The sequence below is a fragment of the Rosa chinensis genome, chromosome 5, assembly GCF_002994745.2.
Source record: "Rosa chinensis cultivar Old Blush chromosome 5, RchiOBHm-V2, whole genome shotgun sequence".
NCBI classification, from domain to species: Eukaryota; Viridiplantae; Streptophyta; class Magnoliopsida; order Rosales; family Rosaceae; genus Rosa; species Rosa chinensis.
In genome coordinates this window covers 75,530,971-75,590,410 of record NC_037092.1, presented here as the reverse complement: position 1 = coordinate 75,590,410, position 59,440 = coordinate 75,530,971, and the positions used below count along the sequence as shown (strand labels likewise).

At 40.0% G+C, this 59,440-nt stretch overlaps 6 protein-coding genes across 17 annotated transcripts in view; 3 read left to right on the top strand and 3 right to left on the bottom strand.

Annotated features, from left to right (window-relative positions):
• Window positions 1–757: 757 nt before the first annotated feature.
• LOC112164078 lies at window positions 758–1,975 on the top strand. Its single transcript, XM_024300318.2, has 2 exons — window positions 758–1,214; window positions 1,350–1,975. Exons 1-2 carry the CDS (start codon window positions 758–760, stop codon window positions 1,973–1,975), a joined length of 1,083 nt encoding a protein of 360 aa, XP_024156086.2.
• Window positions 1,976–2,726: 751 nt separating this feature from the next.
• LOC112164077 lies at window positions 2,727–3,401 on the top strand. The gene has a single exon (XM_024300317.1). It carries the CDS (start codon window positions 2,727–2,729, stop codon window positions 3,399–3,401), a length of 675 nt encoding a protein of 224 aa, XP_024156085.1.
• Window positions 3,402–20,836: 17,435 nt separating this feature from the next.
• LOC112168459 (probable disease resistance protein At4g27220) lies at window positions 20,837–32,871 on the top strand. 2 transcript variants are annotated; one of them, XM_024305577.2, is made up of 4 exons: window positions 20,838–21,952; window positions 22,032–24,857; window positions 25,246–25,643; window positions 32,408–32,871. In XM_024305577.2, exons 1-3 carry the CDS (start codon window positions 21,435–21,437, stop codon window positions 25,253–25,255), a joined length of 3,354 nt encoding a protein of 1,117 aa, XP_024161345.1. In that variant the 5' UTR covers window positions 20,838–21,434; the 3' UTR covers window positions 25,256–25,643; window positions 32,408–32,871. The 2 variants fall into 2 exon arrangements, with proteins under 2 accessions (XP_040363109.1, XP_024161345.1); XM_040507175.1 differs by having other exon boundaries at window positions 20,837–21,952; window positions 22,032–25,643.
• A 1,715-nt stretch (window positions 32,872–34,586) lies between these two features.
• On the bottom strand, window positions 34,587–43,550 carry LOC112165828 (disease resistance protein RUN1). 11 transcript variants are annotated; one of them, XM_040506595.1, is made up of 11 exons: window positions 43,308–43,550; window positions 43,180–43,218; window positions 42,984–43,051; window positions 42,172–42,229; window positions 40,733–40,780; window positions 40,313–40,407; window positions 38,407–38,975; window positions 38,131–38,313; window positions 37,095–38,038; window positions 35,209–37,057; window positions 34,587–34,938 (listed from the first exon to the last, which is right to left on the bottom strand). In XM_040506595.1, the coding sequence occupies exons 7-11, from the start codon at window positions 38,643–38,645 to the stop codon at window positions 34,851–34,853; spliced, it is 3,303 nt and encodes a 1,100-aa protein (XP_040362529.1). In that variant the 5' UTR covers window positions 38,646–38,975; window positions 40,313–40,407; window positions 40,733–40,780; window positions 42,172–42,229; window positions 42,984–43,051; window positions 43,180–43,218; window positions 43,308–43,550; the 3' UTR covers window positions 34,587–34,850. The 11 variants fall into 11 exon arrangements, with proteins under 11 accessions (XP_040362529.1, XP_040362528.1, XP_024158266.1 ...); XM_040506594.1 differs by having other exon boundaries at window positions 34,587–35,013; window positions 38,131–38,975; XM_024302498.2 differs by having other exon boundaries at window positions 38,131–38,975.
• Window positions 43,551–44,843: 1,293 nt separating this feature from the next.
• Window positions 44,844–51,343, bottom strand: LOC112164076. Its single transcript, XM_024300316.1, has 6 exons — window positions 51,203–51,343; window positions 49,678–50,259; window positions 46,659–46,794; window positions 45,770–46,391; window positions 45,094–45,445; window positions 44,844–44,885 (listed from the first exon to the last, which is right to left on the bottom strand). The coding sequence occupies exons 1-6, from the start codon at window positions 51,341–51,343 to the stop codon at window positions 44,844–44,846; spliced, it is 1,875 nt and encodes a 624-aa protein (XP_024156084.1).
• A 4,571-nt stretch (window positions 51,344–55,914) lies between these two features.
• The window catches only part of LOC112201679 (phosphoinositide phospholipase C 4), a 3,669-nt gene continuing 143 nt past the window's right edge, over window positions 55,915–59,440 (bottom strand). Inside the window, exons 1-9 of the mRNA XM_024342589.2 lie at window positions 59,167–59,440; window positions 58,627–58,823; window positions 57,977–58,112; window positions 57,623–57,865; window positions 57,303–57,529; window positions 57,046–57,163; window positions 56,758–56,901; window positions 56,543–56,629; window positions 55,915–56,267 (exon numbers count right to left, since the gene is read on the bottom strand). The exon at window positions 59,167–59,440 is cut by the window's right edge and continues 143 nt beyond it. Coding sequence (XP_024198357.1) covers window positions 55,974–56,267; window positions 56,543–56,629; window positions 56,758–56,901; window positions 57,046–57,163; window positions 57,303–57,529; window positions 57,623–57,865; window positions 57,977–58,112; window positions 58,627–58,823; window positions 59,167–59,440 — 1,720 coding nt within the window. The 3' untranslated portion in view covers window positions 55,915–55,973. The remainder of the gene's footprint in view (window positions 56,268–56,542; window positions 56,630–56,757; window positions 56,902–57,045; window positions 57,164–57,302; window positions 57,530–57,622; window positions 57,866–57,976; window positions 58,113–58,626; window positions 58,824–59,166) is intronic.

The following is a 59,440-nucleotide window of genomic DNA, read 5'->3' as shown; positions in this document are numbered from 1 at the left end:
TCCGAAGGTTAGGGACCCTACTAAAAAGGTCAATCTGGGAACAACTGATGAGCCGATCGAAGTGGCTATCAGCACTTACTTAGAGCCTAGCGAGAAATAGAGGCTCGTTGAATTATTGCTGGAATTCAAGGACTGCTTCGCTGAAAAATAAGAGGACATGCCAGGCCTATCACCAGACTTGGTATGCCACCAACTACCAACGCTGCCTGATAAGAGGCCTGTGAAGCAAGAGCAGCGAAGAATGAACTCGGAGACCCAAGTTCTGGTCAAAGAGGAAGTCGAAAAGATGTACAAGTCAGGCATTATCAGGGTAGCCAAGTACAATAAGTGGCTGTCCAATATAGTGCATGTTCGCAAGAAGAATGGCAAGATGAGGATCTGCGTAGATTACAGAGACCTTAATTTGGCTACACCTAAAGACGTCTACCCCATGCCTGTTGCGGACATGTTGGTAGACGCAGTTGCAGGGCACGAACTGTTGTCTTTCATGGATGGTACAGCGGGATATCACCAGATTCCTGTCACGGAAGAAGATAGACACAAGATCGCATTCCGCTGCCCTGGGTTTGCAGGAGTTTTTGAATATGTGGTCATGCCTTTTGGACTGAAGAATGCGGGAGCAACATATCAGAGAGCCATGAACCTGATCTTCCACGACATACTTGGGAAGATCTTAGAGGTTTACATTGATGATGTCGTCGTGAAGTCTAAGAAGAGTGGAGATCACTTCACGGATCTCAGAAAAATTTTCGAGCACATGCAGCTACACAAGCTCAAGATGAATCCCGCCAAGTGCGTTTTTGGAGTTCAGGCTGGAGATTTCCTGGGATTCATTGTCCATCAAAGAGGCATTGAGGTCCCTGAGGATAAAGCAAACGCGGTCATCAATGCATCTCCCCCGCGAACGAAGAAAGAGTTACAGCGACTACTGGGTAGGATCAACTTTTTGCGACGATTCATTTCTAACTCTTCAAGCAAAATCCATCCGTTTTCCCCACTGTTGAACTTGCAAGGACAGAATGAGTTTGTGTGGGAACCTAAACATCAAGAGGCTTTCAACAAAATCAAGGCCTATCTGGCGAGCCCGCCAGTGCTTGTTCCTCCTAGAGCGGGATTTCCATTAAAGTTGTATGTTTCAGCAGCTGAGGCTTCCATTGACAGCCTCCTCGCTCAGGATGATGCAAATGGTGTTGAACACGCCATCTTTTACCTCAGTAGGACACTCACAGATTGCAAAACAAGGTACACTCCAATGGAAAAGCTGTGTCTTACATTATACTTCTCAGCATGCAAGTTGCGGCATTACATGTTGTCCTTTACTACTTGCATCATTGCTCAAACCGATCTAGTCAAATATATGCTGTTGCGACCTATCTTGAGAGGCCGTATTGGCAAGTGGGTGCTCGCATTATCAGAATTCTCCCTACAGTATGTGCCACAGAAAGCAGTAAAGGGGCAAGCCATAGCAGACTTTCTGGCACATCACCTTATGCTGGATGTCCCCGCGGTTAGAGATTTAGAGGTCGCTGCCACAACTTTAGATCGCCCGGATTTAGCGTGCTTGCCAGAGTACGCCGCGCTTTATCAAGCCACAATCTCACTCCAGCCTTGGGTGTTATATTTTGACGGGTCAAGAACAGATACGCTAGCAGGAGCATGGATTGTCTTGGAAAACCTGGCCGGCGATCGATTTTCCTACTCTTTCCAGTTGGAGTTCCAGTGTACCAATAACCAAGTAGAGTATGAGGGCCTCATTATAGGCCTAGAAGTACTACTGGAAATGGAAATCAGAGATGTACAAATACTTGGCGATTCTCTCTTGGTTATCAATCAGTTGTGCAACGAGTTTAGATGCAATAGCTTCACGTTGGTTCCTTATTGGAACAGGGCATTAGACCTGTTGGACCAGTTTGATAACATACATCTAGAGTACATTCCTTGCGAGCGAAATTTTGCAGTGAACGAGTTGGCCTAACTGGCAACAGGGGTAACATTGAGCTATGGCGTGCGGGAGAGAATCCTTAAAGTTGAGCATCGCACGCTTCCTTCATGGATGGCGAGAAGAGATCCTCCAGATGATACCTCAGTCGCGACCTTGGAACCCATTGACTTGGATTGGCACATCCCTTTGATCGCTTATCTCAAGCAGCCAGATCCCACTGCCGACAGGAAGATTCGTTTTCTTGCACTAAATTACTTTCTTAGAGGTGACGAGCTGCGACGACGTGGCGAAGATGGCATAGACTTCAGATGTGTTTATGGCTGCGAAGCGAAACAACTCATGCGGGAAGTTCATTCCAGCATTTGCGGTGCTCACCAAGCAGGTCCAAAGAAGCGATGGTTGCTCAGACGACATGGATATTTTTGGCCCAGTATCTTGAAGGATTGCATCGCATTCGCTAAAGGTTGTTTGGACTGCCAAGCTCATGGGCCGGTCCAGCATGTCCCTAATGTTCCAATGCAACCCATTATTAAGCCTTGGCCCGCAAGAGGATGGGCGCTAGATTTAATTGGGATGATTCACCCACATTCATCACTTCAGCACAAGTTCATCATCATCGCGACCGATTTCTTTACAAAATGGGTCGAAGCAGAACCTTTGAAAGAAGCATGTGGTGGTACGTTGCGACAATTCCTATTTAGGAACATCATATGTAGATTTGGTATCCCAGAAGTTTTTGTTTCGGACCGGGGGGGGGGGGGGGGGGGGGGGGGGGGCAGCTTTCATGGGTGGTGAAGTTGATAAACTGGCAAAGGAATGGGGAATACAGTTCGTCCATTCCAGTCCTTATTATGCTCAATCTAACGGTCAAGCGGAGGCCAGCAACAAAATCATCATCACTTTGCTGAAGAAAATGTTGGAAGCTAATCCGCGACAATGGCATGAGACCCTTTATGAGACACTTTGGGCCTACCGCACATCGAAGCGAAATCCCACCGCGACTACACCTTATGCTTTGATGTTTGGCCATGACGCAGTCCTACCTTTGGAAGTCAACGTCCAATCATTACGAATCCAAGAGCAACATCATCTCATTGGAGAAGACTACGTTCAGGCTATGTGGCAGGAACATGAAGACCTTAGCGAAAAGCGCTTGGAGGATTTAGATAGTTTGGTCATGGAAAAGCAACGAGTCGCTCGAGCCTATGACAAGCGAACAAGGGGAAGGAATTACAGCGAAGGAGAGTTGGTTTGGAAAGCAGTTCTCCCGCTTGGCGAAAAATTAGATGGTCGCGGCAAATGGACTCCAAGATGGGAAGGCCCGTACATCATTTATAAAATCTTAAGGAAAGGAGCTTTTCATCTCAAGGACCTGGATAGAGATGTCCATCATAACCCTATTAATGGGAGATACTTGAAGAAATACTTTCTCAATGTCTGGGACGCGGAGGAGTCGTAGACAGTTTATTCGCATAAGACATGGAGGACAATTCTAGTGTTCCTACTCTTGCAAAGCCCATTCATGAAGGCCTGTTTTTGAGGCCCATAATCATTTCTTTGCTATGCCTAGCAACACTAGGGGGCAACACTATACAATACTAAGCCCATTTAGCCTAAAAAAAAAAAGTCATAAATACAATTCTTTGGGGGCAATTCTAAGTGTCCCTACACTCGCGAAGCTACTAAGCCAGTCAGCGGCTCCGGAAACTTTTTCCAGCTTTGCCCTTTCAGGAAAGGCTGAGCTCAAGGGAAATGTAAGAGCCACCACCGTGACCACCACCTCCGTCGGAAGTAGTCTTCATATCGCCAAAGATGTCCTCACCGTGCATGGGAAACAGTAGAAGGGTTTTAATCTCCTGGTGATCTTCTCCTCGTTGTTCCATGATGGATCCACCAACATCAGCAGAACTAGTTGACCTAAAATTGAGATTAATGGATCCAGCAACAAGCCCTGATCTTTGCTTGGGCACTTGAACATCCGAAGTGAGCTTTTTCTTTTTCAGCTTCTCCCGAGCCCTTTGATTCTGGAACCAATAAAAGACGTTCTTGTTCTCGATCTGTCCGTACCATTTTAGCTGGAGAGTGATCCTCTGACCCTGCTCTACAGTGGGGGACTTAACTCCTTTGTCATCGTAAAGCTCCTTGAGGATTCTTATCTGATCTGTAGTAGGAAGCCACCTGGTATTACTCTGCTTGCAATACATGTTAGGACTACTCTTGGCTGCTTTGTTGCTTCCTCCATCCACGGTTGGATGCCGGTTTTGTGGTTCCATTGATGATGGATTGAGAGAATGTGAGAATGGAAGAGTGATAATGATAAGCAATTAAGAAAGATTGCTGTTGATGAAACGATTTTGGGATTGGAAATTTGGGTTCATAATATGGGGGAAGATATAGGCATGCAAATGTCCACCCTTGGATGGACGGTCAAAGAGAAGAGTCAAGTGTCAGTAAAGCGTGATTAAGGTTGCCCTAAATTTCGAAAAAGAAGGAATTATTAGCGCGTGAGGGAACCGAACGGTTTTCGAGGATGTAACTATTCCATTTTCAATATTATCTTCTCACGGTGGAGTTTTCAACAGCTAATTAATGCGAATTGAGTTGGGGCCAGCAAGTGGATCCAAAAGATAAATATTTTCTCAAAACCCTCGTCGCGAGGCTCGATTTGACGCAGAACATATTTTAAAAGTTCATATTATTTTAAATATACAACTATGGGGGCCTATATTTGAGGCTTTGCGAGAAACAATTATTGGCTTCTCACGGATATTGGAGTATCAGGATAAGAAAATATTATTGTATTCATAAAGTGGCTGTGCAACCAAAAGCAGTACATTCATTACAAAGCCAAAAGTGGCTAGAATACAAAACAGGAATCTTCAGATATCTTCTGAATCTTTTCTCAAGTGGAAGCAGCTATGGAATCCAACGTCGGATTGAGCCACGCCATTATCTCAAGGAGGGCAGACTTCAGGGAAGGAAAAAGAGGAGTAACGGAGCCCCCGCGCCCTCTTTACGTGGAAACGGCAGAGGAATACAACATAGGCTTGGCCAACGCCAGTATCCATGAGAAGGGGAGACTCCAGTAAAAGAAAATGGAGCCTCCAAGCCCCCTCAATTGGAAGCAGGTATGGAATCCAACGCCGGGTTGAGCCGCGCATTATCTCAAGGAGGGGCAGAGAGTGAAGGAACCGAATATCAGCTTGAGTCTCTACACCCCCTCTAGCCTTGGTAACCACCATTAGTTGGACGTGAAGTATAGGAACAGCCATTCTGTAGCTTGAACCCATTCCTTCAAAGAGTCCATCCCTTCTCATCCCTCCAAGATTCTATCAAGAAGAGAAAGGGGGAGAAGGAGGTGAGAACCAAAGCCCCTTCCATCTGGAGGGCACAACACGGGCCGGGTCCAGAAGGAAGGAAACAGAGGAGGAAAGACGAACCTCAATTTGGCTTCCCTCCCTTCCCCGATTTGCTCCAAGTGGGGGATCCTAATAAAGATGGTCTCGCACGATCGTGGATCTCACACTCAGAGCCCCCTCGTGTTTCTAAACTAATCTGAAGCGTGGCATTGTTGTTGCAAAATTCCAGAAAGGTGAAACAAGGGGTTGCCTAAGATTACGCCATAAGGCCTAACCCAGGCTTAAGATTACGCCATAAAGCCTAAAATTTAGAGGCTAAAGGTCATTTCATGAGGGGAAGATTTGTGAAGAACGAGAAAGAGAAGCAAGGACTGAAAGGCCATTTCTTGAATGTTTCAGAAAATTTGTTGTGAGTATTCCTTGCCCAAAATACAACTATTTAAAGGGACTTCAGGAAAATCCCCACCCTTGGATGGATGGTTAAAGAGTCAAACCGATGTCAGTAAATCAAGATTAGTGATTCCAAATCTCGGGAAAAAAAGGACTAGTAGCATGTGAGGAGCGGTTTTTGAGGAGTTAGCTATTAAAAGAAGGGATTATTGGCATTTGAGGAGACCGACCAGTTTATGAGGGGGCCTACAAAGATTGGCCTGCAAAGCTCAATTTCAAACAAAGTTCCTCCATGTGGCGTTTCGCCGCAATGGCACCAGCTTCGGCTTGAGTGGCCCGATCTCTAATACGGGCCAGATTGCGGCCCATTTCTGCAGAAGCAACCAAAGGTTCATCGAGTTGAGCTTCTTCTGCAACAATCGCATTCTCAACAAAGGCTAAATGAGCTTGAAGGTCCTTGATCTGAAGTTTGAAGTCGGACCTTTGGATTTGTAGTTCCCACAGGCGGATGGCTCGTTCATTTAAAATATCGCGGGAGATGTCCATTTCTCGAGAGATACTATTCAAAGCCTCTTGAGCGTCGTGAGCCTGGGTGTTCGCGGCCGATTAACTTCGGCGGGCCATATCAAGTTCATTCAGCAGAGAGTCAATAGCACTAAATTGCCACGGAGTCAAAATCTTCTCCTGGCGAAGATACCTTAGAGCTTCCAAGACTCGCAGAAGGATGTCAGTCTCCAATACCCGAGGACCCAGATGTTCGTGAAGCACCATCTTAGCCTCATCCACAGCAGAAGGAGGAGTTACCTCCAACACCCTCATCAATCTCTCGAATCTGGTAGGAGGAGGAGGCGGCAAAGGCGCCACAGGATCACGAACCACCAATGCAAAAGGGTGGACAACTTCCTCAGTTTCTTCATCTTCAACAGGTTGGTCTGTCCCTTCAGCCTCAGGGGAATCTGGAAACTCAACTCGCGGCTCACCATGGGTAAGTGGAGCAGATTCAAGCACAGAGCCCTCAACTTCGACGGTTGTCTCATTTGTTCGCGAGACTTGGGGGGCACCACCACCGTTAGTATCATTTTCCATCTCTGGGGCGACTGTCCCGCCGATAAGACCAGCAGCGTTTGCAGCCACCTCCTCGGTACAAACAGAATCTTAGTCAGGTTTAGAAATATCAGAGAGCAGAGTTGGATCTAAAGGGAAATGGAAAGTATTGGCCAAACAGTGGCTTACCTCTCAAGCTATCGGGTCAATATCTGGTACGTGGTCACCAAGAGGAAGAGGCCCCGCCTCATTCACCTCTTGAACCTCTAGTGCCGCGAGAATCTCTGTCATCATCAGTTCCTCATAAGCGGCAGAAGTCTCAGAGTGGCTTTCCACGCTTTCATCCTCCGAGGAGTCGTCATCAAAGATCGTTATTAGAATGGTAGGACCTGGCAGATGCTCTGTAGTGGGAGATGGGAGAGGTGCCACAGGGTTAGTTGATGCATGAACTAGCGAGAGAATTGGCTCTTTTGTAGTGGCTGAGGATCCAGCCTCACTCAGGCTAGAGGGATCAGTGGTCCTTTGACGAACCTGTCAAAAGATACATAGTGAAAATCCTGCCCAGATTTTAAAATTTAAATAGGATAAGACGGGGTCGGAGTTTACCAGTCGCATTCCAGAGGTTCATCATCTTCAAAACTCTCTTCGACGAATTGAGCTCAATCGCGTTTGCAAGCAAAGACAGCAGTGGCCTGTACGAGAAAAGAGTCATAACTCAAAAGGGGGGGAAGCACCAAATATACAAGTTTGGGATCGTTCTTAACCAAATTACCTCAGCAGGATCTTCATCATGCGAAGACTCTCCCTCAGAAGTCTCCTCTGCTATTGCCTTTTGTTTCCCAGCCTGAACAGAGGATGTCCTGCTCCGGGTAGTTTGCTGCAAAACACACTCAGGAATAAGAGGGGGAAAATCAACACAAGGAAATGGAATGGTGAAGAAAGACAAAAACTTACTGTTGCCCTAGGCTCGTGGATTTGTATCCCCGGACGCAACGAGAGAGAAGGTAGAATAGGTCGCGGGGGTTGTTCTGCAAGTTTGGAGACACACTCAAGAATCTCACGGTCCTCCGGACCAGGGCTACTCATGCCACAAAAGATCAGGACGAAGAGTTCGTCATGTGGCAGGTCCCAACAGTTCACTGACACTTCTTTCCACCAATCAACATAGTCATCATCGACATCGTTGAGGGGGTATAGCGCTCTGACCCAAGGAGGAATCACTATCAAAGTAAACTGACTCTGAAAAGGGGCAGACCCAGGCAGGGCTAATCTCCGCCAAGAGGTGTAGTAATTGGCAGAATCAACCAAAGGCCAGGGTACCAACTGGGCCAACCCAAATTGGCGAGCAAAGTGGTTAGGGGCGTAGAGCTCGTAACTTACGCGATCAGTGGCAAGACGAATATCCAAGCAGGAGATGGCGCGACGAAAGGCCAGGAGGGCTCTTTCACTATGATCCCGTCCACTGGGCAGAAAGCCATCATCAAGGGGAGGAGGGAATCGCCTAAAAAGGACTATTTTTGGGTCCAGCATCTCTCCCAGCAAGTACAAGTAAATAAAACACTTGAAGTAGGGTGGAGCTCGATACCTTAAGTTGCGGCAAAGCCAGTTCCCCAAAAGGGAATCAACTGGAGGTTCCTTTGGAATATCGCCGCGACGGAAGAGAGTGAAATAAATCTGCAGCCAAAAGGCAAGGATCCAGAAGGGGCCACTAATGTCTGTATCAAATAGGCACATTACGGCTCTACAAAGGGAGCGATATAACGCACCCAATACAGGTTGCCCAAGGCCAACGCAAATACCATTGTAGAGAGCAGTGGCCAGAGAATTTCAGGGCCCAGTAGGTTTGTTGGAAGAAGTGCAAAAGATAAATTTGCAAAGCCAGAATTCCAGGAATGCGATACCTCCTGTATGGTCACGCTGGGTGCAGTAATAGTCGCGCCAGAATGGGTAGGATTTGCTGTGATGCCCTCGACCAGCCATATCCATTCTCAAAGAAAATTGAATGCCATCAAACTGACCATGCACATAGGGGTCAAAGTCAATGGGCAACCCCGTGATATGGTAAGAACATCAAGCAGAGTTCTGCTCAATACGTTCCAGAAGCAAAGAATGGTGGCTAGCAGTGCAGGGCTAGTATTATGGGGAAGACAGAAGCATAGATCGATGGTTTGGGTGATACCCACTGCATCCCATCGGGCCAAATCTCTCGCTCGGACCTCCTGATACCAAACCTTTTCCTCGGGAGTGACGGTAGGCCAGAAGCCCACTTTCCTCCTTGGTCCCCAACTGCTAAAATCACCAGGCACTTGCCGAAGAGCCGCTATGGGACGGCGGATGGGAAGCCCATAATAGGCCATAGCATCATCTGGCAAACGATCGCGAGGTGTGGGACCCAGAGTCGCTTGACTATCACCGCCACCAAAGCCCATCAGTTGGCTTCTCTCCTCTCCGGTTTGACGTCTACATCAAATACTCATGTTAGTCCGCCAGTTGAATGCGGCTTTCTCAGTGATTTCATCTGCCTGATCAATAACGATTGGTTTCTTGGATGCCATTTCTAGGTCGCAAGGATTACTTCTCCATTACACCTCGATTTATAGCTCAGATATTTTGGAGATTAATTTATTAGTTGGGCCAGTGAGTGGCCCTGGTTGATAATTAATGAATCATTATTCCATCTTGAGGATCGCATCTAAGGCAACAGTGAAGATATTCCACCTTTTCTTACCACCGCAGGGCCAGCATAGTGGCCTGATGTTTTTTTAATTAAAACATGATTAAAACCGATGCGGTTTTAGATGCTAAAGTTGCAGCAAGTATGGTGGTTTCACTTGGTCACACGTCATGATGTCGATTGCCATGATCCAATCATCCTCTTCGGCATAAGACTCGCGAAGGATTAAATGACAGCAAATAGTTTGCTATTTTGCATCTTATGTCGCCAAGTACTATAGGCCTTGATCAAGCCAGGAAAGCGGCTCCAACCCCTATATTTGAGAAAATCAACAGAGAGCCAGCTAACAAGGCAGATACTTGTTGCTATACACATGGCGAAGCAACCACCAAGGAAGAGAAGGATCCTCATTCGCGATCAAAAGCAGTCTCCTTCGCATGGGCTAAAGTTCTGATCTCCTACAACCTGTCCAACTTTCATCAATTCACTGCATACCAGACATCAGATCCATGGGGGGTAATAAAGTTGGCAAAGGAAGCGTCAGTTCATGACAAAGGCAATTCAGTAGTGGCATTCAAGCTTTATGGCCTATTTAGAGGCCTATATGGAAACAGTCAAGCCAATACAAGTGGCTTTGGAGCGACAACATTATAAAAGTAGTGGTGATTCAAGACCTCTTCAGTCAAGACGAAGACCTTTGACTTCAAGGTCTGGGGGGCAATGTTTGGACCCAAAATGAGCATTTTGGCCTGACAAGGCACGTCTTGGAGAAATTGAGCCAATGTCAGTGGCTCAAGCTATATATTGTCGACAAGTTCGAAATATATATTTAGAGGCTAAATAAAGCCTACTATGGAAGCATGGAAGCATGGAAACATGAAAAGTCAACTTTAGCACATTTTCCTACTTCGGCTAGGAGAAACCGAGCTAAACAAGGAAGGAGGGGCGGCAGACTAACCAAATTAAATCTAAATGAGCTAAAACTGTCCATATTAAATCTACACTCATAGTGGAACATTTCTTATGAAGAGTGCCAGAGCTAGATTTGAGTGGAAGGCATTCAAAAAATCAGTCCAATCTTTTGCAGAAGCAAAACTGGAAAACTGGACCTGTAAGAGGTCCAGCAGCGTTTCCGGCCCAACCACTATATGAAAAGCTCTGAAATTTGACCAGGATGATCTACACTCATAGTAGAACATTTTTTATGAAGAAGTCACGGTCAAATTCGGAATGCTTGATGGAGATATAATTGAAGGAATAAAGGAGCCGAAAGTGTTTCTTTATCTCCAAAATTCATCATTCCTTATCTCCAATTATGCCTCCTTATCTCCTTATCTCCGAAATTCATCATTCTTTATCTCCAATTATGCTTCCTTATCTCCAAAATTCATCATTTCTGATCTCCAATTAATGCTCCACTATCATTTGTTTAATGCTAAATGCTTTGGCATGGTAGCCTATAAATAGAGGTTACAAATTCATCACAAAACACAGATTCACAACATCAAAACATCTCTAAGATGATCTAAGTTCTCTCTAGAGCAACCTCTCTAAGAGCAACTCCTCTCCTTCTCTTTCTCTTACCGGTGATCACACTCCTAGTCCTAGTCTTCTCAGAAGCCGACTTTCAGTGCCACCAAACCCTCTGCCAACGTACTTCGGTCCTAGTCTCCTCGGGAGTCGACAGTAGTGCCGCAACCACAACGGTTACAGAATCAGCCAAGCAAGGGTAACACCCTAGCAACCCAGCCAAGCTAAAGTCACGCTTTAGCAAGTTCTCCTCACTTCCTAGTAGTTCTCGCTCTGCTCGATCTACAACATTGAGTATCGATTGTGATTTTGAAGAAGCTCAGCAAAAGTCCTCACCACAAGGCACAAAGAATCCCACGACGAGGTTGGTGCTCTCCTCGTCCACAATCGCTTGAAAGAAGTCAGGTCAAGGGACACCCACGAGGACCGCACCAAAACGGTGCTGGCGCGCCCGTGCAGAAAAGAGACTGTTGACCAGCTGCAACAAAATTGGAGCCAAACAAGAACAATTTGTCCAAGAAAGTGTTTTGTAAACCAACAGTTTGTACCCAAAAGGCCTTGAGATTTCGGGTTGATGAGTTATCGGGATATCATTCGTGACATGTCGGTTTCTCATTGGCACGGGGTCGCGGCGCTGTGGGACCCCTCTCTCGGGTCACCACAAGCTATCTCAAAAACAATGAAAAATAGAATAAGCAGAAAACAACATGCCAACCAAATGTACAGAATAAGAACTAAAAACACAGAAGATGTTTGCGCAGTGAAAATTCTCAAAGGTAAACAACTGCGTGACCTTAATTAACTATTGAAGACGAAGCGCTCAAGCACACAGTATAAGATAGTAGTCAAATTACAAAATAGATTTACAACCTCTCGGATAACACTGGACTCGGTTACCTTTAGCTAAACTCATTCTAGCCGGTTGAACTACTTCACACCAATTTGCTCACTGCCTCTAGATGCGCTTCACATGTCTCAACTCGTCAATCTTCAATTCTTGATTATGCTCGACTCCTAACTGAACTCGTAGGACTTCCAAACATAAAGATGATATGGATGATGTATGAATGAATCCTTGACTCAATAATTCACTTAGACATGGAATAAATGAATTAATGATCAAGACATAGCTTTGCCTTTTGAAACAAATGAACTTTTCTATAGTACAAAGCGTAACAAAGGAGAACCTAAAAGAGGACCTATATATGATTCAAAAGAGAACTCCCCCTAAAACAATTAGGGTCTGATAAAAACCAATAAAAGCAGATTGAAATATAATAGGAAATAGATCTCCATAAAAGATAACAAGATACAATAAAGATTTTAGCTTAAATAAAAATGGATATATGCTGTAGACAGCACACGTCTAAATCAGAGAGTTAAACACCGATAAATACACTTGAAATATATGAAATTCCTTTAAAAGCTCAGACAACTAGACACGTACAAGGTGAAGATACAAAACAGACCACTTCAGGATTGAAGCACAGCTGTTAATCCTGATACTCAAACATGCACAATGCAATGAAATAAACCTTACCTGCCTTGTCTTACAAAGTTAGTAGGATCTTGACTTGTGCTATAAGCTTTGAACTTCAATTTCAATCTTCAAAACCATCTTTCTATAACACAATCTTAAGCTAGGACACACTAATTTTGTATTAAGGGAATGCCAACATACAAGTTCCTATACTAACAGTCATGGTGATATAAAATGGTTCAGTCTTTCGTTTGAAGTGTTGGGGGATGCATCATGTGTTAATTCATGGATCTTTGCCATAGTAAGGAGCAATGTTGAGGAGCTTTTCCTTGGTCTATATACCTTGAAAGAACTCTCATTGCCTCATAGTTTATTTAGTTGTGCAACACTGACAAACTTACAGGTTTGTACCCTGCATTTTCAAAGTTCCTTCAACTGTTTATCAAGTCTGAGGAGTTTAACTTTTAACATTAATAATATAATTAACTCCTATAAATTTTCATCAACATTAGTTGGTTGACTTGGTTCATGTGCAGACGTATGCATAACCATTAAATATCAATGGACTAGCATACCAGCCAATTTTTGAACCGTCCCATACAGCATTAGGCCGAATTATTCGCCTATTGAAGTTTCGGCTTGGCTATGGTACAAGATCTTGTATATCAATGGTATATCGCACCATATACCAAACGAGAAAAGAGAATAATTCAAAATAAATTGAAATATCCTCCCTCACCGCCGTTTGCGAGTCAAACCCTGTCCAATCCAAACCGAAGCTTCCGCCTCAACCACCAGGCCACAAACTTTGCTCATACATTTCATGCATATTTTTATATTTAATATGACTTTAAATATATACATGCTTTTGCAGACTTTGATAACCTCTCTCTCTCTCTTCTTTGTCTCTTTCAAGTTTCAAACAGTGCTTCCTAGAGCAACCCGTATCTATTGAGACTTTTAAACCCTAATAAATGGATACATGAATTCAAACACTGACTCACCCTTGTTTGTTCTCACTTTCAACATGTTATGATCATTGAAATCCAGGGTTTGAGAGAAAATTGAAAGAGAAGTATCAGAAGGATAGAGAGAGATGAAGACGATGCCAGAATTGTATTGATTAGGCTTGCTTGATTACAATGCTAATTACATAGGCTTATATAGGAAATGATTGTAACTAATTTTCTTTAGCTCTATGCAATTAATGCTTAACAGGCTAACTAAATTTCCTAACATCCATTTCTTACTGAGCAATCATAACACTACACGTGTTCTGGTCTATAGTAGACTTGACTTCATCATTGACCTGTTGACTCCTACATCCCCTGTCAACCTTATGCTGGGAACCAACCATGAGGTGAGTCTAGTCCCTTTGTCAGGATATCTACAAGTTGTTGAAGAAAGGGCACAAATTGCAGAGCATAGACAATTCCAAAGTTAAACATACTGAAAAGAGGGCACAAACTGCAGAGCAAGTTCTCCATGAGAAACCTTCTCTCTAGTGAAATGAATGCTGACTTCAACATGTTTAACTTTGGAATTGTGTATGGGATTGGATGCAAGAGCAAGTGATGCAGGAAGCGTGAACACGATAGCAAGGGGTTCCGTCAAGCGTCGAAAGCCATATGAGATGAGTTAGAATCCACTAGCAATTACAGGCACAGCCGTAAGAAACATAGAGAAACTTCTCTAATATTTGGTCTTTTATTGATAACTTGAATGAAAATTACAATCTAAGAGGTACCTTTTAGGGCACATAGCATAAACCTAATACAACTAGAAAACATAAAGAACAATTTATTGTAGACTAAAACTAGGAAACCTAATTAAACCTGATTAAATAAAAATCAGAAATAGAATCCTAGATACCAAAGAATATTACTCTTGGAATTCCAATCAAGATTTTGCTCGAGAATCTTGATATATCCAAAAGAGTAATTTATGATTATTTCCTTTATTAAGAAGCCTATTTGAATATCAATTTCCGATATTCAAATTATTCTTCTTAATGTGAAGACGCTTCTTTCTTTTCGAGATTTTTTGTTGAAATTGGGTAAAACCTTGTCCTACATTAGTCTCCTCCACTCGAAAAGAACTCGACCTCGAGTTCCTCTTGTATGTAGCTCGATCATTAGTAGGAATAAAACATGATAACCCATCAACTTCAATATTCTCAAAATTAAAAGGTATCACCATGAATCCAATATCGTAGACAAGTTTAGAATAAGCATCTTGAAACTTGAATTCCTCCACTTGAAAAGGAATGTTCAATGACTTCTCCTTGGGTTGATCTTAAACACAATTATACATGCATGACATGGATATTGATGTGATGAATGAATCAGCTCCCTTGTCCTTAATGAGTTTCTCTTCAATCTTCAAAGTGGCTTCTTCATGTTCTTTTTCACACACCTCAGGATGATCATTCTTGATGTTCTTCCTTCCAGGCTTGATTTTAATTTTGTGCGATTCCCACCTAAATAAATATGTGTTGTCTTTGCAATAACCACCTTTGTCGCTTTCATGCCATGGTCTTCCAAAAAGCACATTAGTGTTCTCCATGCCAATCACATGACAAGTAATCTATTCTTTATAAAATTTTTCCATAGAGACAGAAACTTTACAAACCTCTGTTACTTGTGCATATTCATCCTCCCCAAATGGAATCCAGTATGGATCACTCAGCTTTACTGTCGGTAATTGAAAATAATCCACAACTTTGTTTGCTACAAAGTTCTCTCGTAGACCACTGTCAATTATTACAGAGCATACCTTGTCTTTGATGATACATGTAGTTCAGAAGTCGTCGTAATCTAGCGTTGTGAATATCCAACATTCCATGTTTTTTTTTTTTTTTGGATTGATGAGGTTGTCCTAGGGCGAATCCTTTGGCATGTTCCTCTTCAATGAAACTTTCTTTGATAGATACTCTACGACCAGCGTCATTGAGGTTGGTGGTAGCGAACTTCTCCCTTGGATCATCTTCTGCTAAGGAGTGGGCAATACCCGCTCTAATACCAAATGATGCGGGAAGCGTGAACACGATAGCAAGAGGCTCCATCAAGCGTCAAAAGCCATATGAGATGAGCTAGAATCCACTAGCAATTACTGGCATAGCTGTAAGAAACATAGAGAAACTTCTCTAATATTTGGTTTTTTATTAATAACTTGAATGAAAATTACAATCTAAAAGGTGCCTTTTATAGGGCACATAACATAAACCTAATACAACTAGAAAACATAAAGAACAATTTATTGTAGACTAAAACTAGGAAACCTAATTAAACCTGATTAAATAAAAATCGGAAATAAAATCCTAGATACCAAAGAATATTATGCTTGGAATCCCAATCAAGATTTTGCTCGAGAATCCCGATATATCCAAAAGAGTAATTTATGATTAATTCCATTATTAAGAAGCCTATTTGAATACTAATTTCCGATATTCAAATTATTCTTCTTAATGTGAAGACGCTTTTTTCTTTTCTAGATTTTTTGTTGAAATTGGCTAAAACCTCGTCCTACATCAGCAAGTGCAGAGACATTGTCACAATGTAGTGTAGGAGCAGAAGGGAGTGTGATATGAAGATCATTCAGCAAGTGTATAGCTAAAGAACGTCAGAGGCAGTGTCAGCCATTGGTCGATATTCTACTTCAATAGAGGATCGAGAGACTAAGGTTTGTTTCCTTGAGCCCCAAGAGATGGGACAGTTACCAAGAAAGATGACAAAACTTGTTGTGCTCTTTCTGTCATTAGGGTCTCCAGACCAATCAGAGTCAGTGTATGCCCTTAACTCAAGTGGAGCTACTCTGAATGTAACCCCATAATTCAAAGCACCATTAATATATCGTAAAATACGTTTCACAGCAGGAAAATGAATCTCAGTAAGGGACTGCATGAACTAACAAAATGAATTCACACTGTAAGCAATGTCAGGCCTTGTAAATGTGAGATATTGTAGACAACCTCCTATAGGTTCTCACATCAAAGGGTACACCATCATCTTTAAGCAACTTGGAGTAGGGAAGGCATGGAGTGATACTAGCGTTATAATCTACCATACCACCCTTTTTGAAAATTTGTTGCATACTTAGTTTGTGATAAAAGAAGACCCTTAAGAAAATATGTAATTTGCAGTCCAAGCAAATAATGCAACAAACCTAAATCTTTTATTTCAAATTCATGTTGAAGAGCATCCTTGACCCTCTGAATGGCATTGCCATTACTATCAGTAATGGTTATATCATCAGCATAAAGGAGTAAGTAAACCTGACATGGACCAGAAGTCATGACAAATAGTGATGGATCAGCAATGGAAGGTTTGAAACTTAGTTGAGGCTGGAAAGATCTGAATCTTTCATTCTAGGCCTTTGGGACTTGTTTTAAACCATATAAGGATTTTTGTAACTTGTAGACATGATTTGGATACCTTGAATCTTCAAAGCCAGGAGGTTGAGACAAGTAGACCTCTTCTTTTAACACACCATGCAAAAAAGCATTCTTAACATCGAGTTGATAAAGCTTCCAACCAAATTAGGCAGCTAGTGCCAAAACTAGTCTAACAGTTGTGTGTCATACCACTGGATTGAAAGTTTCTGCATAATTAATGCCTCCCTCTTGAATAAAGCCCCTTACCACTAGTCTTGCTTTCTGTTTTTGAAATGGAAGCATCAGAGTTTCCTTTGACTTTAAAATCCACTTACAGCTTACTAGATTCTTGTTAGGTTGAGGTGGAACCAAGGTCCAAGTTCCTTGTTTGGTTAGAGCATTGAATTACTCTTGCATTGCTTCTTTCCAAACTGGAATCAACATGGCCTTTTTATAGGACTGAGGCTCTACACCTACAGGTTTAGAAGAGGTAGAGGCAATAAAGGCCTTCTTTTCTCAAATGCCATTTTTGCTTCTGGTCATTATATTATGTGTGTTAGTGACTGGAGTAGTTGCAGACTGAGGTTGAAACTTGGAGATAATATTAGCAGTGGCATCAGAAGGAGGATCCAAGATTATTTCAACATTAGTGATGGGAATATAAACTTCCCCAGTTTGTAGGACAAAGTCATTAGAAGAGCATGGAATATCTACCATAGTAGATGATGTTGATGTTGGAGTTGGTGCAGCTGTGATTTGAAGATGTGGTACTGCAGTATCTGAAGGAGTAGGGCTTGTCGGTGCATTGACCATTGTAGTGGGCAGGACAGGTGAGGCATGGTGTTGTACGTAGTGAATTGGTTTGTCGAGTGGATGCATGATTTTTGGAAGCTGCCTTAGTAGGAATGGAGTTTAAGGTTGTGGACTAGATGAAGAAGAAGTGGTTTGAGATGTGGCAGACTATATAAACTAGTATGGAAAAGAACTCATCAAAAACAACATGCCTGGATATAATGAATTTTAAATCTGAGAAATCAAAACAGGTGAATCCCTTGTACTCTGGTGCATACCCTAAGAAAATGCACTTTACTGTTTTGACTTGAAGCTTATTGGAATTGTAAGGTTTCATAAATGAAAAATAGGCACATCCAAAAATTCTCAAGGATTCAAGTGAGGGAGGTCTTGAGTAAAGTAATTCAAATGGTGAGGACATAGAGAGAGTTGGAGAAAGCATTCTGCTAATGAGGAAAACTGCTATAGCACATGCATGGAATTTGGAGGTAGAAATGATTGATGAAGAAGGGTAAATGCAGTTTCAACAATGTGTCGATTTTTTCTTTCTGCAAGTCCATTTTGTTGAGATGTATATGGACAGGATTTTTGAAGGATAATGCCATTTTTGGTGAGGAATGTTTGAAAGCTATGACTTATATATTCACCACCACCATCAGATTGTAAGATTTTAATAGTAGCAGGAAATTGATTGGATATGAATGAGTGAAAGACAATGAATAAGGAACAAACTTTTGATGTATTATGTAACGGAAAAATCCAACAAAACTTAGTACAATCATCTATGAAGGTGAGGTAGTATCTGAAACCTTCAATGGAAACATGTGGGGATGGCCCACAATCCTCCCATACATGATGATGGACTGTATGAAAAGGAACAGATGATCTAGTACTAGACCTAGGGAAAGGCAATTTGGTAAATTTGCCTGCTAAACATGACTCACATAAAGCAGTAGGAATATCAGAAGTGGTACAAACATTGGACTTAGCTAACATTGAAGAAGTCATGACATTAGATGGATGACTTAGTCTCTTGTGCCAGAGTGACTCAGAAATCTTTTATCCAAGAAAACCTGTATTTGAAACTGAAGATGGTTTGAATAGGATTCTGGAGATGGAAACTGGAATGGATAAAGGCCATTTTCAGTAAGACCCTGGAACAACATCCTGCCTGTCACCTTGTCCTATATGAAGAAACAAAATTCATCAAATATCATTCTGCAATTGTTATCTTTACATAATTGATAAACAGATAAAAGTTGAGCTACAAGCTTTGGAACATGTAGAATTTTCTTCAATGCTAGAGCAGCATGCTTGTTAAGAAAGATAGAGCCATTCAATATGTTTGATTGTCAAACCTGCACCATTGCCTATCTGAACATGATCACCAATTAAGTAGGTTAAACATTGCTGAGAGCATGAATATATGATGTCATTGGTGAAGAAGCTCCAAAGTCGGTGATCCAAACATCATGAGTTGGTGTTGCAGGAGTGTGTTGCAATGAGGTTGTCATGGTGTTGTGTTGTCCTTAAAGCTTAGGAGCAGAATGACCATACATGACCATTGTTGTCTTTGGTTGCTGTCAGCAGCAGAATGACCATTGTTGTCACATGATTGACACTCAATGATTGATGGAGAAGCACCATTGCCTTGAATCTTGCTGAGGTGGGAGCATGTTTGAGCAGAATGACCTGGTTTGTCACAGATTTGACAAACAATTCTCGATCTGAAGGAGGAACCCTGAAAAACTATTGTAGCCATTGGAGTTGGAACCCTGACATCCATTATTTGGTTTATTACCAAACTTTCTGTTTCTGTTGTTACCAAAACTTTGATTTGGACCTATGCAACTGTTATTCACCCAGTAGAATTGTTTCCACCATTGTTATTTCTATAACCTCCATAGTTGTTTCTGAATCCTCCATTATTGCCTCCATAATTGTTCCTGAAACCCCATTGTTTCTTGGATCATTGTTGAAAGTAGCAAGGCCATTATAGCCATTGTAGGTAGGTGTAGGTAAGATACCCTTATAATCCTGAGAATCAGATGAGCAAGAATTGTTCTTGGCCACCATTGTAGTCATGGAAGATAAAGCAAGTGATTTGGATTCACTTTCCAATTCAAATTCAGCAGCAAGAAGCAAAGATCTAAGTTCAGACATTGGGCATGCTTGGCCTTAATCATTATCCTCACAGTACTAAATTCAAATGGTAAACCCTTTAGAATGAGAATCATAATATCTTCATCTGCTATCTTAACACCAATAGCTGAAAGCTAATCTCTAGCATTCTTTACCCTAAGCAGATATTAATCAACACTATTTGAACCGTTCTCAATAGATTGCAAATTAAATTTTAATTGAACCAGATTAGATCTAGACATAGTTTCAGATCGATCTTTGAGAGCGTTCCATACCTCCAAGGCCGAGTTATAGCCAACAACATAAGATTATAAAAATTTTAAAAAAACTAATCCCAATAATTTTTTTTTTCTTTCATTTTCCCAATAAAGCTGAATTATTGGAGCATTTTCAGTGATGGAAAAATAATGGAGAATGAAGATAAGGAGACAACGAAATTACATAATCTTTGAGAAAATAGATAACTTCATTCATTTATCCATGGCTAGAAGGCACGTACATCAAATGCTGTCTTACACCAAAATCATAAAAGGTATAAGCTACCAGACAAAGGACAGGTGACTAGCGTTATTTGTGTTGGGTTCCTAGTTGGGTTCTAACTAGTGTTTGTCTAGCCCAAGTGAAAAAAAATTTAGTGGAGCGAAATTCACATTAGAAATGAGAAAACTCAAGATATTAAAAAAATATATATATAGAACCTAAATTGTAAAATAGGGAGTGCGATTTCACTCCCCAATCTTTATAATAGAAATTAGTCGATCGGAACTGATATTCTTGCTGAGCAATACAGCGCTACACGTGTTATGGTCTAGACTCTAGAGTAGACTTGACTTCATCATTCACCTGCTGACTCCTACAACATTGTTTGATCTCACTTTCTGATAGAGCCTGCTATATTACACTTGCGGTCCATCGTCATCTTAGCCCAATTACTAGTAGAGTCCAGCCCAGCTAATGAGAGTAGTTAGATATTTTAGCTCCCATACTGCCAGCTATCTCTTTTGTCTGTTAGTTACAACAATTCGGATATGTATGGTACCCAAGCCATTGTGGCGGTTATTCATTTCATATGTTTTGAATTCCTTTTTCTCTCTGCATTTCTATTTTTCTGCATTTCTCGTGTTCTTCACAGTGGAGTCCCAACAGCACTTTAAATTCCACAAACCCCCTGTTTTTTTTTCCAGATCTGACTGAGACCTAAACCCACAATCCTCACTCACCAAAGCTCGGACCTTTCACCCCAATTCAGCTTCAAATTTCCACAATTTTACACGATCGGTGCCGAATTTGAACAATTTAAGAATATCCCATTTCTGGTTTTGCATCGTTTCTTGGAAATTCGCAGTCTTTGTTATCGTAAATGTGGTAAAATCGAAGAGCGACCCGTATCTATTTCTCTCTGTCTCGGCATTCGGGATTCTCCGATACCGACCGTTTATCTCGGTATAGCGAACTTTCGGTAACCGGAAAGCTCAGTCCGGTTACGGTAGGAGATTTGAGGCAGAAAGACTCAGTAAAACCCAGACGACTTCTTCTCAACTCCAGAACTCTAAATGGGACCAGTTCCTCTCAATTGATGAAGTCAAGTTGCCTAAACTTCAAGATTCGAATGTTTGTGGTCATTTCAGCTTTCACAACCATTCAATTTAATTTTTCTTCTTCTTTCATCTCTGCTTCTTGATAGTCGTCAGTGTTTTTGGGGGATTTCAATGGCCCAAGCAGCCTCTGCATCGGCTGAATCTTCATCAGCTCGTCGGTGGAAGTATGATGTGTTTTTGAGTTTCAGGGGTGAAGACGTTCGCAAGACTTTTCTCTCCCATTTATACCATGAATTGCAAAAGACGAGAAGCATTTTTGCATATAAGGATGATGAAGAGCTTGAAGTAGGGGCTCCTATTTCTCCAAGTCTCTTAAAGGCCATCGAAGAATCAAGGTTGGCCATCATTGTTCTATCGCCAAACTATGCTTCTTCTCCATGGTGTTTGGAGGAACTTACGAAAATTGTTCATTGCATGGAAGACAACAACAGAATTCTGCCACTTTTTTATCATGTGGAACCAGCTGATGTACGACATCAGAAGAACAGTTACGAACTAGCATTCACCAGGCATGAAGAAAAGTCAAGGCATGCAGAAAAGTCAAGGCATGCAATGGAGAAGCTGACGCAGTGGAGAGATGCTTTAAAGAAGGTGGCCAATTTCTCTGGGTGGCATACACAGAGTTATAAGTAAGCATGACAAGAGTTAGATTTCTTCTTCTTTGGATTTATATAAAACTTACGATCTTGTGACCCTTCTTCCTTTTAGGACGGAAAGAGAACTCGTCGAAGTCATTGTGGACTCTGTGTGCAGTAAGGTACGACCAATGGAAATTGAGTTTTCAATGTCAACCTCAGATTTTGAAGAATTTGAAGCAACAAGACAAGCCATGTCTGAGGTGATGGATGCATTAAAAGATGACACAGTCATTGCCGTTGCGGTGTATGGAATGGGAGGGGTGGGGAAGACAACTATGGTGGAACAGGTGGGTTTACGAGCTCAAAAATGTGGGATTTTCCAACATGTGATTATGGTTGTCATATCCCAAACGCCCAACTTGAGAAATATTCAAGGCACATTGGCAGATCTGCTAGGCTTGGAATTGAAGGAGGAGACAAACGTTGGAAGAGCTACTAGATTGAAGAAGGAGATAATGAGAAGACACAAGATGCTTATAGTCTTGGACGACATTTGGGAGAGAATAGATTTATCAAGCATAGGAATTCCCAGCTACGACCAGCTTCAAAATTGCAATTCCAAAGTCCTACTCACCACAAGGAGATTGAATGTTTGTCATTCCATGGGGACCCAATCAAGCATTCCTCTGAATATCTTATCAGAGGAAGATTCTTGGAACTTGTTTGCGAAGAAAGCAAGAAAACATCTTGAAAAATCAACTGAATTCTATGATGTAGCAAGGAAAGTGGCTAGCGAGTGTGCTGGTCTCCCAATCGCGTTGATAACAGTTGCGAGGGCAGTTGGAGATAAGGATCTTCAGGAATGGAAAGAAGCAGCTGAACGACTTGAGATGGCTCAACCTACTAACCTTGACGATAAGGGAGATGTGTACAAATGTATAAAGTTAAGCTATGACTACTTGCGTGATAATGATGCCAAGTCATGCTTCTTGCTTTGCTGCTTATTCCCAGAAGATGATGATATCCCAATAGAAAGCTTGTTGAAGTATGGGTTAGGGAAAGGATTGTTTCGAGATGTCAACACAAACCAAACAATTCAAAAGGCTAGAGCCAAAATGTACATGGTGGTCAAGTATCTTGTAGCTGCTAACTTGCTTTTGAATGGTATAGGGGATGGATACGTAAGGATGCATGATGTCATTCGAGATATGGCTATGTCAATTGCTTTGTCAGAAGATGGACATGGGTTTTTTGTAAGAACTCGTCGTGAATTAAGAGACTGGCCAATCAATGCAAATGATTGCTACTCAGCAATCTCGCTGATGGAGAACAACATTAGCAAGCTTCCAAAAGAGTTGGTATGTTCAAAACTGCAGATTTTATTGCTAAATAGAAATGCTGATTTGAAAGAGATCTCAGATTCCTTGTTTCAAAGTCCGAATGCATTAAGGGTCTTAGATATTAGTCAAACTCATATTTCATCATTACCCCCATCATTCGGTCTTCTGTCCAATCTTCAAGCTCTCTATGTAGATTATTGCAACTCAAGAATTGACATATCCATACTTACAAAACTGAAGAAACTTGAGATTCTTAGTATGAGAGGATGTGATGTTAAGATATTTCCTATTAAAATAGGACATTTGACCACTTTGAGAATTTTGGACGTCACTGGTGGACGTTTTGATAGAGTTCCATCTCAAGTGATTTCAAAGTTGCATAGATTAGAAGAATTGCGCATGCAATGTCAATTTAAGGGATGGCGTGGTAAAGGCGCGGGAGGCTTTTATTCTGTTCTTTTTTATAAGAATGCTGGCTTCGATGAGTTAACTGGCTTGTCACGTTTAAACCATTTGCATGTATCCCTAGCTGGTTCAGAATGCTTGCCTAAAGCTATCGAGTTTGATCCAAATTGGGTAAGCTTTAATATATGTATCAACAGAGGCTGGTTGTTCAGTAATCCCACCTTGCTACGTGACTATCGTTACAATCATTCCAGAGTCGTGACTCTTGACACAAGCATCAATACATTACCGGATTGGTTTATCAATGTGGTGACAAAGAAAGCGGAGACGCTATTTTATGTTGGATCCGAGGGCTTAAATAACATTGTTGTGGAGTATGACCATGGAAGACTCCAGAGATTGAAGTATCTCCGTGTACAATATGACGAGAACCTGAAAGAGTTGATGAACACAACAGCACGACTTTCAAATGAACCTGTATTTCAGAGTTTGGAAGATTTGTATCTCTCTGACTTAGCTTGCTTGAATAAATTATGTGTAGGTGAATTACCACCTGGGTCTCTATGTAATCTGAAGATATTGGAGATCAGAGGTTGTCCTGACTTGCTGAATGTACTTTTACCAGCACAATTATTACAGAGACTACAAAGTCTGGAAAAACTAGATTGTTCGAATATAGAGAAGCTGGAATATGTGTTTGGATTTGAAGGGCTGGAGCCCGAACAAAGCATATTGACAAATTTGAGAATGATGAGATTGTATGTAGGTGAAGTTGGTGAACTAACAAGCATATGGAAAGGTCCTGCTCCATATGCAATCTTCTGTAATCTTAAGCATATGAAAGTTGCTGGGTCGAACAAATTGAAATATCTCTTCACATTCGTTGTAGCTCAGCATCTCTTACAATTGGAAGACCTTTGGCTACATGATTGTGTTAGCTTGGACAGAGTTATTGAAGCAAGCGAGGAAACAGTTACCAACAAAACACTAATCTTTCCTGGATTGAAGAACTTAGTTCTGAGAGATCTTCCACAACTGACAAGCTTCTGCACTCCAACTGGAAGTGCCACTTCAGTGGATATTGAGTGTCCTTCATTGGAACACTTGTATATGCATGACTGTCCTCAATTGTTGATCTCTGCTGCCGACTTCAACAGTAGGAACCATGTACAACTTAATTCTGGACATCTGATGTCGTCTATATACGGAAGGTATGTGTTGTGCCACAAGCTTCATTATAAGCTAGTGTGCAGTAAACAATGGTGTTCACTTAGTCAATAACTGACCAACAAAATTATGTTCACTAATCCTTTGATGTAAATTCAAAGGTGAAAAATAAAGCAACTCAACTTCAAAATAATTATCTTCCTTGAATCCAAGAATGGTTGAGCATACTTTCCTTAGTCAGTTATTGACCAAGTGTATATTATTGGTGGAGTAAAAATTATCTCATTGCGAGTGCCAACAACACGACGCCCCCTTTTCTTTTCTTTTTCTTTTTCCCTAACCTTGTGAATTCGTGATACGTAAATTACATATTCAGTTCTATGACATTGCCAACTCATTTTCTGTTTTTTTTTTTCAATTTGCTATCTGAAGGTGGTCGTAAGACGAACTAATCTTAGAAGTTTGGCCATTCATATGTGCACGCAACTCAAAAATGTTTTCACATCTGATGTAGCTCAGTATCTTTTGCAATTGGAAGTTCTTCGCCTAACAAATTGCCATAGCTTGGATTGAATTATTGAAGCAAGCAGGGAATGGTGAACAACAAAAAGATTGCCTTTCCAGAATTGCAGAGCTTACTATTGCAAAATCTTCCACATCTGAAATGGTTCTGCAGTCCTACTGGAACTGCTACTTTATTGGTTGTTGATTGTCCTTCATTGGAACACTTGTATGTGGGTGGCTGCCCTTTGTTGTTCTCTGCTTCTGACTTCAACAGCAGCAACCATGTAGAACTCAATATGAACAGGTGGCTTGTCTCCGGGGAGAAGGTATGTGTTGCCATAAACGTCATTTGTATTTTCTTTGCTTTCATTTGTCATAATTAAACTTCATCATGTTGAAGGAATATCGATTTAGTGTGCCTTATCAAACTAGGAGTAGCAATAGGAGAGAAGGTTCTAGATTTCCCAATCCTACACGGATTGGTATTCCTTGTAACATTAGAACTAGCACTTTGTAATCCCTATATATAGGGCTCCTATTCTCAATAATAAGAACACATCTCTCTCATCAATCTCTCTCAAATACATTATACTTAAACACGTTATCAGCACGACTCTAACCACAAAACAGAAAACCAAAACTCATTCACAAATCAGCCCCTAGCCCGAGCTAGCCGAGCCTTCGCTGCAGCCCGAGCGCCCGTGCGCTTGCAACCTTGCACAGCAGCCCCTGCTGCCCCCTCCCTGCAGCCCTGCGTTCCAGCCTGCTGCCACCGAAGCATCCCTGCTGCGCAAACAAGCCAACGCACACCCACTGCATCTTTTTCCCGTTCCTGTGCACATCCGTCTTCTTGCAAGCCTCGAAACGTCTAGTTCGGAAGCTCAGATCGAAAAACTTTCTTCATCAAAGTTGTTCGTCTCTGGCTCTTCCATCTAACCTCCGAATTTCAGCCTTATCGGAGTCATATTGAGATCTGTACACCAATCGAGGTACAAGCTGTTCAGAACAGAATCTACTCGGATTGCTTCGCTCCATCACGCCTGCATCGACACGCGCGTGATCCAAATACAAGTAAGTATTCAAAAGAGTAAGTTTTGAAGTTCCTATAATTTCAGAATTTATATTTCTTCTTCTTTTCTCGGGGACTTGAAAACCTCCCTTCTTCTACATCCCACTTTTCTTATAACGTGGGTTCGATCTTTGAGAAAAGCGGAATCGTGGGGATTCACGCAATTAACGAACTAAGAGCGTTCGTAAGACTTCGGACTAAGAGCGTCCGTAAGCATCGATTAACGAACTAAGAGCGTTCGTAAGACTTCGGACTAAGAGCGTCCGTAAGCATCGATTAACGACCATATAAACATCATTGTTTCGGTCTAATCCAATTATTCTTGGAAATCGATTTCTTGGTAGCATAGCTCGGAAATCTTATTATTTAGTTGTCGTGGAAGCATTGGCTCTGAAACTAACTTGTCCCTGTTTCATCTCTCGGGATGTCAAACACGAACAAACTCGATTTTGTTCCATTGGATTATGCAGGCAAAGGATATTTATACTGGGCCATTGACATTGCGACCCATCTTACTGCCCAAGATTTATTGCACACAATCCAAGAGCTTTGTCCTATAGAAACAGCTCCAGACCCTCAAACTGAGAAAGATAATTCCAAGGCACTTGCCTTTATGAAACGTCACATGGATAGTGACCTCCAGTTTGAGTTCATAAATGAGGATAGCGCTATAAAGCTTTGGCAAGCGCTTCACGAACGATATGGCAATATTCGTGACTCCATCCTTCCGAATACAGAAGCAGAATGGAACGATCTTCGCTTCTATGAATTTGACACTGTCATGCAATTTTATTCGGAAGCTCTCAGCATCAAAGCAATGATGCGTCTCTGTGGAAAAACAATCACAGAAGACCAATTGATTGAGAAAACCCTCAATACCTTCCCCGTCTATGCTATGAGGTCCTCTGACTTATTCCGGACTCATGTAAATGCAAGACGGATCACAAGTTTCCAACAGCTTATTGCAGCTATGGCCACTGCTGAAAGACATGGCAATGAACTTGTGAAAAGAGAAATTGATAGACTTCAAGATAGCTATCAAGAGCATCGTCCTATGGCTAGAAAAAGTCGCCATCGACGTCATGATCCATACGATCGAAATGCTCAAGAAGGTAATCGCTCAAGGCGACAATCCCACGACCGTAGGAGGCGTGATTTTGAGGGAAATAGGGTTGGAAACCATGGAGCCAACGTTGGCCATGAGCACCACTTTCCAACGCCACCAGTCCTAGGGACTATGCATATTGCGCCAATGCGCCTCAATCAAGGGAGAATCCTCTTTATGGTGTCTATTTCTGATATGGAACGTCTGATCAATGGACCTGAATTTGCAATGTACCTACGAAGGTAGTCGCATCATGGTGATCAAGACTTCGAGTTCACAAAGACTTTAAATCTGGCGATGAAGACAAAATACCGCAGATTTTTATTTATAGTCTTTTATTTTTCCAAGAATTATGTCATGGCAATTATGCCTTATATCAATAAAATGACTTATTGTATTAACTCTTTCCCTCTAGGCGTACTCAAGAGTACTTGTGATGTCTAGGCAAGGTTTGATCTGAGAGAACGGTTTTAAAAGTGAGCAACGCTCCACCAAAATCTCGCCTTACCTTACCTGGTCACAACTAAATTGAAATTGCCGAACGGATAGAGTGACTACGATTTGTCTACGATTTGATTTTTATATTGGATTAGATTATGGTCACGAAACTTTGGTGTCATCATTGGATATTATTAATAAAGTATCGATTTATTTTATCTCATGTCGTAGACATGTTTTTCGAACTTTATTATTTTAAAGATATAAGAGCCAATGGTTTTCATGTGGAAACACATTGTGAGAATGGACAAGAGTTCCTTTGCATCACCTCTAATGACTACGGACATAAACGAGTATTAGAGAAACTTATGTGTCGCTCTAGTGGGTTGTATGCAACCACTATTCGAGTCATTGAATCCAACCATGTCATGAGAGATGATTTATGGGATTCCGACACGTATAGGCTTTGGCACGACCGTTTGGGACACCCAGGTCGTGACATGATGATCCGTATATTAAAGACTTCACACGGACATCCCTTTTTCAGAACGAAAGGAAGTAAAACTCGAAATTTGGATCAAGGAGGAGCACCTGCGCCTCACGGCGCCTTTCCCCCTCAAGTCCGGCCATCCCCGGTCGGCGCCGCCATCCCCTGCGGCCCAAGGGTGGCTTTGACGCCACCCCTGCTCCCTTGACTCCCATTTTTACTTCTAAGGTCCATTGTGATTTCATGGCTCAACCAAAATCCTCATTGGTTGTTTCCAAAGCCCATCATTCGTTCTGCAAAGCCTGCTCTTTAGCAAAGTTAGGATCGAGACCATCCTATGCAAAGGACACCAAAGAAAATATACCATTCTTGCAAAGAATCCAAGGTGATATTTGTGGACCTATTCAACCACCATGCGGACCATTTAGATATTTTATGGTGTTGGTTGATGCATCGACACGCTGGTCACATGTCATGCTATTGTCCACAAGGAACGCTGCATTTGCTAAACTCCTAGCACAAATAATTAAGTTACGGGCTCACCACCCTGATCATCCCATTAAGTCTATAAGATTAGACAATGCTGGGGAGTTTACATCAAAGACTTTTGATGATTATTGCATGTCCATTGGGATTGATGTTGAACATCCTGTTTCTCATGTTCATACCCAAAATGGTCTCACAGAAGCCACCATTAAACGACTACAAATGGTTGCTCGAGCATTGGTGATGCGCACCAATCTCCCTATTTCTGCTTGGGGCTATGCAATATTGCATGCAGCTGTGCTTATTCGTCTGAGGCTCACTGCCACTCAACCCTTCTCTGCGTCCCAGATGGTTACTGGGTATGAGCCTGATGTCTCACACTTACGCATATTTGGGTGTGCAGTCTATGTGCCTATTGCGCCGCCACAGCGCACCAAAATGGGTCCTCAAAGACGATTAGGCCTTTATGTTGGATATGATTCTCCAACGATTATCCGCTACATAGAACCCTTGACAGGCGATCTCTTTACCGCTAGATTTGCGGATTGTCACTTCGATGAGACAGTCTTCCCGTCGTTAGGGGGAGATAAGAACATCAATGTTCAACAGGAACGACAGGAATTGTCATGGTCTGTCCCCACTCTGTCTCATCTTGATCCCCAAACCGCATAGTCAGAAATTGAAGTGCGGAGAATTCTCGATCTTCAGAACGTAGCAGATTCGATGCCTGATGCGTTTTCTGATATCGCTAAAGTGACGAGATCACACATACCTGCTGCAAACGTGCCTGCAAGGATTGATGTCCCTAAAAGTAGAGGACATGACGCCAACTCAAGAATGCATGAGCATGGCGCCAACGTCCCATCTCTCAATGATGGTGACGTTGTGGCTAGGCCCACGGCTCCCGCCAAGAAGCGCGGGAGGCCCATAGGTTCGATGGATTCTCGCCCAAGAAAGAAAGCGAGTTCGGCACAAAATAATCCATTAATCATCGATGTAAATAATCCATCTCATGAGAATATTCCGGATTATGGTTATGTCCAAGAGACATCATTGGGGGACGCTCCAATGTCAGAACCAACTCCAGAGAATAGAGAGATCTCCATAAATTACACTAGTGTACATGAGATGATGGATAGAAATTCTATGGCGATTGATGATGCATTTGCATATCATATTGCAAAAGGAATTATAGAATATGATGATATCGAACCTCGCTCTGTTGAAGAATGTCAACAAAGAGCGGATTGGCCTAAATGGAAAGATGCAATCCAGGTTGAATTGGATTCACTAACAAAGAGACAGGTATTTGGGCCTGTAACGCAGACACCCCCAAGTGTAAAGCCTGTTGGCCATAAATGGGTCTTTGTTAGAAAGCGTAATGAGAAAAACGAGGTTGTTAGATACAAAGCCCGCCTTGTGGCGCAAGGTTTCTCACAACGCCCTGGAATTGACTACGAGGAGACATATTCTCCCGTAATGGACGTTATAACGTTCCGCTACCTTGTCAGTTTGGTAGTTTCCGAAAAACTTGACATGCAGCTTATGGATGTGGTTACAGCATATCTCTATGGGGATCTAGATTCAGAGATATATATGAAGGTTCCAGATGGACTTCAATTACCCAAATCAAGTGGCTCTAAACCACGGAGTGCGTTTTCAATAAGATTAAAATGCTCACTATATGGATTAAAACAATCCGGACGGATGTGGTATAACCGTCTAAGTGACTACTTGATTGGGAAGGGATATATTAACAATGAAATATGCCCATGCGTGTTCATTAAAAGAACAAGTTCCGGATTTGCAATCGTAGCAGTTTATGTCGATGACATGAACCTAATTGGAACTCTAGATGAGTTGAAGGAAACTGCTAAATACTTGAAATCCGAATTTGAGATGAAAGATCTTGGGAAAACACGGTTTTGTCTCGGTTTAGAACTCGAGCACCGTAGTGATGGAATCTTGATCCATCAGTCTGCATATACTCAGAAAATCCTAAGGCGCTTTAATGAAGATAAAGCAAAGCCTACGAGTACTCCCATGATCGGCCGTAGTCTTGAGCCCGGAAAAGATCCGTTTCGTCCAAGGGATGAGGACGAAGAACCATTAGAGGCCGAGGTGCCCTATTTGAGTGCAATAGGCGCATTATTGTACTTAGCTCAATGCACAAGACCGGATATCTCATTCGCAGTGAACTTGTTAGCTCGACATAGCTCTGCGCCAACACGCCGCCATTGGATTGGTATAAAGACAATCTTTCGATACCTAAGAGGTACGATTGATATGGGCCTATTCTATCCCTACAGAGAGAAAAGGAATGACGGAAAATTGGGATTGGACCCCAAAAGGCAAAACGCCCCCGTCCATGGAATGGCCGCCGGCCATGTTGCCGCCGCCGGCGCCGCCACCGCTCATGGTGGCCGGCGTTCTCCTATCTCCCTCCATCAAAACGACAATGATGTCTTGATGGGTTTTGCTGATGCAGGGTACCTCTCTGACCCTCACAAAGGTCGCTCCCAAACTGGTTATGTCTTTACCATGGGAAGCACTGCGATATCTTGGAGGTCTACAAAACAGACCCTTGTTGCTACTTCCTCAAATCATGCAGAGATTATTGCTCTACATGAAGCTGTACATGAATGTGTATGGCTAAGGTCCGTAATTCGACACATTCAAGGAAGTTGTGGTTTGAAGTCTACCACAAATGAACCTACATGCATTTATGAGGATAATGCAGCTTGTATTGAACAAATGAAGTTAGGTTTCATCAAGGGCGACAACACCAAGCATATATCGCCTAAGTTCTTTTATAATCAGCAACAACAATCACTTCTAAAGATTGAAGTGAATCAAATCCGATCAGAGGATAATGTAGCAGACTTATTCACTAAGTCGTTACCTAAATCCACCTTCGAGAAACATGTGAAGAGCATCGGATTGAGAAAGTTATCCGAACTCCCACGATTATAGCAATCAGGGGGAGATATCGACATCAGGGGGAGTTATGATGTCTACATGTTCGATCTCGAAGAGTGAAGGACGTGTTGTGCTCTTTTTGTCCTTCGACCAGGGTTATTTTTATCCCACAGGGTTTTTGTTACCTGGCAAGGTTTTTAACGAGGCAACAGATGAAGCGTCACCACCAAGTTTGAAGCGGCACAAGGGGGAGTGTTGAAGGAATATCGATTTAGTGTGCCTTATCAAACTAGGAGTAGCAATAGGAGAGAAGGTTCTAGATTTCCCAATCCTACACGGATTGGTATTCCTTGTAACATTAGAACTAGCACTTTGTAATCCCTATATATAGGGCTCCTATTCTCAATAATAAGAACACATCTCTCTCATCAATCTCTCTCAAATACATTATACTTAAACACATCAGTATATTTCCTACAGGCATACACATTGGCTAGTCCGGCTGCTGCATGCATAGATATCATTATTGAGACACTTTTGTATATCAATGAAATTGCTGACTTATTTCCTTCTCTTTTGTTTTCAGATTGGCTATTAGATTGTTGAGTGGGGAGAATTAGAATGACGCACAGGGATGAAGCTAAACAATGAGAGGTTAGATGTACAATGGTCTAGAAGAAGATTAATGTGTAGTTAACTGTGTCATGCATGCTAATGCTGCAATAATCTGTTACCCTTCTTCTATGTGGATGGAGCCTGTTGATTCTGCTTATATGACTAAGGGGTGTGGGAGTGATGGTTCACAACCATATTGGTGACCCTATGGCGCGCAGCCGTTCGGTCCATGCCATCTCATCACCTCTTTTGGGGTCCTTCCCTTTTCCCCTAAGTTAATAAAGCTTCTAGCTTTGTCTAATGGTTTACGGTTCGCCAAAAACTGGCTTCAATGGTGTATTTGTTGAAACTGATGATGATGAAGCAGTAGTATCTATTGTTGATGGTGAGTTTAGCTTGATGGATTCATTGCTAATGATGTGCAGTTAGCCACTATCTTCATACTGTTGCCTCTGCTAAGTGTTGCTTAGGTGTAGATTGCAAATCATTTCAAGGGAACATTAGAAGGAATTTTCTCTTTTTGGTCAGCCCACGCCTCTGTCACAGCTAAAACTCAGCAATTGAACAAAAAGGCTCTTCCTCAGGCCTTACAGTTGTTCAAATGACAAAAAAAACCGTTGAAATCACCATAACTAGTAACTTGATTAGGGGCTTTGCTTGGTGAGTAAGATACATCATATCAATGTGCCCCAGTGAGGAATTGAAAACCTGAGAATGCAATTAGTAGAGGGGAAAATCAATGATAAAATGTACTTTGGAGCTTCATTATTTTTTTATTTTTTTTTATTTTTGGTCAACTAAAATGAACTTCAACCAAAGGCTAAAATGAATGCAAACATTTAAGTTTTAAGCATATGTAAAGGTGGGCAAGTCTCTTATAATTAAGATGCAAAATAAATAAATAAAAATAACCGCAGCACTAGAGGGGAAATGAATATAAATGAAATTTCATCAAAATTCCATGAGCAGAACCAAATCCGAACTCAAAATCGCATTAGAAGCCTCACTGAGTTGTATTTCACTCCTTTACGGTCAAAGAGTGGGACTGCACGAATTTCTTGTCTTAATTCAGAGATCGGCAGACAAGTTTGGCCCCAAAGTCATCTTTCTCAGACATGTCATATTCACGTGCCTCGATTCTAAGCAGAGCTAACTCAGGGACTCTCAATGGAAACGTAAACTCTTCTTCCCATACAGGAGTCCAATCGTCCTCTTTTTTCTTAGTTTTCTTCATTACCTCATCAGCTCGAACTCCTGCTATGCCGACCTGCATTACATATTTAACTGTTAAATACTGCCATTAAGAAGTGTATACCACCACATTTGCTGATCAAATACTTAAGGCCAGAATTCGGTGAAGGTGGTATTGGAATCGTGGTCCGAGATGAGGATGGCATTTGTATTGCAGCTATGGCACATTATTTCCCTCATGTTATCTCTGCTACTCATATGGAGGCGGAGGCTTGTAGGGCTGGAGTTCATTTGGCAATTCACCAATATTGGGATGCCTTCGACCTTGAGAGTGATTGCTTACTCGTGGTGGCTGCATTACAATAAAATGTGGATGATCGATCTGACATAGGACATATTATCGATGATTGTAAGTCATATTTGATATCTTTTCACTCTATTCAGATTAGGCATATTTTTCGTGAAGTAAATGGTGTAACCCATAGATTGGCTCATCTTGTTAGTCCTTAATTATCTAGATGATATTTGGTTAGAGGAGGCTTATGTAATTATCCAGGATGTATCCTACGAGGATTTATATACTAGTGCTAGAGGTCAAGGTGTTATGTCCCCCTCTTTGCACAATTCTAATTTTAATATAATAAGTCAGGCGTGAGGATGAGCCTCCCAACTTGACTGAATTCCAAACCCCTTCTCAAAAATAATAATAATAACAAACTCAAAAATTTTACTTATTTACACTTTCATCAACTCGTTGGTGGCCACAGGGCAAATTTGGAGGGAAAGAGTAACTCGCTCCCGCCACTATCATTTTGCAAATAGAAACAAACCAAAAAATGACAATAATTTCATTCTAAAAAAAAAAATTTGAAAATAATTTCATTATTTTTTTTTCTTTTCTGAAAGATATATATATTTTTTTTGAAATATAATTTGATTATTTCATCAACACGCAAATCTATCTTCCAGCTAAAAGAATTAATAATAATTAAACCCCTCACGACCAAAGCTGGACCGCTGGAGTTTTGAGTTTCAGTGCTTCACCAAATACACCCTTTGCGGATATTACAGCTTGAGCCACACCACAATCTTTAGTGAATACTGAATTGTAAGTTTGTAGCAGTTGGACGGTACCCTGTAAGAGGTAATGATATTGCTGCGATAGGCTCACCAAAATGGCTACACCCCTAGTCACGGAGGTAAATCACCAGCTCCATCGACATTTAACTGTAAAACCCGCTGATCAGCCAGTCCAGGCAACATGCATAGAGGGGGGAAACAGCACTGCAGCAGCAGCATCCATATTGGTAACTGCACAGTAATCTTCTTCTGGATTAGATCACTTTCTATTGTCTCTTCCCTGTGCGTCATTCTAAATCCCACAACCTAATAACAAATTTGAAATTTAAAGGAGAGGTAAATAAGTCGCCAATCATTAGTGTAAATGTGAACTCAACCAGCAACAGGACTAGCCAATGTGCACTATAAAATGTCTTTGAGAACATACTCATTAGTCTATGCATAAAAAGAAAAAATGAAAGCAAAGAAAAGGACAAATAAAATTTAAGGCACAGCACACACCTTCTGCACAGAGACGACATATGTTGTTCATCATTCAGTTTTACATGGTTCCTGCTTTTGAAGTCAAAAGCACAGATTATCAACTGGGGGCAGTCACGCACATACAAGTGTTCCAACGAAGGGAATTCAATATCTACTGAAATAGGACTGCAAAAACTTTTCAGCTGTGGAAGATGTTTCAAAATAAAGTTCTTCAATTCTGGAAAGACGATCATTTCCACATCACTTGTTTCAATAATTCTGTCCAAGCTACTGCAACCTTGCAGCCACAGGTCTTCCAAATGCAAAAGACATTGAGCAACATTGGATGTGAAGAGGTATTTCAGTTTAGTGTAGTATTCAACTGTCAAACTTCGAAGATTATGGAAGACTGCATGTGGAGCAGGACCTTTCCATATGCGTAACACCTTATGTTGATTGTACAATCTCATCTTTCTCAATTTCGTCAAGATAATCTGTTCTGGCTTCAGCCCTTCAAATCCAAACACATATTTCATTTGCCTCAAATCATGACAAATTATTTGTTCCATATTTTGCACTATTCGCAGTAAATTTGATGGTAAAAGTTCATCGACCAAGTCACGACACTGTCTGATGTCCAATACCTTCAGCTTCCGTAGAGACCCAAGTGGTAATTCACCAACACATAACTTCTCCAGGCAACCCATGTCCTTGAGATGCAATTCTTCCAAATTCTCAAACACAGGTTCATTTGAGACCCGTGTAGTTAGGTTCAACAACTCTTTCAAGTTGTCATTGGAATGTACAGCGAGCCGCTTTAGTCTGTGTAGTCTTCCATGGTCATGTTCTACAACAATGCTATTTAAGCCCTTGCACTCAAAATAAAATAACGTCTCTGCTTTCTTTGTCACTACGTTGATAAACCAATCCGGTAATGTATTGATGGTTGTGTCAAGGCTCAGAGTTCTTGAATGATGATGTGAATGGTCACGTCGCAGAGAGGATATTCCCCTAAACGAGTTTTTGTTGATACATATATCGAAGCTTACCCAATTTGGATCGAACTCAACAGTTTTAGGCAAGCACTCTGGACCAAATATGGACACCTCCAAAATGTTTAGATGCGACAAGTCAGTTAACTCTTCAAAGCCAGCATTTTTACCAAAAAAGAAAGAATATAAGCCTCCCTCAACTTTACTGCCCCAATCCCCAAATTTACACTTCATGTACAGTTCTTCTAATCTGTGCAACCTCGAAATCACTTGAGATGGAACTGTATCAATGTCTCCAATATTAGTGAGGTCCAACATCCTCAAATTGGTCAGTTGTCCTATTTCTCTTGGAAATTCCTTAATATCACATCCTCTTATACTAAGAATCTCAAGTTTTTTCAGGCTTTTAAGCATGGATATGTCAATCATTGACTCGCAATAATCTAAGTACAGAGCTTGGAGGTTGGTTATGAGATTGAATGATGGGGATCTTAACAAAATATTGGTGCGGCTAAGATCTAAGACTTTTAATTCCTTGGGACTCTGAAAAAAAGTGTCTGGGATATTTTTCAAACCAATGTTTCTCTGTAGCAATAAAATTTGGAGTTTTGAACATACCAACTCATTAGGCAGCTTGGAAATGTTGTTCTCCATTAATGAGATTGCCGAGTATCCCTCATGTGCATCCATTGGCCATTCTTTCAATTCACAACGAGTTTTTACCAAAAACCCATAGCCATCTTCAGATAATGCAATTGACATGGCCATATCTCCAATGACATCATGCATCCTTACGCATCCATCCTCTTTACCGTCCAAAAGCAAACAAGAAGCTTTAAGGTATTTAGTCACTAAATTTGCTTTGACTCTGGCATCTTCTATTGTGTTGTTGACATCTCGAAACAATCCTTTTCCAAACCCATACTTCATCATCTCGAAACAATCCTTTTCCAAACCCATACTTCATCAAGTCTTCTATTAGGATATCATCATCTTCTGGGAATAGGCAGAACAGCAAGAAGCATGACTTGGCATCAATACTGTCCAGGTAATCATAACTCAACTTTATACATTTAAGCACATCTCCATCATCATCGAGGCTAGCATGTTGAGACATTTCCAGCTTTCGAGCTGCTTCTTTCCATTCCTCAAAATCTTTGTCTCCAAGTGCCCTCGCAACTGCTCTCAGTGCAACAGGGAGACCAGCACACTCGCTGGCTACCTTCCTCGCTACATCATAGAATTCAGTTGATTTTTCGATAGACTTTCTTGCTTTCTTCAAAAACAAGTTCCAAGAATCTTCTTCTGATAAGATATTGAGAGGAATGCTTGGTTGTGTTTCCATAGAATGACAAACATTCAATCTCCTTGTGGTGAGTAGGACTTTTGAATTGCATTTCTGAAGCTTGTCGTAACTGGGGATCCCTATGCTTGACAAGTCTATTCTCTCCCAAATGTCATCCAAGATTATAAGGATCTTATTTCTTCTCATTATCTCCTTCTTCAATCTATTGGCTCTTCCAATGTCTGTCTCCTCCTTCAATTCAAGGCCCAGCAGATCTGCCAATGCGCCTTGGATATTTCTCAAGTTGGGCCTTTGGGATATAACAACCATAATCACATGATGGAAAATCCCACTATTTTGAGCTTGTACACCGACATATTCTACCACAGTCGTCTTCCCAACACCTCCCATTCCGTACACCGCAATGGCAGTGACCTTATCATCTTTTAGTGCCTTCCAGACCTCGTCCATGGCTTGCCTTGTTGCTTCAAATGCTTCAAAATCTCCAGCGGACTTTGAGAACTCCATTTCAATTGGTCGTACCTTAGTGCACACATAATCTGCAATGGCTTCAACAAGTTCTCTTTCTGTCCTACAAGGAAGAAGGATTTATCAGATAAGATAATAATAGATCCAATACTGTAAGTATAACTTTGTTAGTTAGGAAATTATTGTCATACTTACTGATATCTCTGCGTATGCCATCCAGATAAATTAGCCACTTTTTTTAAACCATCTCTCCACTGCTTCACCTTCTCTGTGTCATGCCTTGACTTTTCTTCATGCTTAGTGAAGGCTACTTCAAAACTATTTTTTTGATGTCGTACATCAGCTGGTTCCACATGATAAAAAAGTGGCAGAATTCTCCTGGTGTCTTCCATGCAATGAATAATTTTTGTAAGTTCCTCCAAACACCATGGAGAAGAAGCATAGTTTGGCGACAGAACAATAATAGCAAACCTCGATTCATCGATTGCTTTTAGGAGACTTGGAGAAATAGGCTCCCCGACTTCAAGCTCTTCGTCATCCTTGAATGTATTAATCCTTCTGATGATTTGCAATTCATGGTAGAAATAAGAGAGAAAATTGTTCCGAATGTCTTCACCCCTAAAACTCAAAAACACATCATACTTCCACTTGAGAGCCGTTGACTTGGCTGAAGGAAAAGATTCAGAGGTTCTTTGGCTGCTCGAGGCCATTGATAATTACTGAAGAGAAAAAGAACAGGCAAGAAAGCAACAACCAGAAACTGAGCAGAAACTAGAGAAAGAACCCCAGAAGAAGAAAGGTAGTGGGAACAGATCACCAAAGAGATAAAGCTGGTTGCAGAAACTAGGAAGGGGAATAATAGAACAACTTTGGGTAATTTAGGAGACGAGACCAGGAGATGATGAATTAGCTAACACAGCCAAAGTTTTGTGTGACTTTAGCAAATCAGCTCCTTCCTTGATTGTTTTAGCTCCAAACTGGGCGCTTCTTTGATTTCCTTGATCAGTCAGCCAAATATTACATATATCGATCTCCACTTGCTGCAATAAAATAGTAGAGATGGGATAAAATATTAGACACGTGTTCATTAATCTGTTTAGTTCATACTAGAAAAAGGTCCCGCGCGATGCTGCGGTTTGTTTGCTTACTAAAGTTTTATACAATTATTGTACATTTATATATTTCAAAAGCTGTTGTTTTTACCAGGTTTGTATATATATTACAAAAGTGAAAACTCTAAGTAGAAGTATCTGATCTCATATGCTTTCCCTTGAATGAGTCATGGTGCCACAGTTGCATAGTGTGCTTGTTTTACAAATCTTTGAATAGCATTATTCTATATAAACAAAGGAAGTCATGGAATGAATAAATCTTGGAGCAGACTTTTAAAACAGTAGCAGAGTTATACACATCTATTAATCATATCACATCATAAAGTCAGGGATATAAAAGCTAAAGAGGTTGAGGAACAGGACAGGAAAAGATGCACTCTTCTGCTTAGGAATGAACGTATTCTTCAGTATGTGTGAAATGAGGAAATGCATAAACAAAAGTTTTCAGCTTCTCTTTCCTTATAACTTTTGCTCCAAATCTTCAAATGAGAGATAAAAATGCTGTTTGTTGATAAAAACCGCCCCTTATCATAGATTCACACTTCACAGTAATATCTTTCATGTAGTATGGTTTTCTGAAAATCGCAAGTAGCTATAAGACAGAAAAAAAATTGATAAGAAACTCTGCATATGTGCTTCATAAGTAGTAATGTTGGAGCTTACTTCATAAGAAATCTGTTTCAAAGGAAAGATGCATTTAGTATCCTATTATTCTTAAGTTGGTTTGGTCTAATAAAAAGGACATTGTGATGGAGTTGCTGACTGCATCATATTGTTTGAATCTATCAGGCCATGTTGGATCCAAATCCAGTCTGCAGACCATCAGCTATAGAGTTGGTTGGAAATTCAATTTTCCACAGGGTGATAAAAAATGCATGGGTCTAGGACAACCACAATTGTGAATTGTAGAGATTGGGGTTGACCCTTATATCTTACTGGCTCTAGCACTATTGTGATACATAGGCTAAGTTTACTCTTGCAACTTACTGTTCCACATGGAAGTTTAGGAACTTCTATCAAAACTCTATAAGATTCTCTGATTGTAAATGAAAAGTGAAAGCTATAAGTAATCCATATTTACAAAAAGATAAGTAATAAAAAGTATACACTATTGGTTCTACTAATTGAAGTACAAAATCCATAATTACAAAAACTCGAACAACCTTTTCATTGAGTAAATTCTTTCTTACAGTAGAAATATTGACGATGATATTCCAGAATTATAAAAAAAACCAAAAGTTGCGAGAATGTATCTGAAAATATACCTGCAGTAGTTCCTTGTCAACAACCTCCTTTGCCCGGCCGGGCAGTTCTTTTCTTGCCTGTATCAACTTTCTCCTCTTTTTTTTTCACCTCTCACCTGCATCATTCAAAATCCTGAACTATATAAACAACCTTGACCAAAAAAAAAAATTTAGGTTACTCTAGAAGCTCATTAATCCATTAAATGAGGTTGTCCTTATTGTCTCAACCTATTTTGGATCAAGTAGAGCTTAGATTGCTCCATTTTCAATTTTTCAATTTGTTAGTGTGTCACCAAACAATGACAGACAAAAATTTCATCAGTACACCATACAAACGGAACATGATCATTTTTTTCTATCATTTTTCTGTTATTAATGGAATATAAACAGTATATATATATATATATGTATACACAATGGCAGCTTGTCTTCTCTTTGTACCTGTATCCGAAACGGTTCAAGAATCTGATAACACACTGTTCCGAAGATCTGCACAATGAAAGAGAAGTACTTAGAGAATTTGATGTTACCATAACTGTGCAAACTATAACATCAATATATTGGATTGTTGGACGTGTAGTCCCTAAACAATCAAAAGAATTAAAATTAAATTCTCAACTGTTTAACAAAAAGAAGCCAAACAACCAAAGCAACTTGAAACAATATAGAAAAAATAATAATGAATGCAAACAGAACCAGTAACTGATCTAAAACTTTAGTGCTAATAAGGATAATGCCTAAAGTAATCAATCCACAAACAGAAAACAGAAAGGTCTAAATCTAATCGGTCACAACAATTACAATAACGCACAGCCTTCACCATTTTTCACTATCTCCTCTCTGGCTCTTAAATTGTAGTTGGGGTTTGACCAAAAGACAAATACATTGAAGAGAATGGGTCTCACCAGTAGAGTTTTTGCATGTAAACTCTGCATTTCTTTTATCGAGCAGTAGTTACCAGTTGGCTTTTGCTATAACTGATGATTATCGAATAAATAAGCCAACAAAAAATTCAAACTGACCAAATTCAATTCACATATATAACTCTGACTCATTATTTAGTTTTCTGTTTCAAATCAAATAAATAAGAACATTATATAGTTGAAGAAAAATCTAAGGTCATAGACCCACAGATCCTTCATGTGAGGCCGATGGAGCTATTGACAGATAACGTTCACACAGCTTAGAATAATTAACCGCGTATAATATGAGCTTGGGGGGGATAGATTATATTCATTGATTATAGTAATAACAGTTTCTAAGGAATCTTGGAATTTTAGTCTCATGCTAGCCAACATGACTGGAATTCTCAGCACTACTATTTCAGTGATGACACTGAATATAGTAGACCAATATCTATACCTGTGAATTTAGAAGAAAAATGAGTTCATTCCTTCATTCTGAAGATAACTTGAAAATCAATGAAATTAAGGCTTATTCTAAATTTTATTTTATTCAAACCATTAACAATTTCCCAAAACAATAAAACAATCAAATCTGATCTGATTTTCATAACAAAGGTTAATTCAATTTAAGAAACAATTCGGAGGATGTTACACTATTATACAAAAAGATCAAATTCAGAAAACAAACTGTGTCTGAAGAAGTCAAATAAGTACAGTAGCCAAAAGAGAAATTAAATGTTACAGGAACATACAATAAATTATCAATTTTGGTTAAGAAAATTTGGTAACTAATTTCAAGCTGTATACAGAACAATCCTCCAAATTCCAATCATTTTTTCCCATTCAAAGTATTTGTTTATTGATTTACTGAGCTTATTTAAACTTGACTTCAGTTAAAACAAAAGATGCAAAGCATATCAAACATCCAACTCGATCAAACAAAAAATACAAAAGAAAATGATTCATAAAGCTTACCAAGTAACAGCTGAAGTCGAAGTTGTTGTCCAAGTTCTCTATATGCTAATATGTAACGCTGCAAAAGCAACACTTTAAATAAGCACTCACTCTCCCTCCTATTGTTCCCAAATGCTCAGCTCCCAACATTGCACACAACAGAGAAGTTAAGAAATTCAATGCTAACACTTTAACATATATCTTCAAATACATTGACAAAGCATTCATTTAATCACAATTAATTAAACATCAAAAACTGCAGATTTGATAGAAGATAACACTGATATACAGAAATTTGAGATTCATATATCTGCTATTGAATTACATATTCAAACTCCTTTCAGACTTTCTTGTCCTTTATTTCTGGTGGAGATAACAAAAATATTGAAGACTCTAGCAGCCAAACTAGTCGAATTAAAGAACCAATCTAACAAATAAAGAAGAGCTCCCAAGTATTGTGCCAGTTCTTCTAATAAACAAAGAACACCCTGTGAACCCACCTCCCACAATACCAATCCCACAGCAGCCATTTTAACCAACCATATTTGCAGAAAGAAAAAAAAATTCTTAGGACCTCTAACCATAACCCAAAGCAGAGAAAAACAAAGGGAATTATCTTTTCAGCAGAGAATATCTAACTTGACCTCATCGAAATAAGACAGAAACACTAATCTTATTCTACCAATCTTTTCAGCAGAGACCTTTGATCAATTCCACACAATAATCCAATAGACAATTATAACAGTTAATTACAAACATTGTGGTATAAAAAAAAAACCTCTGAACCTAGAAATGAAGGAAGAAATAGCTGCTTATTATTCTTAAGAACCAACCTCTTTTCTTTGTCTCCAGTCCAAATCCCCGCCCCTTCAATATGTACAACCTCTAGATTAAGCACACACTACATAAATAATAAATAAAAAAACAAATTCAATCTATGAACAATTCAATCAAAAAATTTCAAGTTTAAGAAGCCAAATTTTCAACCTTGTTAATGGTTGTGATTTGAAAGAATATGGATTTCCTCACCTATACAGGAACTGAGAAACGCTCCCACTGTTTTTCAACCTATAAACCACCCATCAAAAAATTTGTTTACAGAAAAAGCGGACAATCAGAGAAGACGATAAGCAGAAAAGAAGAAACTAAATCCAAACCTTCCTCCGGAACTGGACGATTAACTCTTCTCCTTCCAACACGATCACTAAACTTCAAATTCCCCGAAGCAAACCCAGACTCAGATGATCCCTCCCTCTTCTTCTTCTTTCTAAATTACCGTCTATCAACCGATGTCCTGTCTTCACAGTTTCTTTCTCTATCTCTATACCTCTTCTCAAACAAATCCAGATCGATCACTCCTTTTTTTTCCTTTCACATTCTCTACCTCTCTCTGTTTCTCTACACCAAAACGAATAAAAGCTCTCAGAAGCAAGCAGCAATCGGGAAAAGAGCATCTAGCATCTTGCCTGATAGCATTGACCTAATTATACTACTAGAATAATGTCATCAGACACCGCTTTCTAGCCGATGTAAAGTAAAAAATTGACCGATGTTTCGATTGGTGTAGACTGTAGAGAAAGATCACAGAAAAAACATACATTGGTTATCAGCCTATGTCCTCAACAAAAATAAACATCAGTTTACCATCCTCTATCAATGTAAAGACATTAAAATGATAACAAATTTGCATGTTTTGGCTATTGTCAAACCTTCATTTTTTAGCATTTAAAACTTAACGAAGTCTAGTTCCAACAACATATCTTGTTGAGAATATATACATCTCATATGGGAAAAATGAGACCTTGCCTATGAGTTTATTAGGGTTTGGGCCACTTCATCCATTGTCAATTGGTTTTGGATGTGAATCTCGTATTACTTTATCATGGTATCAGAGCGGGTTACTCACGTGTGCATGCCTCAAGGTCACACGGCTTCCACGTCACCCAAAGTTGTCCACGTGTGTGGTTTGAAAATTCACCACATTGGTACCTATTAACTTTTGCTTGTTGTTCATGAACTTGCCGTGTATTTGCCACATATCCTACTATTTTGTATTCAATCTACATGCTTTAATATTGGATGAACCAATATGATTACATAAGTTAACATCTTATGGAAGAACAACGTTTATAGTTTTTTGTAACATCGGTTTTTTGGTTGGAATCGATGTCTATTCTTATATAGACATCGATCTCTATATTATAAATCGATGTGTAATGGTTTATGGTGCATCAATTTTAAACTAATTTTTTGATATCCACTGGTTAATAAGACATCAATTTTTGTTTTAAAGCTGATGTATGATATAGTGAGGTGCGAGAGAGATAGGTAATGGTTGGAGGCAGAGATGGAGGAGGAAGAGGGTCAGTGCTGGTTGAAGGCGAAGAAGGATGAGGAGGAGGGTTGGATACTAGCCGGAGACGGAGGAGGGTGAAAACAAGTTGTGCTTGGTTAGGGTTTGTGGTATGAATGCAACTGTGAGAATGAAAATTATTGTTCCTTGCTTGTATTGTTTCAACTTGAACTTAACCACTCCGCATTTTTGTGATTCCCACAAAAATTTAAAAAAAAAAGTTTAGACACCAGCTAATTTACCAATGTCAATTTTTTTTTTTTTTTTTTTGAAAGGGGTTTGGAACCCAGCCTAGCTGGGAGGCTCAGCCCCACCCCCGATTCCATTTATTATATTAATATTAGTACTTTGCAACGGGAGGACATAAAACCTGAACCTCGTGCTACAATAGAAGCATTACAATAATCCTCGTAGAGAACATCCTGAATAATAGCATGTGTCTCATCTAACCAAACATCGTCAAGCAACAAGTAGCTAGCAAGGTGTGCAAGTCTATGTACAACACCATTTGCTTCACGGTAAATATGTCGAATTTCAACAGACTGAAAAGCAGATAAGTAATCTGTACAATCGTCAAAAACCCGACTTACCTCCGAGAAATTATCCTCTTCACTCTTGAGTGCAGCAATCAGAAGGGCAGAGTCGCTCTCAATAACTACATCCGACCAACCTTGGTGAATACCAAGCAGAAGACCCGCTCTGCACGCCTCAGCTTCCATATTAATCGTTGAGTGAGCATGCAAAAAAGGCCTAGCAATAGCGGCAATACCCGTGCCCAAGTCATCTCTGACCACTACCCCAATACCTCCAACACCACTGTCCACTTGAAAAGCTCCGTCAATATTAATTTTAAGTCTACCCCGAGGGGGGCACTGCCATTTTGTTAATGGCCTCTTCTTTTTACAAGCAACTTTCTGATGATATTTCTGGAACTCTTCCAGACTGCTAGTACACCACTATATCATGTGCATAGGTTGGAAGCAACCATCATTCCACACTATTTTATTCCTTTCAGTCCACACAGACCAAAGGGCCATGAAGAAGAAGTCAACCTGATTACTATTCAACATATCCAAAACGTCAAATAACTAATTCTTCAAGTCCCCAGCTGCATGTTCCTTTGCTTTCAATTTCAGTGGGCCCAACCTCCAAAAGCATTGGAGAGCATCACATTCTTTAAATACATGCAAGCTAGACTCATTGGTGGACTTACAAAACACACATGCAACATCCTGAATATGGAAATGACGTGAAAGAAGAGCTAACCTGGTTGGCACAATGCCATGCACAAGACGCCAAACCAGAACCTTAATTTTGGGTGGAACGTTAGCATGCCAGATTTTGGTCCAATATTTCCTCAGGGGTCCTCCCTGCTCCGACGCCGGCGAGGACGCAGTCTGCTCCATTTTCAACGAATGAAGAAATACATGATAGCCACTCCTCACATTGTATATCCCCTTCGCATCGAAATGCCATACCCATCTATCTGCAGCACCTCGGATACTCAATGGAATAGAAGCAATTGTGTCAACTTCTCCCCTAGTAAATAACTCCCCCAAAACATCAGTCAACCATTCTTTATCTTCATAATCAATAACATCCGCAACCCTCCAGGACTCGGTCCCTTCCATCACAGTAGAGAACGGACGAAAAGAATATGGAACCGAAACCCATGGGTCATCCCAAAGAGAAATAGTAGCACCATCACCCACTTGAATCCTCATACCCTTTTGTAATACTGCTCGTCCCGCTATGATGCTACGCCACGTATAGGAAGCACCCTTTTTTAACTCCGCCTCCATGAAGGAGCAAGTAGGGAAGTACTTTGCTTTCAACAACTGTGCGATCAATGTATTCGGTTTTTGTACCAACCTCCACCCTTGCTTGGCTAATAGCGCAAGATTGAAACAATGCATATCTCGAAACCCCATTCCACCCTCCGCTTTAGGTCAACACAATTTATTCCAAGAGAGCCAATGTATCTTTCGGACCTCATCCGAGCTTCCCCACCAAAATTGTGCCATCAACCGGTGCATCTCCTCACACATATGTTTAGGGAGTTCAAAGCAGCTCATCACATATGAAGGAATAGCCTGAACGACCGCTTTAATGAGTACTTCCCTGCCGGCCACTGATAACGTTTTCTCCCTCCAACCTTGCGTTCTAGAGCGGACTCTGTCGATCAAGAAAGAAAAAGCCTCCTCCTTCGAGTAGCTTATCTCAATGGGCAACCCAAGATACTTGTCATGTTTTTCCACTCTAGTGACCCCAAGCAAAGCAGCCAACTCCTCCTGAGAAACCAAGTCCACATTTTTGCTAAAAGAGATATGACTTGGATACACATTTACGCAAGCGTACGTATCGTTGTCAAGATAGGGAAATATTGTGCCCAAAGTTATCGTACCACGGGGATTAGTGGCTAACCCACAATCCTTGGGTAGTCGGAACTAAAGTCACTAAGCAAAGAAAAGCAATAGAAAAAGAAAATAAATAAAAATGTTATTCTAAGGCACCAAGTCTTAGCAATGCTCGGCTTTGATTTTCACCAAAGCCTAATCAAAACTAAGAACCTAGTGATGGATATGCACAAATGAGTGGAAAAGTTTAATGTTTGGGAGTTGATTTTAGATTAACAAAAAGTAATAAAATGTAAAGCAACTAATAAAAATGTAAAGAAATTAATAAAAGTGTAACCAAATAAATGGGAATGCCGGGTTAGGGAGGTTCCTTCACCAAATCTCATGTGTCAGAAGCTAATCTAATGTAGATGCATATTTCCTATTTTGGCGGTAGTCGTATCCAAGGCGGTTCAAGGCTCAAGGACCGAAATTCCCTTTCATGGTATTCCTACTCCGGTTCAAGGGTCGTAGGAACTCATTTGGCATGAATTAGAGCCGGTTCAAGGGTCTCTAATTCACATCAAGAGGCCTAGAGATCGAGGAATTAGACTACTAAGCGACCCGCCCGTGCAATCACGCAACGGGTGTAAATCACCATGCTTATAACCCCTCGAATACGAAATTGAAGGTTTCTAGCTTGGGAATTAGAGGGGGTCAAGCCTCTAACTCCGTCCTAGACATGCTCAAAATACACACCCTAGAGTTGACTAGGCTCTTAGACATGCATTTTAACCCAACAAAAATAGATATAAGCATCCATCATATGAAAATTGCATCATTACATTAAATTAAACATCTTTTACACAAAATTTGGGCTAGGGACACAACCCTAAAACCCAACAAGAAAATTACTCACAACCCATAATTATGAACATCAAAGATACAAAATTCAAAGGAGAAAAGAGTATAGAAGTGTAGGAGAAAACAAGAATAATCACAAATAGCTAAAAAGCTACCATAATTAATCTTGAATTACAACTCCTACAATTACCCAAATCTTGAATCTTGTAGAGGTAGAGGCCTTTGATGAATCCTTGAAGCTTTGGGTGAGTGATTCCTTCAAATCCCTAAAACAAAACTAAAGAAATATGGAAAATGGAGGAGAAGAGGATAGAGAGCAGAGAATGAGAAAGAGAGCAGCCCAAAGGGGCTGCCTCTGTTTTGTGGTGCAGTGCGGCGCCTCTGTTCTCCCCAAGGGGCCTCTCCGATGTTAGGAGGAAAAATAGGTATATATATCGGTGTGCAGCTGCAGGGTATCCTTCATTCAATGTGTGGCTGCTTGTTTTGCAAGGGAGAGGAAGATAAGGTCATGTGCTAGTGACGTCAGCAAATGAGAGAGAAAAAGGAACCAAACATATCAGCAGAATGAAATGAGAAATTTTAAATACACACCCCTAATCACTTAATACACATCCCTATTATTTTATATTTCAAATTAAATTTTGTAGGTACGTTAAATGACCAAAACAGACATCTTTGCATTAGAAAAAGAAAAAAAATTGTCATATTTTCCTTATATTATTCTATTTATGTATAAATAGTTAGATAAACACAACAAATTTCTATACATGGCCTCCCAATTTTGATACAAGAATAAAGTTAGAAACTATCTAATTTAATTTTTCCTCAAATAAATTGTAATTAGATGAGGTTAGAGACCATAATATTTAGAATTTCAAAATCAATGGCGTTAAATATTTTTAAAACATATAGCTTTACTCCCATTTTTTAGTTAATTTCCTTTTTTGTTCTAAGAGTCATGATTAATCAATTTATTTTCTAATATAAAACATCACATGTGAAAAAACTTTGTAATTGTTAATTTGTTTGGACCCTCTAATAACAACTATTTAGTTCCGCAACTATGAAGAAACTACTGGTATAGTTTTAGTTGAATGTTCAACTCATAATTTTATACTTGATTAACATGGTGTTTGGTGGATGAGAGCTCAAATAACACAAAGCCTATTTATATGCATCTATTTAAAGGGAACAATTATAAATCTTTATGGATTTCTCAATAACTAACACAAGCAATCAATATGGTCATTTACAAAATGTCAATATACTAGAATATACTAATCATATTAAATAGTAACCTAAATATAGTAAAAAAGTATGATATTTCATGATTTTTGAGATTAAGGGGTATTTTAGGTACTTTGGGTTGTGTATTTAGTAAATTACTAGAATGAGAAATTAAATGGGTGGTGTATTAAGTATGGAGTGTGTATTAAGTAATTAGGGGTGTGTATTTAAAACTTCTCGAATGAAATTGTGGTATGGGCCTTTGTGTGAGAGGAAAAATGATTAAAAGAATATGGTGGCCATGCTAGTGCACCACGTGATGAAGGGAAAGAAGGCAGCAAAATGGATAATTAACCAAAGGGGTTGTTTAATTAAATGATCGACATGTGGCAGCTCCCTTTTTGGATAAACCAAATTGGTTTAATTAATTGTTAAGCTGTCCCCATTCTTCAATTAAACTAAAATTAATTAGTTTAATTAATTCTGCTGTAATTCCCTCAAGTTTCGCCTCCTTTGAATGTACTTGTCTGAAGCTTGACTTTCATCTTTTTGTCGGAAACCCTATTTTGCTCCAATTTCGCACAACTTCTTCCGAAATCCACAATTCCGCTTATTTACTGCAAAATAAATAAAAATGGATTAGTTACATTATAATTGACTTGAGGATTAACTTATTTATAGTATTTTAGATACAATTACATGCATATAAATGCGTGTAATCAAGATACAACTCTTCTGGTAATTCACCTGTTGACCTGAGGCCAGCTCGTAGCCCCTAAGAATACTCTTCACTGTTTGAACATCAGCTACTTCCGCCTTACAAAATATAAAAGAATCATCTGCGAAAAAGAGATGACTAACACTAGGAGCCCCCCTGCAGATTTCCACTCTATGCAATGCATCATTACTCTCAGCATGTATAATAACTTTGGACAATACCTCTGCACATAAGAGAAATAGGTAAGGAGAAATGGCATCTCCTTGCCTTAACCTTCTCGAAGGAATAATACGTCCTCGTGGCTCTCCATTGACAATGAAGGAATAAGACACTGTTTTGACACTATCCATCACCCAACTAACCCAGACTTCACAGAAACCCATTCTCCTCATCACCTCCTCCAAGAAAACCCATTCTACCCGGTCATAAGCCTTACTCATATCAAGCTTCAGAGAACAATATTTCTTCTTGCCACTCCTTCGTCTTTTTAGGCAATGAGAGACTTCAAAAGCAACTAACGAATTATCTGAAATCAACCTACCAGGCACAAAAGCACTTTGGAATGGAGAGATAAACGAATCAAGAAGAGGCTTCAACCTATTAGCCAACACCTTAAACCAATGTCAATTATACACATACAAATTGGTAATTTCATGAACTGATGTTAGCACATGTTTTTACATTCCGTGCCATCCTGACCAATTTAATTAAGGCGATGTCTAATAATAATATTCTAGTAGTGTTATTTTTAGAGGTCTTTGTTGAACTGTAAAAGGATTATGTTTCTATTTAATTGTAATGCATGTGTATACAAATATGTCAACCAACTATTGTTGATGATAATTTAGACCTCAGGCCTCATTTGTTTCGCGGAAATGAAAGGAAATGAAATCAATTCCTTGCTCTTTTCAAGGGCATGGGAAATTGCAATTCCCATCATGTTTGGGAAGGCGAGGAATATGGTGATATATTTTTGTAATAAATGCATGAAACTGAGAGGGAAAGTAAATCCTAAGGTGGGTGGGGGGAACCATTTCCCCCCAATTTTCCTTTTACTTTGGGAACCATTTTCCTTTCTTTTGTCATTCCAAACATAGAAAATGACTGACTATCCTTTCCCAAAACCCTGATTTCGCAAACCAAACATGGCCTCGTTATACTACTAACGTACTATATTATTGTTTACACCCAGTTCTTCAACCTCCAACTCATCAAATCATTGTCGTTGGATGAATAATTGGTGATATTATTGTCAACTGATAAATCCATAAGTTGATAATAACAATATTATGTTGAGAACTTATTGGCTATTAATCATGTCATATATGGTAGATCTGATGCTTAAGATTTAAAGTTTGGGTTCTTGACAAAAAGCACCAAAATGAGCTAAAATTATCTCACTTACTCCAGCAAAAGATTTTTATCCTCAGTTACCCAATTTAATGTAAAAAGACAACTTTACCCTCAGCCTAATTAAACAATTACATCATCTCTCTCTCTCTCTCTCTCTCTCTCATGGCCACGTTGACGATCAAAGCAATTCGCTTTCTCAACCGATATCTTCTCCTCCTCCTCGGATTTCTTTGCAATTTCAACTGCCGCCAACTCTTCTCCTCCTTGACTATGCTGAATTGATTCGATGACTTCCTCGACCGGAAGAACAGGTTTACCTTCGAATGGATCAACCTCTTTCATTTTTTCGGCAAATTCAACCCTCTCTGGCTCTGATAAACCTCTTCGACTCTCAACCTTTCTTCAACCTGCATCTCCCTCCAAATCTGCAGAAAACGGTGGTGGTCGTCGACGGCGAGGGGCTGGCCGAGTTCTTCTCGATTGTTTTGGAGTTGCTAGACACGGCGGTGCCGAGCGTCGAGATGGTGAGGAAGATCGAGACGTTTTTGTTGAGGCCGAAGATCAGGCCTCGTCTCCTCTATCTCATCTGTGGAATTGTTTTTTGTTTTGGAGGATAGAATCGTTTGGATTCCTAACAGAGTAAAACTGAAACGCATCTATGGAGTTGTTGTGATATTTTTTTGTTTTGTAAAATAAGGGCAGAAGGCCCAGAAAGAAAGAAAACCCTTAAAGAAAAAAGGAAAAAATTAAGGGGCAATAAAGGTCTATTAGAGGGCAATTGACGTCTATTGGGAGACAGTTGACGTCTATTGGGAGACAATAGATCAATTTAACATGTAATCTCCTTTTTTTTTTCTTAATCAAAATTTTCTTTGTCTAATTTTAAGGAGATTAGTTTCCATTCTGGTGACCGAAAGGTTTATTGGGAGGCAATACAAGTCTATTAGGGGGTAATAGACGTTTTGAATTGATGTAATCTCCTTGTTTTTTTTTTTTTTTTTATCAAAGTTTTATTTGTCTAATTTTAGGAAGATTAGTTTCCATTCCGGAGACCGAAAGTTCTATTGGGGGGCAATAACCTTTCCAGCAACCTATGAGATCTCCGACGACCTCTTTGGGGACCTCTAACGAGGTTTTCAGAGAAGTCATGTGGGCACGGCCGGTGATGGGAATCCTGCGACCGAATTCCAACAAAAGTTGGCTGGAATCCGGCGACTGGTTACCTGATTCCGGCAGCCGGTGACGGGATTCAGGCAGCCGATGACAAGACTCCTGCGAAGTCTCCAATGGTCTCTCTCTCTCTCTATGTAACAAAGGGGTGAGGGTAGAATTGTCTAAAAAAAACAAAAAAAAACTTTATGGAGTATTGGGGAAGACCTCCTTAGAGTGTTTTGGGTAAGGGGGAATTAAAAAACTTAATGGGGTAAGTGAGACAAAAATCTATAGAATTGGGGTAAATGGATAAAAACCCTTAAAATTTTTATCACTATTAGAAGCATATGCCGATTAGAAGTTTATGAAAAGCTAGGTACGTAAACTAACAAGCATATGGAAAAGGTCCTGCTCCATGTGCAATCTTCTGTAATCTTAAGCATATGAAAGTTGCTGGGCCGAACAAATTGAAATATCTCTTCACATTTGTTGTAGCTCAACATCTCTTACGTACAATTGGAAGACCTTTGGCTACATGATTGTTTTAGCTTGGACACAAGCAAGGAAACAGTTACCAAGAAAACTCTAATCTTTCCCGAATTGAAGGACTTACTTCTGAGAGATCTTCCACAACCGACAAGCTTCTGCATTCCAACTGGAAGTGCCACTTCAGTGGATATTGAGTGTCCTTCATTGGAACACTTGTATGTGCACGACTGTCCTCAATTGTTGATCTCTGCTTCTGACTTCAACAGTAGGAATCATGTACAACTGAATTCTGGACATCTGATGTCGTCTATGTACGGAAGGTATGTGTTGTGCCACAAACTTCGTTATAAGCTAGTATGGAGTAAACAATGGTGTTCAGAGTCATTAACTGACCAACAAAATTATGTTCAACCATCATTTGATGTAAATTCAAAGGTGAAAAACAAAGGAACTCAACTAAAGTAATTATTTCCCCTGTTGGATTTCATCCAAGAATAGTTGAACATAATTTCCCTAGTCAGTTATTGACTAGGTGAATATCATTGGTGGAGTAAAAAATATCCCATCGCTAGTGACAACATGATGCCCCCTTCTTTCTTTTCTTTTTCCTGTTTCCTAACCTTGTCAATTCGTGATACGTAGATTACATATTCAGTCCAATGACATTGCCAACTCATTTTCTGTTTAATTTCAATTTGCTATCTGAATTAGGTGGTCTAATCTTAGAAGTTTGCCTATTCATATGTGCACGCAACTGAAAAATGTCTTCACATCCGATGTAGCTCAGTATCTTTTGCAATTGCAAGTTCTTCGCCTAACAAATAGCCATAGCTTGGATATTGTAGGTACAATTCTTGTACATGTCGTGTTGGCATTCCCATACAAAGTTATGACAGAGTCCCTTTACTAATCTCAGAGAATCAGGTAAATGCATCTGCATAAGCATGGGATTGCAACACATGGATTGCAACACGTGTTGCAATCCCCGAGTCAGTAGTTAGTTTCATTTGAAGTCCGATTTTGGAAAGTAGGTCTTGGGTTTTATGTAATTACGTTCTTAAAAGATTTTTGTTCATCAATCGTGGATTTTAAGTCCTAGGCATTTAGGATTTGTAGATTTTTTTAATTGATTATCTTTAGGATTTGGTGGATATCTTGGAGTAAAAGTTCTTTCCTAATAAAAGTCTAATTAGGATTGATTCTTGGATTATTGAGTTGGTTGCCGTTGGTCCATCATATATTCATAAATATACACGGTCAAAATAGGGACGCAAGAATTAGTTGGTGAATCTTGCTTGTTTGCCTAAGATAAAATCTTCACAAGAGTCAAAACCCTTGGTCCATGTTTAAGAGTTTTTGATCATTGCTTCATATGCATATCTTCTCTTGAGATCAGTGGAGGAGCTGTGAAGAAAGAGGAGCGATATTTGATGATCGTTCAAGTGAAGAAGTTCAAGAAGAAGGAAGACAAACTTTGTGTTAATCTTTGTCAAATCATTGTAGCCGAGCTAGTGCTATTCAAGGTTGTAAAAGAACATATCCTTCATAATAAGATGATTCTTATTTTGGGTTCTCAAGAGTAAGAGCCCCGCAGTGTTTTTAATCTCATATTTGAGATTTTCACTACGTAACTAAAATCTGGTGTTCTGGTTGTTAATTTTGGTTCTACTGCCCAGTAAGGATTGATCCGTGCACTACAATCCCCATTTTCCAGAAAATCACATTCTGTCCTTGAATTTTCAGATATAATTATTGAAGCAAGCGGGGAATGGTGATCAACAGAAAGATTGTCTTTCCAGAATTGAAGAGCTTACTTTTGCAAAATCTTCCACATCTGAAATGGTTCTGCAGTCCTACTGGAACTGCTACTTTATTGGATGTTGTGTGTCCTTCATTGGAACACTTGTATGGTGGCTCCCCTCAGTTGTTATTCTCTGCTTCTGACTTCAACAACAGAAACCATGTACAACTCAATATGAATAGGTGCATGGCCTGTCTCCGGGGAGAAGGTATGAGCTGCCATAAACGTCATTTGTAATTTCTTTGCTTTCATTTGTCATGACTTCATCAGTATATTTCCTATAGGAATACACACTGGCTAGTCCGGCTGCTGCATGCATAGATATCGTTATTGAGACACTTGTATATCAATGAAATTGCTGACTTATTTCCTTCTCTTTTGTTTTCAAATTGGCTATTAGATTGTTGACCGGGGAGAATTAGAACGACGCACAGGGAATTAGCAAAAAAAAGAGAAGTATAATGGTCCAGATGAAGATGAATGTGTAGTTAACTGTGTCATGCATGCTAATGCTGCAATGATATCTTCCCCTTCTTCTATGTGGATGGAGCCTGTTAATTCTGCTAATATGACTATGGGGTGTAGGAGCGATGGTTCACAACCATATTGGTGAGCCTATGGCGTGCAGCGATTTGGTCCATGCCATCTCATCACCTCTTTTGGGGTCCTTCCTTTTCCCCCTAAGTTAACAAAGCTTCTAGCTTTGTCTAATGGTTTACGGATCGCCAAAGACTGGTTTCAATGGGGTATTTGTTGAAACTGATGACAATGAAGCTGTAGTATCTATTGTTGATGGTGAGTTTTAGCTTGACGGATTTATTGTTAATGATGTGCACTATCTTCAAACTGTTGCCTCTGCTAATTGTGTAGAATATTATGTAAATATTTACTTTCCTTGTATGTGTAGATTACGTACTCTGTATAGTTGTATCTCTATATTATTTTCCTATTAGGATTACACTTGTATCTCTATATGCTCCTATTCGGAGATGAATAAAGTAGTGAAGTATTCTAAACACATCAAATCCCTAGAAGCTTAGGTGTAGATTGCAAATCATTTGAAGGAGTTTTCTCTTTTTGGTCACCCCCACACCTCTGTCACGGCTAAAACTCAGAAATTGAACAAAAAGGCTCTTCCTTAAGCCTTACAGTTCTTCAACTGACAAAAAACCATTGAAATCACCATAACTAGTAATTCGATTAGGGGATTTTCCTGGTGAGTAAGATACATCATCAATATGCCCCAGTGACGAATCGAAAACCTGAGCATGCAGTTAGTAGAGGGGGCTGAGCAAATCAATGATAACAGTGGACTTTGAAGCTTCTTTTTTTTTTTTTTTTTTTGCTCAACTAAAATGAATTTCATGGTGAGGCCCAAAGGCAAAAATGAATACAAATTTTTAAGCATATGTAAAGGTGGGCAAGTCTCTTATAATTAAGGTGCAAACTAAATAAAAAATGACAGCAGCACTAGAGGGGAAATGAATATAACTTAAATTTCATCAAAATTCCATGAGCAGAACCAAACCCTCAGGTGAACTCAAATCGCATTAGAAGCCTCACTGAGTTGTATTTCACTCCTTTACGGTCAAAGAGAGGGACTGCACGAATTCCTTGTCTCAATTCAGAGACTGGCAGACAAGTCTGGCCGCCAAAGTCATCTTTCTCAGACATGTCATATTCATGTACCTCAATTCTAAGCAGAGCCAACTCTGGGGCTCTCAATGGAAATGTAAACTCTTCTTCCCATACAGGAGTCCAATCGTCCTCTTTTTTCTTAGTTTTATTCATTACCTCATCAGCTGGAACTCCTGCTATGCCGACCTGCATTACAGATTTAACTGTTATATACTACCATTAAGAAGTGTATACCACCACATTTGCTGATCAAGTACTTAAGGCATGCATATTTGAAGTTTTTGAGGTTACTTATAACTGCAGAAGTTAGACCCCTCAATCCATTGGCAATGGGTGGAGATCGGGGAGCAATACGTTATTATTTAGACACAAAGCTTAGAATTCACAGCATGAAATTTTCATACCCTCAACAGTAACAAGACCGACAGTACTGGGGTATGTTCTCTAAAAAGCACACTTACCCTGGTGTAAAAATCTGGTGGTGAATATAAATCAAAGTGTGTTTGTTTGAAATCCAGATGCCAACCATCTCCCATATATACTTTCACCTGCCAAGGAATACAATACATCTAAGAAGCGTCTTCTGAATAAGAGAGGATAAATCATAGAACAGTTATGCCTTAAACTTTGCTTACTTCAACTTCAGGCCCGGAGAAAAGGATAGAAGTGTGCTCACCTTTAAAGTCTTCTTTACTGGCAATTTTGCTTTAGGATCGAAAATCTGCTTATCGTTCATAACAAAATCAGGCTTTTTCACATAACCACAGCCCCCATTTGCTCTAAACATCCCATGCATCAGCCAAAGAGATTTACCATATCCCTGCCATGGACCAAAGAAATGTAGGTTATATTCAGAAAATGCTATAAACAGGTACTTGATATAAAGTAAACTGTTTGACATATAATCTGCATAGGTGTGGGATATATGATGAGAATAACAAAAAATGAAAGAATTCCAAATAACCTGCATATTAAATGCAACCATTTGAGCACCATGCATCCAGCCAATAAGCGGCTTGTAGTTGGAGGAGTTGAACCGAGTTCCTTTTGGATACACCCTTAAAATGTTCTTCTGGGTGAATCTATGAATGAAAATTATTAAAGTCCAGAGTTGGTCAGGTGGAATATATACCAATGTAATAGAAAAATGATCACAAATGAATTCATATCTTAGATTGTTGAGAATCATTTGGGATGTCATTGTGCTAGAAATTAAAGTACCTAACAACATCAGTTCCATGAGACTCAGCAGCCTTCTCAAGTGCTTGTTCACTCAAACTAAGGCGTCTAACTCTATCAACTTCAACTTTTAGTGCCTCCTTTAAACCACCATTTGGTTTCCCAGCATGGAGTGCAATGAGACGTTTGTATGATGCGGGTTCTGCTCCACGATTAGAGTTATTGTTATCCTCGTAATCCAGATTTTGTTCACTTGCTTCACTTTCACTCTGCAAGCCAATGGAGCAAAATTTATCACCCAAGAGTAGAGACACTAAAGATAATTGGAGCTAGCATGTGGTAATTTCATTTCTCAAACTCACCGTATCAACATCTTCGTGTTCCTCCGTAAGCTCTGAAGGTTCATTCCCCCATGCATCTTCTTCGCTATCTTTTCTCTTGTGTATGTTATCTGCCTTGACAGTGACACATTTATCCTCAAGGTACTCCTTAGGAGGTTTGGTAGATATGATAATTCGATACTTCAGTTCTTCCGGTGAAGGTAATTTTTTGAAACATTCGGAATCAGGAATAAACAACATATCCTTAAATGTCTTCATGAGCAGCTGGGGGAAAAAAGTGCAATGTAGAATTAAAACAGATATTCTGGTCAGAAACTGATATATATATATATATATATATATATATATCTCACTCACAGAAGAAGAAAAAACTACCTTTGCTACTTTAGCTTGGAGATCAGGGGTAAGGTGGTCTTCAAGAGTTATGACTACAGGGTATGGAGAATCAGTAAAAGCATGCTCCTTAATTGATTTCAAGCATTTAACAAGCTCCACAGGGGTTGTCAAGGTCCTAGGTCAGAAATGCAGACGATGAATATCTATCTCATGAGCTTGAAAATAAGATTATCAACAGAAAATCTAGTAGGAACAGCAACCCAAATATCTAGGCCAGAAATGGTGTTCATATTCAAGGATAAACTTTGATGCATAATAATTAGAAACGAAGGCATAGTTACTCTACTTTAATTTCATGCTGCAACTTTTACAATTGAACTAAAATCAATGATCATTCACATTACCAAAACAGTAAATTGATAATCACTGAAGCAAACTTCATTTTACTTCCTCCTAAAGTTAACGCATCCAACTGAAAACCAATTGGAAATGGGTGTAGACACCCAATGTGTTACATGTTGCAGAGGCATACTATTTCAGATGTGGCATTTGATATTCTGAACAATTTTCCAATGCATTATCCAAATTCCAAAGCAAGAGTCAGAGAGCCAGTAAACTATGGTAGCAAGAGATATCAAGTAGATGCTACAATCTGATAAATTTGGGGGCTCGGAAATGATTAGTTATACCTTCCATGAAGAACATTAACATCATCCTTTTTGGAATTTGGCCAAAGATCAAGCTCCACCACTCTCACACCTCTCTTCAGCGCCTTTATGATTGGCACATGACTACAGTCACTACTGAGTTGATTTCCAGTCAGGTATGAATTATGTCCAGTATATATGTAGTAATGAGACAATGGAGCATTCATATCCTGATGAACCTGAAAACAAATACCCAAATGCCTAAACTTAGGAATTTCCTTAAATTGAATTTCACTTGCCAATAAACTCAAAATGTCAAAGACTCAGTTGACTTCATTTTCAAAAACACAGTTCGCACTAAACAGAACATCTCGCACCCTTTTTCAGTTTTTTTCATCAAACAAACAAAATCCAAGAACCCAAGTAAGGAGAAAATGAACCATCTTCAAATCCTAAAATTAAAGTCAAGCATTTTGTTGACTTCATTGGGAAAAAAAAAAAAAAGAAAAAAAAAAAGAAGAAGTTCCTCAGACATTTCATCAATCAAGTGAATCAAGAACAATCAGAAACCGAACACTCTACCTGGTTTTCGATTGGAGGGTTGAGATCGGCGGAGAACAAGTAATGGTGGAAGTCTTCTAGAGTGAGCGTGCGCCTTGTTATCAACTTGGCAATGTGATGGTGCCTCTTCTGCAACACCTGCTCCACGATCCGCTCGGCGTCCGAGGTCGACGCCCCGCCGTAGCCCTGGACATCCGCCAGGAAGTTCCTGAGCTGCTCAGCGGTCATGTGGGTCCCTCCCTCGGCGTACTTAGTGAAGTACTCCGTCACGTCAGAGGGAGGCTCTGCCTCGGTG

Excerpts from the sequence above, each read along its gene's own strand:
- LOC112164078 (XM_024300318.2), top strand. The coding sequence starts at position 758 with ATGCAGCTACACAAGCTCAAGATGAATCCCGCCAAGTGCGTTTTTGGA. Across the intron at positions 1,215-1,349 it reads ACACGCCATCTTTTACCTCA|TCAAATATATGCTGTTGCGA; the intron begins GTAGGACACTCA and ends AAACCGATCTAG.
- LOC112164077 (XM_024300317.1), top strand. The coding sequence starts at position 2,727 with ATGGGTGGTGAAGTTGATAAACTGGCAAAGGAATGGGGAATACAGTTC.
- LOC112168459 (XM_040507175.1), top strand. The coding sequence starts at position 21,435 with ATGGCCCAAGCAGCCTCTGCATCGGCTGAATCTTCATCAGCTCGTCGG. Across the intron at positions 21,953-22,031 it reads TGGCATACACAGAGTTATAA|GACGGAAAGAGAACTCGTCG; the intron begins GTAAGCATGACA and ends TCTTCCTTTTAG.
- LOC112165828 (XM_024302498.2), bottom strand. The coding sequence starts at position 38,645 with ATGGCCTCGAGCAGCCAAAGAACCTCTGAATCTTTTCCTTCAGCCAAG. Across the intron at positions 38,039-38,130 it reads TGGCATACGCAGAGATATCA|GACAGAAAGAGAACTTGTTG; the intron begins GTAAGTATGACA and ends TCTTCCTTGTAG. Across the intron at positions 37,058-37,094 it reads TGGAAAAGGATTGTTTCGAG|ATGTCAACAACACAATAGAA; the intron begins ATGATGAAGTAT and ends GATTGTTTCGAG.
- LOC112164076 (XM_024300316.1), bottom strand. The coding sequence starts at position 51,343 with ATGAAAGAGGTTGATCCATTCGAAGGTAAACCTGTTCTTCCGGTCGAG. Across the intron at positions 50,260-51,202 it reads AGGAGGAGGAGAAGATATCG|GTGTTGGCTAATAGGTTGAA; the intron begins GTTGAGAAAGCG and ends CATTGGTTTAAG. Across the intron at positions 45,446-45,769 it reads CATGGCATTGTGCCAACCAG|TCTGGAAGAGTTCCAGAAAT; the intron begins GTTAGCTCTTCT and ends GTGTACTAGCAG.